Source organism: Equus przewalskii, chromosome 27 (assembly GCF_037783145.1).
Source record: "Equus przewalskii isolate Varuska chromosome 27, EquPr2, whole genome shotgun sequence".
Lineage (NCBI taxonomy): Eukaryota > Metazoa > Chordata > Mammalia > Perissodactyla > Equidae > Equus > Equus przewalskii.
Window position 1 is genome coordinate 3741106 of NC_091857.1, and position 72089 is coordinate 3813194.

At 37.7% G+C, this 72089-nt stretch overlaps 1 long non-coding RNA gene across 1 annotated transcript; it reads right to left on the reverse strand.

Annotated features, from left to right (window-relative positions):
• Positions 1 to 43342: 43342 nt before the first annotated feature.
• On the reverse strand, positions 43343 to 47026 carry LOC139079955 (uncharacterized). The gene is made up of 3 exons (XR_011534010.1): positions 46892 to 47026; positions 45670 to 45791; positions 43343 to 43466 (listed from the first exon to the last, which is right to left on the reverse strand). It is a non-coding gene; the product is annotated as an uncharacterized lncRNA (long non-coding RNA).
• Between the last annotated feature and the right edge of the window lie 25063 nt (positions 47027 to 72089).

Below are 72089 nucleotides of genomic sequence, written 5' to 3' on the forward strand. Positions count from 1 at the left end.
ATTGTTTTGCAGTAGTCATAGAAGCTTTACGTATTTCCTGATGGCAACTTCACCTGAGAGATCAAAGATGCGAGCGTGTCCTTTTGTTTCTGGGAGCACTTGAGCACACTCAGAGAATCTGCATCACACACCTTGTAGTCATCAGTCCTTCCGTAATTGAAAAGTGCAGCAGCTATTCAGTCTGCGAAGGCACTTGCTTCACTAGGCATTTCAAGAGAAGGTACATGATAGCTGTTTTAACCGTGATGATAATGTATTTCAGAGATTACTAGTATTCTGTTTCCCATGGCCAAAAAACCATGTCACTACGTTAAAAACCAGTAACATTGCCAATGTAACTCCCAAATGATATCTGATGGTTTCTTTGCTATAACAATTTTTTTCTCAGACAGTGGTTCAATCAGGAGACAAAAACCACAATGTTTATTTGAATAGAGAGAACTTAATATAAGGAATATTTAAGTAGGTATAAAATTTTTAATTAGTTAACTAAAAAGGCAGAAAGAACACTATGTTTTCACAGAGGTTATAATTATAGGAAGCAAATACTACCGCTCAGACTGCAAGAACAAAAGGAAGAGGTGGTAATTATTAAATTTAGAAGCTTGGAAGAGAAGCCTCATGGATCTGGGACCCATAGGTCTGAGGAGGTAATGCCAGTTCATTGGGTGGTATTGTCTTTGATGGGGGAGCAATTAAACTGATTATGCAAGTGTAGAAAAATCTGCACACTGGACTCAGTTGCTGCTAAACGAAAGAACTGTAGGCCTGGTGACACAGAATGGGTAAGATGGCACTCACAGGAATAGGAAGCAGACAAGAAGCCAACAGGAAACAAAAGGAAGGAGCAAGTCTATTCTTCCTCATTCAGCTTTGCTGTCTCTTTCTAACGTCTTTCACTGACAGAACCTCTTAGGAACTAACAGGCAAAGAATAAACGTGATTTACAGAGTTTAAGCCTGAGTGTCACAAAATAGAGAGAGAAATGGGCATTTGGAGTTGAGAGACAAGAAATTGAAAAGTGGAACAGTAGCTGAAGAGAAAGAATCCACTGGGAGAACAGTCAATTTAATGGTAGAGCATTACAGGGAAGATGTTGGACTTTCTCTAGAATTGATCGTTTTCCTGCATCAATGGTACATATTTTGCTAATTTCATAGGTGTGTGCACCTTATAATAATCCATATTCCCATACTTAATGACATTTGCGTGAGTTCATTCCTTCTAACCAAATAAAATATACTTAAACAATCCTTCAGTTTGTAAATGACAAGGCAAGAAAGACTAAGTGAATTGCTCACAGCTAACTTGGCGAATTAACAGTTTAATCCAGGTCTAGCTATGTAATTCTAGAAATTGGACATCCACTTATTATTGTTGTTTTTAAGGTTTTGTCAACTACTACAAATAGATTTTCTTTGATAGTCCTGGAAGTTCACATGCAAGGAATTCAACTGTGGTTACATTCTATTTTCTGATTAAATTATTTATCCCCATATTAATTTCAATACTATTTTTCAATTTTATTTCCAATAAAATAAAAATCTCAAAATGGAGATTTTGAGACCAAGGCCTTCTGACTAATCTGAGATAATTGTGCTAGGTTATCTCTTTTGGGAATTTCAGCGCCCCATCCACTTAGAATCCCCTTTCACTTGAGGCAGCTGTAGCCCTCTCTAGAAGTTAATTGACTTTACCTACAAAACTTCTTGTGAATTTGTTTTCTGGAAGTGTGTCAGCCAAGGACTGATCATCTGAGGGTGTGTTGGAAACTCAGCTTCCTGAACCTCAGGGTGAGGACCCAAATCCTTGAGGAAGAAGTGATCAACCTGAGGCAGAAGGTTATTCTGAACAGCCCATAGCCTTTCCTGAGAAGCAACTAGAATTTCATTGTATTTGCAACAAAGTATTAATGTGGTAATCAGGCAGAGTTTTAGATGTTTTAGTTTTAATGTTTATATTTTGTGTTTACTGCAGTGAAATTATTATATAGACTCTACGTACACCACGATGCATTTAAATTTCTAAAAGCCGGAATGCATTTAATGGTACATTGGCATTGCATAATATGTTTAATGTTAATATGGCTAAATAATGTTTCTAAAGAAAATTATAAAATAATTGTATAGTTTCTCTAGTCAGTGTCTATTTACTCCAGGCTACTCTGTCATTCTGTTTTATCCCCAAATGCACTCTCCCGGCCTCAAGTTGTGGTGAACAGCATATCTAAGCAGTTCATTTGCCTCACTCACCTGTCACACATTCTTGCTTTATCATTTAGGTAAATGTTTCTATAAGCTAATGCAGCATTAACTCTATTACTACCTAGAGGGGTCAAACTTTCTTTAAAGTTATGTAACTATTATAATATAGTTATTCCTCCACAATTCTTTAATTTTTAAACTGACCTACTTAAAAGTAGCATTCTACGTGACTGTGAATATTTTATATATGTATACATATGAAGTTACAAGCAATATGTTTGTAGTAAAGTGCTAAAAATTATAAAATATTAGTTATTGATGTCAAACTGTATACAGAATTTAGTAAAAAAGTAAGTAGTACATAGGACTACTTGTAATGTAGATCTAAGGTCACTCTGTTTTACACAGATAGAGCTAGTTTTAGCTGCTATTGGTTTACTAATACCACTAACTACTTAGATCTTTGCATTGAAATAAAATACTACAGTCTGAAGTTTGTCACTCTAATTCATACACATTTATAGTGATAATCCTATATCTGAGTATTCCATACGTGGAATAATTCCATCCTTCTAGGAGGTTATTCCTTACTTTACTATTTGGTGAAAATCACTCTAATGTTCCTCTAAGAGTGGCAAGCTAAACCATGGAACAGCTAGAATTTTAACAGAGACAACCAGGGAAAGAGAAGCTAAGAGCCCTCCTGGGGTTGGAGCAAGTCTTAATGTCTGGCCTCAGAGATTACTTAATTGGGGTAGGACTTAATTGGCTCCAACTGTGGAACAATTGATGCCACAGAGCATTATGGAAAATAATAGATAAATTAGCTGGAAATTAGTAAAGGCTAGGAGCTGGGGGTGATGCAAATGGAAGCAGGAAATTCAAGAAAGAGCAGGGAAGAGACAGTGAAAGAAAGCCCTGCTGAAACCACTGTCATCCCAGGATGATTGTGAGCATGGCCACGGCTGTGCCTTACGAGTAGCGACATCAGAGGCTGCACACCACGGGGAGAGCAAAGTTTACTGAGATAATCCAGCCAATTCACTAAACAAAGAGACAAGAAAACTAACAACAACAAACCCCAGAGGGGGGACTGGATCGGTAATCAGAATTACCACAATATTGTATCAAAGTGCCAAGCTTTCAAAAACAATAACAAAAAAACATGAGACATGCAAAGAAATAGAGAAGTGTGACCCACAGCCTGGGCAGTGAAAATGCTCTGAGAGGGCCTGAATGTCAGGCATAGCTGACGAAGACTTCAAAGCAACTATTGTAAATATGTTCAGAAAACTAAAGTCAACCTTACTTAAAGAAATAGAGGTAGATGACAAGGTCTCATCAAATAGAGAATATCAATGAAGAGATAGAAGATATTAAAATAGAAAGTGTGGAGGTGAAAAATACAATAACCTGAGTGAAAAATTTACCACTGGATCTCAATAGAATATTTTAGCTGGGAGAAGAAAAAATAAGCTAACTTGAAGATAGATTGATATATATTACGCACTATGAAGAACAGAGAGAAAAAAGTATGAAGAAAAAATAGTCTCAGAGATCTGCGGGATACTATCAAGAGTAGCAACATATACATCATGAGGGTATGAGAAGAAGAGAAATGAGAGAAAGAACAGAAAAAGAAATTTAAGAAATAATGGCTGAAAAAGAATAGTCTTATCGTCACATGGTGCTGGGACAACTAGATATTCACATGCAAAAGAATCAAATTGGACCCCTTTTAACAACATACAAAAAAATTAACTCCAGGTAGATCATAGATCTAAATATAAGATCTAAAACTATAAAGATTTTAGAAGAAAACATAACAATAAATCTTTGTGACTGAGTTAGGAAAAGCATCTTAGATACAGCACCAAAAGCACAAGTGACAAAAGACAAAATAAATTGTACTTTATCAAAATTAAAAATTTATATGCTTCAGGGGCTGGCCCCGTGGCCGAGTGCTTAGGTTCGCGCGCTCTGCTGCAGGCGGCCCAGTGTTTCGTTGGTTCGAATCCTGGGCGCGGACATGACACTGCTCATCGGACCACGCTGGGGTGGCGTCCCGCATGCCACAACTAGAAGGACCTACGGCAGAGAATATACAGCTATGTACCGCGGGGCTTTGGGGAGAAAAAGGGAAAGAATAAAATCTTAAAAAAAAAAAAAATTATGTGCTTCAAAGGATATCATCAAGAAAGAAAAACAACTGACAGAATTGGAAAAAATATTTGCAGAGAGAAAATCCAGAATATTTAAAGAATGCTCAACCACTCAATCATAAAAAGACAAGTAATGCAATTAACAAGTGGGCAAAAGATACGAATAAAAATTTCCCCAAAGATACACAAATAACCCATAAGCACATGAAAAGGTGCTACACATCATTAGTTGTTAGACAAATATAATCAGGGGCCGGCCCCGGGGCCAAGTGGTTAAGTCCGCGCGTTCTGCTTCGGCGGCCCAGGGTTCGGATCCTGGGCGCGGACATGGCACCGCTCATTAGGCCACGTTGAGGCAGCTTCCCACATGCCACAACTAGAAGGACCCACAACTAAAATATATACAACAATGTACTGGGGAATTGGGGGAGAAAAAAAGCAGGAAGAAAAAAAAGAAGATTGGCAACAGTTGTTAGCTTAGGTGCCAATCTTTAAAAAAAAAAAAAAAGAAAAATATAATCAATACCACAATAAGATACCACTTCACACTGATGAGCGTGCCTGTAATCAAAAAGACAGATAATGCCAAATGATGACGAGGAAAAGGAGAAGCTGGAATCCTTACACATTGCTGGGTGGAATGAAGAATGCTGCAACTACTTTGGAAAAATTTTGGCAGTTCTTCAAAATATGAAACACACACATTGCCATATGACCCAGTAATTCCACTCCTAAGTATACACCCAAAAGAAAAGAAAACATGCATCCACCCAAAAATGTGTACACAATGATAGCAGTATAATTAATAATAGCCAAAGAATGAACACAATCCAAATGTCCCTCAACTGATGAATGGATAAACAAAATGTGATTTATCATACAATATTATTTGGCACCAAAAAGTAATGAAATAAAGGTACATTCTACAACATGAATGAATCTTGAAATTATACTAAGTAAAAGAAGCCAGACATAAAAGGTCACACATTGTATGATTTCATGTATATGAAATTTTCAGAATAGACAAATACATAAAGACTGAAGGTAGATTAGTGGTTGCCTAGAGCTGGAGAAATTGGAGAAAATGGAGAAAGACTGCTAACGTGTTCTTTTCTTGGTGATGGTTGCCCAAGTCTGCGCATTTTCAAAAAACCATTAAATTGTACATATTAAATAGGCGTAATGTATGGTATATGAATTATATCATAATCAAGCTGCTAAGAAAGTACATCTGAGGGGTCAGCCCAGTAGCATAGTGGTTAAGTTCACATGCTCTGTTTCGGAGGCCTGGGGTTTATGGGTTCAAATCCTGGGCACAAACGTACACACTCATCGGGCCGTGCTGTGCTGGTGTACATGCAAAAGAGAGGGAGATTGGCATGGATGCTAGCTCAGGGTGAACCTTCCTCAAGCAAAAAGAGGAAGGCTGGCAACAGATATTAGCTCAGGGCCAACCTTCCTTACCAAAAAAAGAAGAAACAAAGAAAGTACATCTGAAATCCTGCTATTTGCAACAACATGGATGGACCTTGAGGGAATTATGCTAAGTGAAATAAGTCAGATAGAGAAAGACAAATACCATATGATCTCACATCTGTGGAATCTATAAACAAACAAAAAAACAAAATTCATAGATAAAAGGATCAGATTTGTAGTTACCAGAGGTGGGGGAAGGGTGAGGAGAGCAGAAACAGGAGAATGGTGGTCAAAAGTTACAAACTTCCAGTTACAAGATAAATGAGTACTAGGGATGTAATGTACAGCATGGCGACCACAGTTCACACCGTTGTATGACGTATATGAAAACTGTTAAGACAGTAAATCCTAAGAGTAAATCTCCTCACAAGGAAAAAATTGTTTCCTTTTCTCTTTTTGCTTTCTCTAAATGTATATGAGAAGATGGACGTTAACGAAACTTGTTGCAGTAATCGTTTCTCAATATACATCAATCAAACCATTATCCCGTATACCTTAAACTTATACAGTGATATATGTCAATTATATCTCAATAAAACTAGGAGAAAAAAACTACATCTACCCTAATTATAAAATGGTAAAAATATCACTTCAGTTCTCTGAAGAACACAAATGTACAAATTTTTTAGACTACAAGATTAATAAACAAAGAATAATTGATATCATATGTACTTGGTTTTAGGTACTATGTTTTTAGGAAAGCTGAACTACTTTTCAGCCTAAAACCAGAAAAAGAGATTCTCTCATGATCCCTTCTAGTCATTAGATTAATTTGCTCTGCTCTTACATTTATATCTTATATAAATATGTCTTGTATTTCTATGATATTAAGAAACTATTGATACTTTGGTTTAATAACCTTGAATCTCCAATATTGGAGAGTATTAGAATTAAAGCTTAAATTTTTACAGTTTCAAAACTTAAATTGCCATTATATCTGAATATTAAAAATAATAATATTAGAAACAGATGATTATTAGTGCTTGAAATCTGTAAAAATTAAAACTATGTTTGACTCACATTGAATCTATTTCAGAAGTTATAGTTATATATTAGGACATGTAATATTGCATAATTTTATTTTGCTTTGAGAGGCATACTTGCAATCTTAAATGCCTTTTAATAGTAATATTCATATTTTAAACTTTTTGAAACTCCTGGAAGGCAAAATAGATGATAATTATTGCTTAAAGTTTTGGAAACTATTAAATTAAGGAAATTTATTTTGGCACAAAAAGAAAAGAGTGCTTATGACTCTTCATTAAGCTTGAAAGCATCATATTCAGATCTTTTACAAACAGCTGAAATTGGTACACATGGGAAATGCCAGATGATAACATGACAATTCTGAATTATTAGACTTTGTTTCTTATTAAAAAGAAAAATACATAATGAACTGGTTTACAGGTGATTATAAGGGTCAATAAGGACAATTATCTTCTTCCTTTGAGTACTAAATTTAAAATTAAAGTTCATTTTAAATTCAGTCATTACAGGAGAAGCAGAATAAAACTAATTTTATTCTGCAAAAAAAGCAATATTCAGAAAAGGAACCCCATAAATCAATTGCCCAACCACAATTAACTCTTTTGAATTGTTTCAATTATCCTAAAGAGGATTAGAATAGGATTTAAATAAAACCAATACATTATATTTTCTACACCCACCAAAATAATTACCCAGTGACAGTGACAGTTTTTAGGATTCAATGTAAATTGACATTAAATTTTAAAAAGAGGGGGTCTTTCAAATCTATTTAATTAATCAAACTTTAGTGAATCATTAGTACATTGTTAAAAGTAGTGTATCCTGAAAATTTTAAGAAAGATGTAGTGTATGAAATTTAAACGAATTATACAAACAGAAAACTACCTTTAAAATGTCGTACTAAAGTCAAAACTGTCCAAGGTCTAAATCTGTGACTAACTAGAAAACAATATCCATCACTGAATAATTAACAGAAACGATAAATTAAATATATATATATATACACAAAATATGATATTTATGTATACTTGAAATGTAAAATGTTTATGCTGAAATGAATTAAAATAACATTTGACAAGATTGTTTAAAAAATGAAAATAGAGATGAGCTTTGACTTTCAAATGTTGTACATTAGAATAACATATGTTTTATATTTTATACCTTCATAGTCTAAACAACCTTTCTAAAATTAAATGTATATTTCTTCACTGCAAAAATAAGTTAAACTTTGTCATATTAGTACTGTATATCAATAACGGTTTCAGATACTGTCATCTTTTTCTACTCTGCAGTATTTATGTGTTTCTTCTTAGATGCCGAATGACCTGGAATCCAGGACTATGATCCTTGAGGGAAGGGTGACACACGGAGTGAGTTTCAAGGTCACCCTGGTTTCCTTCCTGAAGTCATTTATTTTTAATTAGTAAAATAACTTTTATTTTTCACTGAAGATTATTTCATAACATCTAAACATCTTTGATAATATTAAACAGATGGTTTTACCATTTTATTTTTCCAATTTTTTCCAACTTCATTGATGAATAATTGAAAAATATAATTGTATTTAAAGTATACAATGTGATGATTTGTTATACATATACAGTGTAAAATGACTACCAAGATCAAGATAATTAACACCAAGATCAAGATATTTAACACACCCATTTCCTCACATAGTTATCTCTTTTTTGTGCGTGGTGTGGTAAGAGACCACGAAACAAAAAGAAATACTATAAAATATTAGAGATAATTTACCTAAAAACAAAATAAAATTACTTGTACTTAAGATGTACTCTTAGCAAATTTCAAGTATACATTTCAGTATTATTAACTATAGTCACCATGCTGTACATTAGATTCTCAGAACTTAGTCATCTTATAACTGAAAGTTTGCACACTTTGATCTACATTTCCCCACGCCCCGCCTCAGCCCTGGCAGCCACCATTCTATTTTGCTTCTATGAAATCAATTTTTTTTTTTAGATTCCGCATATAAGTGATACCATACAGTATTTGTCTTTTTCTGTCTGGCTTATTCCACTGAGCATAATGTCCTCCGGCTGCATCCATGTCGTAGCAGATGGACTGCAGAACAAGGTGGCAGAGCCCAAGGAGATGGTGATTGTTTCGCTGAGCACACAGGTAGTGATTAGAGGTGGCAGAAAAAGCCAGGAGCTGTTCAGAGAAGAAACTCCAAATGCTGTCTTTGCCAATTACTAAACTGCCCGTGGAAAGGGAGAGAATCTGAAGTGCATGGAGAAGAACAGTGATAGGAGGGCTCTGAGCTGAACCACAGTTCCAGATGTCATGCATCACTGGGTGATGTAGGAGTTCCAAACAGCAGAGTGGAGAGATTGCTCTGTGCACTCTAGGAATCCAATTAAGACAGGAGAAAGAAGAAGTCCTAGGAGCAGCACCCTGAAGCCAGGGCTACCATAGACCTACTCTGAAAAAACATTGAAAAAATAAGAAAAAAACAAAGCCACAGATGGATGGAGATGATCCGCCTGCTAGCTAGAACAAAAGTCGCTGTATAAAGGAAGACATCAATACAGATACTCTCAGCAATATGACACCCACAGCAGCCACCACACAGTTTCTAGACATGTGAAGAAGCAAGAGAACGTGACCTGGAGAAAAAAACGCAGTCAGTAACAGTTGTAGAGATGACAGATATTGAACTGACAAAAAAAGAAGTTTAGGTATTTTGGGGCAGAAAAATAACTGTGGTTGATATTGTTTCAAAATAAAAATCTACCCCACAGTTCCAAGAAACTCAAAAAACCTAGAGCAAGGGGCCCGCCCCATGGCCGAGTGGTTAAGTTCGCGCGCTCTGCTTTGGCAGCCCAGGGTGTTGCCAGTTCGAATTCTGGGCGCAGACATGGCGCCACTCATCAAGTCATGATGAGGCGGCATCCCACATGCTACAACTAGAAGGACCCACAACTAAAAATACACAACTATGTACTGGGGGGCTTTGGGAGAAAAAGGAAAAATAAAATCTTTAAAAAACAAACAAACGTAAAACAAGATAAACACAAGGAATCTACACATAAGAACATCACAGTTAAATTCTCTTAAAAGATAAAGTGTGGGAGGGGAGAGAGAGAGAGTGAGAGGGAGAAAAGAGGGAGAGGGGTAACATCCTTATAGGGTCCATAGAAAAAAGAAATATATTACATAAAGAGAAATAAACACGACCCACTTCTGATCAGAAAACATGCAATTGGATAGCTAATTGAACAACATTTTTTAAAATGCTGTAAGAAGAAATCTGTCAAACTAGAATTCTACGTCCAGCAAAACTATCCTGAGAAATTAAGGCAAAATAAAAATTGTTCATATAAGCAAAATCTAAGAAAATCTGCCACTAGCAGATGTGCACTGAGAAATTTTAGTGGAAGTTCTTTGGGCTGAAGGAACGTGAATCCAGATAAAACTTGCGATGGTTAATTTTGTCAACTTGACTAGGCTATGATGCCCGGTTGGCCGGGTCACATACTAGTGTGGATGCTGTTGTGAGGTACTTTGTAGATGTTATTAACACTTACAGTCAGTCGAAGTTTCCCTTAAAGCAGACTGGAACTCCCTCATGTTACAACTATAACTTTAAGCAAAATAAAAAAAAATAGTACCTGTAGCCTTCAGAAAATAAACAAAAGCAGACAGACTATAGACAGAAGATAAAGTCTGGAAGTAGGAGTAGCATATGGTGAGTTCCTCGTTTTTACCACTTTTAGCCCAAAGGTCAAAACTGATTTTAAAAATCTGCAATGTTTGAGGTCTGAAGAACTGGAGGTCAGAGTTCTGGGCAAATACAGGAAATACAGAATGTGGAATGATCATGCTGAGATATCATCTCACCCAATATTAGGATGGCTATTATCAAAAAGACAAGCATGGGCGAGGATGTAGAGAAAGAGAACACTTGTACATTGTTGGTGGTAATGTAAATTGGTACAGCTTTTACGGAAAACAATATGGAGATTTCTCAAATAATTAAAAAACTACCATAGGACCCAGAAATCCCACTTCTGGGTATTTGTCCAAAAGAAACGAGATCTGGACCCTCAAGAGATACATGTACTCCCATGTCCATTGCAGCATTATTCACAGTAGCCAAGCTTTGCAAACAACCTAAGTATCCGTCATCTGATGAGTGGATAAAGAAGATGCGATATATGTTATACAATAACATTATTATTTAGGCCTGAGAAAGAAGGAAATCCTGCCATTTGTGACAACATGGATGAATCTAGAGGACATTATACTAAATGTACAATACGCTTATGTAAAATAAGCCAGACACAAAAAGACAAATACTGTATGATCGTACTTATGTGTGGAATCTAAAAAAGTCAGACTCATAAAACCAGAGAGTAGAATGATGGTTACCAAAGGCTGGGAGGTCAAAAAATGGGGAGATATTATTCAGAGGGTACAAACTTTTAGTTATAAGATGAATAATTTCCGGGGATCTAATGTACAAAATGATGAATATAGTTAATAATACTGTATTGTATACCTGACTTTAGCTAAGAGAGTAAATTTTGTGTTCTCAACAGCAACAAAAACTGTGATAACTATGTGAAGTGATGGATATGTTAATTAATTTCATTGTGGTGATCATTTCATAATGTATATGTATATTGAATCATCACATCATACACTTAAAATTTTTTTTTTCAGGAAGATTAGCCCTGAGCTAACACTTGCCAATCCTCTCCCTTTTTTCTGAGCAAGGCTGGCCCTGAGTTAGCATCTGTGCCCATCTTCCTCTATTTTATATGCGGGATGCCTACCACAGCATGACGTGCCAACCGTGGTTATATCTGCACCCGGGATCCGAACCAGTGAACCTCCGGCAGTGGAGAATTGGAATGTGTGAACTTAACCGCTGTGCCACCAGCCTGGCCCCACATCATACACTTTAAATATAAAATTTTTATTTGTCAATACTACCTCAATAAATCTGGGGGGGGGGGGTGTGGATTTGGAGTGATCCTGCTAAGGAGAGTGCCAAAGAAGGGGACATACAAATTTCTGTATAAATTCTGTAATTCCCCGGCCAATTCTAAGCTGTGATGCTTTGAGGCTGAGTGAAAGCAAGCTGAAGGGGGAAACTGAACTGAGATGTGACCTCCAAGAGACAGAGAGTGCAGTTGGAGTCTGACAAAGTTAACCACTGGCTGAAACAAAAATATTGGCCCTGTTCAGAGAGAATAGCAGAACAGGTAATGTAGCATCTGTAATGTTTAGGATACGATACAAAATTATTCAATATAGAAATAATTAAGAAATTGTGATTCATTCTCAAGGGGAAAAAAAAAAACTACAGATGTCAATTCTGAGATGGCCTGAATTCTGAGGTGTCATTACAACAGTTATTTAACTCTGCTCAGAGAAGTAAAGAAACACCTTCACACTGAGTGAAAAGATAGAATAGCCCAGCAGAGAAATAGAAACAATAAAAAGAACCAAGGAAATTCTAGAACTTGAGAAATATAATACCTGATATTAAACACATTATAGAATTCTTAGCCAAATGGAGGTAGCAGAGGAGAGTCAGCAACTTTCAAGATGGATCAAAGAAATTATCCAGGAGAGAAAAAAAAATAGATAAAACACTAGAATGAAAATAAACAGAACTTCATGGACTTACATGGCAATATCAAAAGGAAAAAAGAGACTGGGGCCAGGAAAAAGAAAAGAAAACAAAACTTAAACCAGAAGATACCTCAATTTTGGTAAAAACAAATTTACAAATTCAAATCTTAGGCATTTATGCAAAAGAAATGGGCATCTATACTCTCAAAAAGATATAAATGTTCACAGAAGCTTCATTTATAAGAGCCCCTCACGGGAAAGACAAATATATATTAACAGGAAAATGGATCAACAAAAATGTGACATGCCCATGCTGTGGGACATACTCAGCAGTAAAAAGCAGCAAACTATGTACTTAGAAATACAACGTAGCCGAATCTCAAAGACGTGATAAACAAAAAAGGCAGGTACAAATAATGTATTCTGCATGTTTTCACTTAAATGAAGTTCTCGACAGGCACTAACACTCTAGGATAACAGAAACTGGAAGTGTTTGCTGCTGGGGAGGGGTGGGCATGAAGATGTTCTTTATCCTGGTATGAGTGTCAACTACATGGGTGTGTGCACTTGTCAAAAGTCATTAAAGTATAACAATTATGATCTGTGAATTTCTTTGGAGAAAAATAATAGAGAAAAGATAAAAGGAAAAAAGCAAAAGCAAAATAATTAAAAGAAAAATTTTAAAAAGCGAAAGAAAACATCTGATAAAACAGTCCTATTTGATTCTTGATGGACCTTAACAATTGAAGAAGAAATGTCATATTAATAATGTTAATTACCTTGTAATCCATTGGTAATATTGTTTTAAAACGATACAAATAGATCATGTTGTGGGTCCTAAAATGACTCTGTTGAAAGTGGAGGAATTTCTTTGATAATTAGGTGTGGCACTGATGATGTAATTTGTTGCTTGGAGGTGGTTGTAGAATCGTGTGCAAATTGTCTATGATATATAAACAGTCACCAAACACTTCATTAACTCAATAAACAGTTATGTATTAAGTAGTCATTAACTGAGTGACAAAATCTAGATCAGAATACAAAGATTCACGAAGCACTAGCCCTCTAAGAATCTCCATCGATGATAAATGAAATAGAGCATGCAAACACTCCTTATCATCGCACTGAACACCCTATCTGGACCTAATAAATGTTAATTGCATGTAAAACAGAGGATTTTTACTTTTTTTTGATCACTTTGAGAATTTGAGGAAAACTATACGTATACTCAGGAAAAAAAAATACATCAGCATACAATATGTTCCTTCTAAGGAATTTTCCTTTAGGGAATTCATACTCTCCCAAAATTGCCCTATGAAGTCCAAGACCAGGGCTGAGAAATTCTTCTTATATGGAAGATAATTGCTACATGTGAACAGGTAATTTACGGTTCTAAGCAAAACGATGTGTTGAGCCCTTTTAAGGAAGCAGTTGATTAAGAGAAATATCTCCCAAAAGAGAAAGTTCAGATTGGAGGGTCAAAATCAGCTTCCACTTGCTTATTGCCAAATCTGGATTGATTGGTATGGAAAATATTTTGTGTGACTTATAATATGTGAGTTTTCTTTGTGTTAACTTAAAAGTTGCAGTCTGAGTAGTAGCATAACATATCAGATTCTAGAATCAGACTTCTTTGGTTTTAAATGCTGGTTTTTAGTAATTACTAGTTCTAAGCCCACAGGTTTTTTCTCTGTAAAATGAGGCTAATCATAACACCTACCTCATCGTGATTTTTAAGGTATAAATTAGTCGATATTTGTAAAGAATCAAGATGACATGGAAGTACTAAAGGGTATATAAATTAATGTTAAATAGCATCTCACTGACTTTGTAACTATGTCAGGAAAGCCTGAGATGTAAAGATTTTATTTGAGAGAGAGTCAAAGGAGTTGGGGAAAATTATTCAGAAAGCAAGAGAGCACATGACAAATTTATTTCCAGGTACCATTTTTACAGCCACAAAAATTGTTTTAACGAGCCACTGAAAGTAAAAGGAGGATTTTAGAAAATCTCTTTGTATTTAAATCCTTACACTTTTACTTCCACAACTAAGATCTGAACTACTAAAACACATATTTTTAGACCAGCTTGCTAGGTGCCTTTTGGAATATCTAAATCATGAAAGGTACATGGGGTGGGGAGAATTTATATGCGTCCATTGCTGGGTTATGGCAAGGCTATAAAGAGGCAATAAAATGGAGGTTGAAAAAAAGAAAAAGAAAAGAAAAATAAACAAACAAAGAAAAAATGAGAAACAGAAGGAAAAGAGCCTATGGAGGCTGTCCGCTGCTCATACACAGCTAAAGGAAGGGAGGAGCAGGCCTGGGGTGGGCCAATGAGAGTGAGAAAGATTTGCTACTCACAAGGAGTTGAATTTCTCAACTATTCCCCCTGTGATGCAGTGTCTCTGCGTGGAGTCGTTGTCTACATGCTAGTGATTTTCCTTTACCTCTTTTTTTTTTTTTTCAGCAACTGTTTATTGAGAGCTTACGACCTACGAGGTGCTGTAGAAGAAATAAGTATATAAAGATACCTGGCCCTCTGGGCTGACCTTGGGTTGCCTATAGGGCTAAAGGCAGGAAGGCTGATAGAAAGATGTAAGTACTACAGCAAAAGACGTGCACAAAGTGTCAAGGAGGCAGAGAAGAAAAAACAAGTAAGTGATAATCAAAAGAGGAATCGGAAAGAAGCGGCTGCCATTTACCACTCTTTGTTGCATTTTTTCTAGCCAGGGAGAGTCTACAATTTTCTTTTTTTTCCTCAATTTTTTCCCCTTTTAAAGGAATATTTCTTGTATTTTTAAAATCATATTTGGGATCTTATTCCAGAAACTATTTTTATTATACTTTCTTTAGAATTACTTATTTGCTAAATTTTCCTTTCCTTTTTAAGTTATAACATGAATATTAATAGCTCAGGATTTTTCCTGATTTCTGTATGAAATTATTCTCAGCTTTGGAAAAGAATTGATTTAAATGACATAAAAGAAGCCACTGATCTACCTCCAATTAAAACATTGAGTAGGAATATTACAAATCTTAAAGTCAACTGAAGTAAAACATAATTATGGAAGATGGGTCTCTAAATAGCCCAGGTGTCTCAAATGGGCTTGTTAGGTTAACACACTGGATGCTTCCCTCTGTGCCTGACAAAAATGACAGCCTCAATCTTCACTATTGAAACAGCATTGGATCCAAGAAAAGGTAAATTCAGGTACTTACTAGTCCATAACAAAAGAGAAGATGATAATCTTTTTATGTCTGAATTCTCCTAAGCTATAAATTATTCTGTGCACACATGAACAAACAGATGAAAAAATCAAAAATCTAAATAAAATACAGCACAATCAACTTGTCTCTGCTCAGGTATGTTTTCTATGCGAAGTCATTCTTTTGATAGAAAAGACTGCTTTTCTACAACGTGGACCGTTTGTCTGTGTTAGCTGTTTCTTACTTTGCACATTTCAAAGTATGGATAAAAATTCTTAACTGCTTCACATATATCATAAGGATTAATGATTCTAAGAAATTTTCAAGATGGAAGTTCTTTCAACTATAAAGCATCATTAATAATAAAGAAAAAGGAAATTAAACCTTAGCATAAATATCCTTGCACATGATGACAAATTGATGTTCTGATGAACATAATTGACATTTCATATTCCTGGCTGTAAGGCAGATTTTGCAGTGCACCATCATAAGTCTACTCGGATCCACATCCCACACCTAAACATGTGTGCATAGAACACATACACACATCAAATCTCACATGTTCTCCACAAGTTTACTAAAGAGATGATAATTTAATTTCATAAGTTGATTACAGTTTATTAAATACGCTTCTAGATTTTCAAAATCCAAAAGCAAGTTAAGTTGACCACAAATAATATACATTTTTTTTGCTATATGTTATAGTTAATGTCTCTCAGAGATCATTGAGAGTTAACCTGTAATAAATAGCTATTCTATAAAACCATGAAATGTCATATTCTGATTTTATGGGATGTTAATGAAAACATGAATTAAAAATCAATATCCTCAAAAAATATGCAATAATAGTTTTGCTGATAAGAGAAATAGCTGTAGTTTTCAAGCCAGGCCCTATTCCATGATCAGTTAAGTTGACAGCTCTTGGCAGCATATAAGAGGCAATCTAATATGCAAAGAAACACACACATTTGTATGAGAAGCACAATTAATTTTGATATGTTTAAATAAGATGGTACTTCAATCAAAATGTATATTCCAAAACAATTCTCTGTGATGCTTTTGATTCAGAAGTTTAGAGATGATAACACTGATGAGAATGCGGATAGTAAAATATCAAAACTGGCAGCACACAACTCCAATTTAGAAAAGAAATTAGATTTCCCAAAATAGATTAAGAGAGGAAGTGGAGACAGTGAGGTAGTACACAAAAACACACAAGCAACGCTTTCACAACTGGCGAGGAGCTGCCTTTCTGCTTAATGAAATGGAAGATTTAGAGGCCAACTCCCGGAGTTTTCAATGGGGGGTAAGGGTGTAAAACAGTAACTGGGCAGCCAGCTTTGAGATTGCAAGGATTCACGCTCAGCATCACACACTAGTCTTGCATTCCTGCGGTTCTACAGCTCTGAAATACTCACTGGCCCTAAAAATGGAGGATGTTATAATTTAAAAATGTTTAAAGACACTTAGTTAAAAGTTAACTATTCCAGTGTTAAAAATAAAAACAACGTAACATTGGTAACTTAAATTGACGAGGGGAGGCAAAGCTTAAGTCATCCTCATGTTTGTAACCATCTGAAATATTCACTGACTTGACTATTACTTGCCAAGCCTCTTTCTAAGCTCTGGGGACACCCTCACAAGTGTGGCATTGTAGTGGAAGGAGACAGACAACAGAGAAAAAGGAAACAGCAAGAATGTCACATGGAATATTAAAGGCTGCTGAGTATTACAGAGAGAATAAACAAAAGATGGCTAGAAAGTGGCCAGGATGGGAGTGAGAGTTGAAATACAAAGAGGTGGTCAGGGAAGCACTGACTGAGAAAACGGCATGACTGAGGGAGCCTTGAAGCAGACAAGGGAGCGAGCCTCAGGAGTATCTGGGGAAATCCTTTCCGGCTGGAGCTTCCTAATGTCCAGAGACCAGAATGTCTCAACCTGTCTAGCAGTGACCAAGGGTGGTCGGAGGGCAGTGAGTGAGAGAGAACAGTAGGAGATGAAGACAGAAAGGAAGAGAAGTAGGTGGGGTAGAGCCTCCAGGGCCACCGGAAACCTTTGTTTTGATTCTTAGTGGAAGGAACGGGGGCCACTGGATGCTTCAGGCAGAAGGTGACATGGTTGGACGGGAGAGGATCACGTATATGTATTATATCATCTATAGAGATACCTAGCATGTAGATAATGACTAACATGTTGCTTATTTCCCTGCTAATTTTAAAAGGGTGCAATCACTTTCCTTAATCTTTATTTGAAAGGGTCATATTATATATAATAGGTATCTTATCTTCTTATTTTGATCTTTTGTTTAAAACGATTCCTGTAGAACACCCCATATCACTGTGGAATTAAGTACAGGACTACGGCAGAAACTACTCGTTCTCTCTCTAAATTCATTTTGCCTTTCCCCACAGTGGTAAAATGGTTGGCTGGGTAGGTGGCCATCCAGAATAGGATTATATAACACAGCCTTCCTTGCAGATGGGTGCGACCGTGTGAGTAACTTCTGGCCAACGATATGTAAGCGGTAGTGTCCTGTAGCAGTTTCGGAGATCCATCCTAAAGGAAGAGCTGGCACTCACACTGCATCCCTTGTTCTTCTCCTGACCCCCCCCCCCCAAAGTGACAGTGACATTTCACATTACTGTGTTGCTCGCCAAGCTTATTTGTGCACTTTAACGTTGTCTTTCTGGACACTTAAAAGTGTGATGATAACATTGTGGTTCAGAGTGTGGGCTCCAATGCAAGAATGCTCTGGTTCAAATCCCATTTTGCCATCAGCTTGGCTGTGTGAGCTTCAGCAAGCTGTTTAACTTCTCTGTGCTTAAGTTTTATCATCTGTAAAACGGGATTGTTATGAGAAGTAAATGATTTAATTCTTACAAAATGTATAAGAGTGTAGAACAATGATATACCTTAAGTGCCATTTTGCCTACTTTTATCATCTGTTTTAGTAGCAAATAAACACTTTCATCCCAATATTATAAATTAGGCCCAAAATATAAACACTTCGAAAGTCACCATCAGCATATTTCACAGTTTTCTTTCCTAGGAGGTGAAGAGGAGATTTACCTAAAATAGCCTGTTTTCAAATCCAGTATACTCAGACAGAACTCTTTTTCTATCAGATTTAACCCACTCTTTATGTTACATCCAAGTTCCCAAACAGCTGTGGTTTGCCCTTGTTGCCCAGCGCCACGACAGTGCCCAGCTCAGAATAGACGCTCAGTATGTTCACCGAGTAAATACATGAAATTGTAGAGAAGTCAGAGTGCTCAAGATCTCAAGGACTCAAAGTCTTCGACTCCAGTGTCTGTTTCCAGACCAGTGAGGAAAGCCCCTCCAGTCACGAGTGAGATCCCCAGGCAGCTTCTTGGGGAGGGGCTAGCAGAGGGAGCCTTTTCCTGAAGCAAACCCAGTGAATGAAGAAACAAACACTGGAAAAAAACGAATGTTGTTGTGTCTTTATCCAGGGCTTCCTTCTAGTGTCCCATGCTAAGGCTACTATCCAAATACAGACAAAGACTTGGAAAAAGTAAATAAAAACTCTTCTTCAATGCTGCTAGAATCTAAGTTTCAATCAACGCACCAAGGCAGCATTACTGCCAGGACACTGCCAACCTGGAGCACAGAACCCAGAGGACTCTATTCGAATGTGGGCTTTCCTTTGAGCAAAGTTAGAGGAAGAATGTTTTGGTGCCTAGGGGACTATGGTGTCTGTTTACAAACTGTCCTTTTAGACAAAGTCTGCATTGTTTGGAGGGGAAATTAAAGGAAACCTTTTTACAAAATAATGGAGAAACACAATATTCAAGTGATGTTACACCTTGGTGTAAAGCTGTTATACAATCCTTTTAATTTGTTGGCCTATCTGTACGGTGGAATTATTGGCAACGTTTTCTCTTTTTTTGAACTTCTCTGTACCCTCCAAGTTTTCTATAAGGAGCAAATTTTTTTTAATGAAACAAACATCAAATGGGAAAGCAAGTCAGTAGAAACCTAAAACCTTCAACTAGATAGGTAGTATTATCTGAAATTGACATGACTAAGACGATAACTTTTTAAATATTTTAAGACTTAGTAATGACTCACTGAAGAAAGAAATGGATTGAGTGAGTTAGTGAAAATTGTGCAGGTATTGTAGCTATTACAGGAGGAGTAAAGATTTAGGAAACGCATGGGACAGAGCCACAAATGAACAATGTAGGCATGTCTTCATGGCAAAAACGTCAAGAAGAAACACTTGGGCCTGTGAAATGTAGTATGGAGTATAAATTATGGAATTTCAGATTGCAGATTAAAGGGAAACTGAAGTAACAAGGTCTGAACAAGCAGTCTGGCTTTGGGACCCCTGATATGAGTCATCTTGTCTTTAAAGGACGATTCTGTCCACCTCTAGGGGGTTTCTGATGATTTAATCAGGTAATATGCGGCAAAAAATGCCTGAATCTGGTGGTGCAGAAAAGGAAGAGGGAAAACCCAAACAAGTTTTCACCTCTCTTAAAGAAAGGAATTCCAGAATTATTTGGTTAACACTAGAAATTAATAGACGAAATAAGAAAGTTAGATTTTAAAAGCTGCTTGATGCTTTTTCAAAAATAGATACATTACATTTATCTTCTAACTCTAATAACTAACTTTTAATAAACTACATGAGTATATGAATATAAAGAAAGTAAAGAATAGCAATAAAGATAAACCTACAGTGATGTACAACATGTTACAAAGGTAGCTATTACAACACTAAATATAAACCTGCTAATCTCCCTTAGCATAGCTGACAGAATAAAACTGAAGATTATGGGCTGGCCCAGTGACACAGTGGTTAAGTTCATGTGCTCTGCTTTAGTGGCCCAGGGTTCACTGGTTCAGATCCTGGGCATAGACCTATGCACTGCTCATAGAGTCATGCTGTGGCGGTATCCCACATAGAAGAACTAGAACCATTTACAACTGGAAAATACTGGAGTTTTGGGGAGAAAAATAAAGGAGGAAGATTGGCAATAGATGTTAGTCAGGGCCAGTCTTCCTCAGCAAAAAAAAAAAGAAGAAGAAAAAGAAGAATGGAAAGCAAATTCACACACTAAAATACAAAATAAAACCACCCAAAAAACTGAAGAGTATGTAAAATGGCATTTGAGAGTTAAATTCTAAAATCAACACATTGTGGATCCTAACTGAGGTAGGCAACATCACCTTAAAGAGAGAGGCTGAAAATGAGCAGGAAGAAATGCCAATCCCCAGGAGCCAACACTGAGCAGGCCTCTCACAGTGCCACCTGGGAAGATGGTGCTCTGTGAGAGAGATCAAGTTTCCAGTTTCATGGCAATCTGTCTGTCAACACGTATATGGACATCGGACTCTGGAACCAGGAAATATTTGAATTATTAGGATGGGAAGTCTTGATCTAATTTCAGGGTCAGGCAGCAATCTTCTGTCAATTTGTTTCCCATGAAGGTTGCCTACAGGAATAGAATGTGCTGGTATGCAAGCTGCAACTATTTCTTTCACTTGGCACTTATATTTATCATTTAAATTAATAAATTAGCATTCTGCTTTTTATGATCAGTCTCCTGTCGTCTTTGCTATGTTGGCATCTGTCATTCTAATAAACTGTGTGGTAAAAACAAGGTCAGGTTTAATACCTAGTACACCGAAGGCTGAGCCCTTCATCATGCCAGCCTCCCTTCCCCACGATTCTCCCTCAACCACCAGCTTTTGTTTCAAAGACAAATCCAATATATAAAAAATAAGTCTTGATGGTTGCATTTTTCAACGTTAATTGTCTATTGCCAATATCCCTTTACAACCAAAAAACAACCACTTGGTTCAAGTCGACTTTGACAGCAAATACAAAAAATAAAAAAGATTATTGTTTTGGTGAAGTGATTAAAATAGGTAAACCATGTCACACTATAACAGTAAGAGATACATTAAATCAAAAAACACACACAAGATGAGGCTCATATTTAGAAAGTTAGCTGATGTGCTACCCGGAGAAGAGGAAGACCATTGCAAGGAGACGAATCAGAATATGATCACGAGTAACAAGGACCTGAGCGTCAGCAGGGATGGAGACGATTATATGGAGGAAATCTTAGCCTGTGTTTTAGATTGCAAGTACAAAAGCTGACTGGCAGATTAAGGAGAAGGAGTTTATTAAAAGAATATTGGGTCAGTCAAAGAACTGAGAAAGCCAAATAACTGTTAACAGGTTCCCAGCTGAGCTTTCAGTACCGATGCTACAAATCTGGCTACCAAATTGACCCAAGGAGAAAACATTCCTCTTCCACTGAAGCCACTGGTGATGAGGTTAAGCAGCAAGGATTACTGCTACCAACCAGAGTTCAATGCCCCTACCACTTCTTTTCTGGGATCTTGACCTCATGATCACTGCTAGGCACCTCTGGCATCCCCCCTCACCAACACAGTGGATTCGAACCTCCTTTCCCAGTTTGCTTATTTTTGAATCAGACCCTCACAAGTGTATTTAATTGTTATGGACCAGGTTCTAGACATAAAGATGGGGAAGCTGGTTTCTTCTGCTTTGACCCAGTGGAGGCAGTATTCAGAAGAAAGAAATTTCCCGAGACGTAGTAAATGTGTTTAAAAATGTTGAGTGTTCCAGAAAACAATGATAAATTGTATTACGAGGAGACACGTTAAAATTCAATTTTTTTTTTTAAGATTTTTTTTTAACTTTTTTCCTCAAAGCCCCCCAGTACATAGTTGTATATTCTTTGTTGTGGGTCCTTCTAGTTGTGGCATGTGGGACACTGCCTCAGCGTGGTTTGATGAGCAGTAGCCATGTCCGCGCCCAGGATCCGAACCAACGAAACACTGGGCCGCCTGCAGCGGAGCGCGCGAACTTAACCACTCGGCCATGGGGCCAGCCCCTAAAATTCGAATTTTTATATTGATTGAAAGTGGTTGGGAAGATGCAGCAAAGGAGAAGAATGAGGGAGAAGGAAATGGAGAATCAGGTATCAAAGATGACTTCAAGGCTTTACACTTTCTTGTGCTCGTTAAAATTTAAGCTGTGTTTTACACTAATTTAAGCTGGTTTTTTACAGTGTGAACTATTTAGCAAAACAAAATATTATTTAAGTAGAACACTATCATATAAGAAACTTGAATTAAAGGACTTTAAAATCAATTAATGAACCCAGAAGTATTTACTGGGCATATAAAGACCCTGAAGCTGAAACTAGATGAATAAGTTTTTGACCTCAGGAGGTCAACATAGGCATTTGAGAAATTTCAGCTCTGACCATTAGACCAGCGGTCATGAAACATGCTGTTGACTGAAGTTGGGAAGCTAGCGGTAGCCCGAGTTGGGTGAAGACTGCTTCGGGATCTTCCCTGGCCTGGGATGAGAAAGCACACATGGGGTAAGTTTAGCTGCAAGTGTGCATATGCTTTCATTTCCTGTGTATTGAGGAGGGAGCCAATTAATTCTTCCTTAAACACATATTTCTGGAGGATTTACTATATTGCAGGACTTGTGAAAGGCACAAAGGATACACGGAAAAATAAAACAAGACCTCTGTTCTAGAGGAGCTTGTAATGTGATAAATGTTATGAGAAAATTAAACTTTGGTAGTATGAAAGCAAATAAAAAGGTATCTAATATAAAACAGATGGTGAAAAAGAGATCTCTGGAAAAAGTTATACTTGAAGGACATTTTCAGAGAAGGCTATCGCTGAATGACGAATTTGGGGGAGAGGTCGCCATTGGGTCAAGACTTGTAGGTACTGATGAATTTTTTTTTTTAATTAACATCACCATTTTAAACACTGGATTTTCTTCAAAAAATAGAGAAAATGGTAATAGTTTCACTAACATTATACTTTTTTCAAGGTGACCGGAAACATAGTTTTCTTCCCCTAAACTTGTAAGGAAAACATAAAAAATAAAGATTACAAACCAATAAACATAAATTCTTACAAAAGAACTAAGTATAGTGTATAAAAACAATGTAAGTACTAGCTTATGATTGAATAATGTTTATCACACCCAGAAATGTCTAATCTTGAACAAAACAAGGAAAGCACTAATAAAATATCATTCAACGTACAGTTATCAAAGTGATATACTCCATAATGTATTACTTCACAAAACTTGTTTTTTATTACTAGTCTCTATTAGTTGCAAAACAAAATAGGTTGAAAAAACAAGAAAAGCACCTACTTGACTTTATGAATTTATTAAGACTGTCTTTTTCAATCTCAGAGTTTATACTTTCTGAAAACCAATTGTTGCTTTTGAGGGGAACTCGGTTCGAATGCTCGGAAGCTGCACTGGGGTTTCTTCAGTCTTGCCGCTGCGTCATTCACTGCAGTGTTTTCAGGACGTGCTAAGGTCACATCACAATCTTTCTCCTTCACAGGCCCAGCTTTCTCCTGTATGGCTGGACCCTTAATCATGGTGACAATGTGCCAGTCTTCCCAGACACCTACTTGTCCTCATAGCATGTCAAATTCTTCACAAAGCAAGGTCCCTGCCAGAATGTCCCCATGCTCCTCAGAAACACTTGTGTAAATCAATCCAAATCTGGACTTAAGATTACAAGTGAATAAATTTTAAAAAGTACCACTCTATCAAGTGAATCATTTAAAACAGATCCCTGAAAAACTTGAAATTTCAATGCTCGAAAATCATTTCTCTCAGTTTTTCAAGTTAAAAGTGGGCCACTAATACTTCTGTGCTGGGACAATGACGGCCTAAGAGGATGGTGCCAGTGACTGTCTGGGACGTGGGGACTGAGAGGGGAGGTGTGCGGCACAGGATGGTGACAGGAGGCAGCACATGACTGATAGCTGACACTTCAAAAGATATCTTGAAAAATTCCTGCATCTTAAAATTAAATGATGAATTTCTCATGATATTAATGGAAAAAAGAAGTATATCAACTATGCTAAATTTAACTTCAAATGATTAAATAATCAAGTGCTATTCAAGCATTTTGTAACCTGGGATGTTTGCAGCAGTGACTGGAAAACAACGAGTCATTTTTTAAAACTCAGTTTAAAAGAAACAAACAGGAAAAAAATTAGAAAAACATGGATGTAAACCTATTGTAATGCACCAGGCTAGACATAAACAGAAGTAGGATGCTCAAAAAGCCAAATGCTAGCCTTACCATTAGAAGCGAAATGCAGTTTCTCATTTTTTTTTAGTGTTTCTTATTTAACATTCAGAATTTCATACACTTAGCGTTTAAAGATCAGTCAGCACTGTAAGGATAACCCGGGTGTTATCTTTGGGCAGCAGGGTGAGTCTAACTGGCGAGTTGCCTACACTGTTCTCAAAATGGGGTGCTTTCCCCTCCCTGGACATGGCTCACCCAGGTTCCTCATTCACCTCAGAACAGTTGGCTTCCAAAGAATGGCCTTGAGTGACCTGCAAGTGTGAGCAACAGTTTCAAGGTGCAACTCAAGGATTAATGCAATTAATTAATCATTGAAATAATGGAGGTGGCCCACCAGACCGGCCCCTCAACATACAATTTAAAGTGATCATTAGCTCAAAGAATAGTGCATATGAGTTCTCTCACAGAGTGAGAGGAAACTAAGTTGATTTATCAACTAAAGAGCTACAATTTCTGCCTGAGTTTTGCTCCAGGAAGCAAACTAATTCTCCCAATTAAGCTGTTGTTGTGGAGGTGTTAGGAGGGTGGCAATCAGAGAGACTCACTCCAGGCAGTGAACAGGAGACATCTCCACCCACGGCCCCGGGGGGCTTTTGCATGTTCAATGGAAAAAATTTTGAATTATGACTCTTCAGGGAATATGACATAGCAAAAATGGAAAAATACAAAAGGTGAAATCATAACAATGAGACATTTCTGAGCTAGGTTACATTTTTTAGACTTAAATCTTACTTAACCATCTCAAACTCTATCTTAAACCCTTCGGCCTGCTATAACAGAACGCTATAGACTAGGTGGTTTATTAAAACGGAAATCTATTTCTCACAGTTCTGGAAGCAGATTCCACATCTGGTGAGAGCCCGCTTCCTGGCTCCTCGAAGGTAATCTTCTTGCTAGAACCTCACATGGTGGAAGGAGTAAGGGAGCTTCTTGCCGTCTCTTTTGCAAGGGTGCTAATCTTATTCATGAGGACAAACCTTGTAGAGGAGGAAAAATAATTTTCCTTTTACTCTTCTTGGTTCTTGGCTGAGACCCCCCTATAATAAAAGAACAGATTAACATGAGAAAAACAAAATTAATTATGCACATAAGTACAGGAACACTACAACAATATGAGACTCAAAAAAGTGACCAGAGCAGAAAGCTTTTATGCCGTTTAACAAAGAAACAATAAATTTGTGAAGAATTGTCAAGACAAAGGGGTTTGAGCTAGGGGTAGTAAAATGGTGAAGAAGTAAGAAGGTTTGTTTACACTGCCTGCTCAGCCCTACATCCCCTGCCTGGTGCTAAGGAGGCTCCCTTCCTCCTGATGGGGATTTCTCTGGTGCTTGCAGAGAAGAAGGGCAAGGGGTCCCATGAGGGCGAGGAGTGACCTGCCTGCTTCTGCTCTTTTCTCACACTCCTTGAGCCCAAGATATTTAATATACCCAGGTACCTTATTTTGGGGTAGCATGTCCTGGACCTCATCAGCCTCATGGCCTAATCACCTCTCAAAGGCCGTACCTCCTAATGTCACCAACTAACTGCCCCAAGGAACGCAAGGAAGGTTTGGGGAGAATTTAACTGTTTCTTTAATTTTTTTTTTTTTATATCAAGAGACGCAATCACCAACCACCCTGAAGCAGGCCAAGCCCCATCCCAAGAGCAGCACCCACGCAGGTGAGCCACTCAGCCCGTGCAAGCAAACACCCTCCTCTCTTTCAAATATTCAGTCCCCATCTGAAATGGAAGGCACTGCTGGCCACAGCTCAGAGTCAGCCACGGCTTTGTAAATTCCATGTGGCCTCCTGTTTGCTGCAAATAAACTCTCTGCGTGACAACTGCTTCTGGTGGAGAGTCTGAATTTACCTCACCAGGAAGCAAACCCACTTTGGTTTCATAACACTGATACCATCACATTGGAGAGTTGGCTCCAACATCTGAATTTTGGGGCACACAAATATTCAATCTATGGTGAACTCTATTTTGCAGATTACTCCAGCCCTCATAGGACTTCCTTATTCACGTGTTCTTTATACGCGTGAGTTACTCACGGGAAAACTTAGTTTTAGGAAAATTTTATGAAGTCACAGATAATTTGGGAGAATGAGGAATGTCCTTCCAGCATAAACAAGTCATCGACTATTATTTGAGTTAATTCCTGCTTTTTAAATAAAAAATGTAGGAAAAAAATAATTTTATTAAAGGGTTGCATTTTAGACTGTTCATTTGAAAATAAAGAGTTCGTATCTTATCTAACTTGCCACTACCTCTGATGTCTAGGTAAATGGAAATATTTCTTTTCTTTGTCCCAAACTCTTTCGCTTCATTAAGTGATACTGATGACAAGCCTTCACCCAGACTGCAGCTAGCAGGCTTGAGCATCACCTGCCAGAAGTGATTAATACCAATCAAACAGAGTTTGTTCAGTTGGAAAGACTGGCAGAAAACATTTATCATCTTCTCAAGGAATTAGAGCTCCAGATTGGCTCTGTGCTTGAGATAAACAGGATATAAATGCATTTGCTCCGGTGTTCACCTTGTTATCACATTTATTGAGTCCATTTTCCCAAGCAGTGAAAGTACCCGTGCCCACACTTTCCAATGGCCTTCATGCTTAAATTGTGGACATTTAAAATCTTTCAGAAATAGTTGAAGTTCTAAAGCCAAAGCTTAAAATCAGGGAGAAACCAAGTAGCATACAATAGGACAAAACATCTCCCACAATATCATCTCCCTCCTTAGATAATGAAATAGTAAAGGCTTGCAATCAGATGTCAGAATGTTGAGACATTCCTTTGTGGTCCCTAATGTTGCGTTTTAGTGTAAAGTAAGGGCACTTTGATATTTTTTCCCTCTCCCAGGGGAAGATGCTCGGCTAGTTCCAGTCAATACTATCACTGTGCTCCATTTCAAGGGGGTGAAACTGGGTAGCTGAGATAGACCCAGAGTGGACACAAAGAGGGCAATAAGAGAAATCGTAGCATTTGCTAATCTTGTAAGGCTGCCTCCTACCTCCCCAACGTCCCCTGTTGATCTGTTCCGAGCCAGGCACTCAGTCTGAGCCCCAAATTTCTCAAAGCTAATGCCCCATCTTCCCTTCTGTGCACCTTCCAATCCCAGCCCTGGGTTCTTGTCATCCCAGGGCCTGATGATAATGCAATTTATCTCCTCCTCTACTCTCTTTCCAGTCTATTGTTTTGGTCTAAACTCTGTCAGGCTTTCCTCAAAACATTTCTCTTTTATTTGTCTGTGTTTCAGTTAAAAATAAACATTAAAATAAGTGTTTCTAGTGTAATCATTTTAAACCTCCTCGAGGCAATGTGTTGCTTCTCATGAGCTAGGGAAAGACCATAGACAAGAAAAGAAAAGCACATGTGGAGAGCACCCCACTGTCTCATGGTCTGTCCTTTCCCTCACTTAGCAAACATTTATTCAGCATTGCCCAAGCATGGCCAGGCCCTCAAGGGGCTCACTGACTAATAGGCTGGACAGAACGAAAAATCAATCCTTGCTATTCCTTACATCAAAGTAAGTGTGTGTATACAGTGTATATCTAAGAGGCACACAGAGGGTATTCGGAAGGACACTTGATCTGACTTAGAGAAGAATAAGAATTAAGAGAGTCCATCTAGATCACTGGAAAGATGGGAACAAAGACAGAGGCACGAACGAGCAGGGTAAAGTGGGAGAACGAAAAGAGGTGCGGTTGGCCCACTGATGACATATGGTGAGGGGGAAGAGGGAGCTCATTAAGATTCAGATCAGGAGGGGTCTTATCTGTCATGATAAGCACCTTGAACATGAACTAAAGCCAGTAAAGCCATTAGGAAATCTCAGAAAGATTTTACACAGGGAGTAATGCACTTAGATTTACAAATCACCAGGTTAATCTTCAGAAGTTTAAAGGATGGTTTGGAGGGAGAAGAAACAGAAGTCAGGTTACTGTAATGATCTGTGAGAGAAATTATGAAGGCCTTAAGGCATTGGAGGCTGACATTTTCAATACAGAAACCCAATCAACAAATATTTATACATAACACTGCTTCTTCTCTAATTAGCCACTGCCCAGATTTATGCAGTGTAATCACCATCAAGTGATGGTACTCTCTTGAAATTCCTAGTCTGAAACACATGGTGGTTGCAATTTTGGGGAAATATCCTCTTTCCCATGACAAATGGGGGTGGTCATGTACTGACATGTACCTGGGAGCAAAGCTGGCAATTAGTTAATAAGTTCAAACCAAATCTTGTTTTATCCTTTGATGACATTAAAATGTGAAAATGCCCCAAAATTAGTTTTACCTAAAAATTCTGCTTTTAACTTGATAAATATGACTTTTAAAAAATCAGACTAAAAAGTAGCTAGAAAGTGCTATGTAACAAAATTCTTCAACCTAGACACATCAAATAAATCTTAAAATCCAGTTTATGCCCTTCCAGTGAGCTTGGGATTCCTGCTTGTGACAGAAGCCATAAGCAGTTTCTTACTAACAAGATTTTAGAAAAAGTCCCAAGTAGGAAACTGTGAAGGTGGAAGGTCAGAGTCAGTACTTCAAGTACTTAACTGAAGTGCATATGTCGCCTGAAACTGTTTACTCAAGTCAGAACCTTTATTAACTGCATTCTTTTTTTTTCTGGAAGATAGGATTCAACTATAAATTACTTGGATAGCCTACAATCTCCACATTAATTTACCAAGGCTTTCATCCTCCTACACTGAAGTGTATTTCTTAATACAGCTCAAAAGACATCAAGAACTCCATCCGCCCTGTTCACCAGCTCTAAACGGGATTTGACATTACGAGGTCAGCGTTGTTTTTCCTCACAGACGACTAACAAATTTACGGAGACATCAGTTCACTGTTCTCGCACGGATCACTGCGCAACAGACCAGGGGTTTTTGATCGTACCATTTAGGTTTCAGTTATTAAATGAAAGCAGAAACTCAGACTCTGACAAATTGCTTGGCACCTAAATTATCATCCAGAACGATACCCGGAAGGAAAGCCAACGCATTGTCAGGTTTCAAGAGGGAAACTTGGCCAATAATAATGAAATCACATCACTTTGTGAAGTTTCATAAAATTCAAAAATTAGAATCAATTAACACATGACTTACAGTCTTATTCCATTGGTTTACATGAAATTCTTGTTTGACAAAGTGTATTTCAATTTTTCTCAAAATTTCCACAAATCTAATATTTATAGCGTAAAAGTGATTATTTATAAAATTATCATCTATTTCATCATGTACTAACCTTTTAATTAAATTCAACAACTTGAGAGCTTGGGAAGTTCCTCGCCTTATTAGTAGAGAAACCAAGCAAGTGAAGAGAAAAATCCATGTGATTCTCCAGTGAAAAGTTTATTCGTAGTTTAATGGCAATGTCTACATTGTTACACATTCAAATGAAGAAACTACTCGTGTATTTCAATGTGTCCAAATGCAGGAAAGCTTTGACCTAGGACAAGTGATTTAGGAATGGCTTGCTTGTAGGAAAAATCAATAGTGGCATACTGTGTCACAAACCACAATTTCAACTCTTGCTTCCTCGTTCAGAGCAACTAGCAAGTGAGTGGCCTGGACAGGTGCCTCCCCTTATTTATGCATCCATCTTGGTAATTGCCCTCCCTTTCTTCACATACACAAGTTTTCCACGGCTAAAAATAGTAACCTCACCTCTCCTTCACCCCTCACTTCCACTTCATTGCTCTGCCTTCATCTCTACAGTTGGAAAATGTGTTTTCGATATCTTTGGACGTAAACCTGAAAGCATTTTTGCCATTAAAAGCATAGAAACTCATAGAATCAATGTTATAATGCTTGTTAAGTAGAGGTGAAAGGCACCAAAGAAATCCCTTCCTCAATGCATAATTCATATGTCAATTTAATAAAAATGTATCAAGAACACAGTGCCAGGTACTAGGGATAAGATAAGAAAGAAACAGAGCAAAACTTCCAGAAATGTCTTTTCTAGTAGGGGACACAGACAACTAAAATAATTACGATACAGCTGGTGGCTACTGTATATTACTCACCAAAAATCCATTCTTCTTTCCCCTTCTAAATAGCACTGTAATTTTCTTCAGTTATCCATAAACCATCCATGAGGCCAGGGATCCAGAAGTACGCCTTCACTGGTCTAAGCCACTGGTCCTCATTTGGGAGTGGTTTTGCCCTCCAGGAGACATTTGGCAACGTCCTGAAACATTGTTCATTATGAGAAATTGCAGGATGGCACCTCGTGGGTAGATTCCAAGGACGTCACTAATAGCCTACAATGCACAGAGCAAAGAACTATCTGGTCCAAAATGTCAATACCGTCACCATTGAGAAAATCTGGTGCAAACCAAATTTAGTAACTCTATCGCTTCCTGACTGAGGAATCCAAGCCTGAGATTATAGCTTTCTTCTAGCAACCACTGTTGGTTCAGTTGATCTAATCAGGATAATTGGGGAAAGTACCTTTAGACTTGAATGAGGAGACATTTTGCTCTGATTATTTCTTGCAGTTATGTTGGCTTCTCTGGACAGTCAAACAGAGAAGAAGCCAACACAAGGAAGCTCGCAAAAACCCATTCTTCTGCGGAGAGAGCCAGAACAGCGATAACAGCGTGCTCTGTGTGGGCTTTAACGTGAAGCAATCCGTTGCTTCATTATTTGAGTCAGTTTGTGTCAGGTTTCTTGTTACCTAAGTGAAAAGTCTCCCAAGCAAACACAATATTAAGATATACTTATGTGTTGGGCGCTAGAGGAGCACGAAGGAGAGGCAGTTATTAAAGCCCAGAGAAGCGTGTAAGGGTTTCTCCAAGGAGGGGCTGTCTGAGTTGAGCCCCAGTCAGCCAGGTCAGATGTGGTAAGGGATGGCTATTCCAGAAGCAGTGAGCAGCATGCACAAAACCCTGGAAATAAGAGAGAACATGACACACTGAAAGAACTATAAGCATTTCAGCGTGGATGGAACGGAGAATGCAAGGGTTATGGGTGAGAGAGACAAGAGAAGGAAGCTCAAGAGCCAGTCACAGTATATACAAATATCAAATCATTACGTTGTACACTTGAAAGAAATATAATGTTATATGTCAGTTATATCTATGAAAGAGTTGACAGAGGACTGATTCTGAAGAACTCTGTATGACAAGCCAAAGGGCTCAAACATTTTATGGAGGTAAGCATTAGAGTGATAGGATCATATTTGTGTTGTTGAAAGATCACTATAACGATGCTGTGAAGAGTAGAATGAAGAGAGAAAAATAATGAAAGGAATCAACCCTATTAGGGTCTGTTACAGTAACCTGATAACGGGTGTTGGAAGCTGGACCTAAGGTGATGGCTGGAGCAGACAGAAGGGGATAGATAACATTAAGCAACATAGAAGAGGTTGGTTTGACAGATTCGCTGTTTCGCTGGAGTTAGGGATGAGGAAAAGGAAAAATAAAGAATGATAATGATCCAATAATCATGATCCAAGAAATTCAGTAGAGGTGGCATATTCACCCACTGTAGAGTGCAGGAGAGCCAAGATGTGAGGGAAAGTGATGAGCCAAGCTGTTGACCCACTGAAATTGAGGCAGAGGGAAACAGCTGTCTGTGGCAGAACCCTAGAGATTGGTAGTGAAAGGCGGGAGGCAGGAACTAGGGGCTGAAAAATAACCACTGTCATGTCTTAAGATTAGAAAAGTGTTGTGATAGAAAGAAAAATGGTACCCCAAAGATGTCCATGTCCTCATCCCTGGGATCTGTGAATATTACTGTCTTAGTCAGAGTTTTCCAGAGAAACAGAGTCAATAGGATGTATTCATATCTGTATCTATATGTATATGTATATGTATATCTATATCTATATATTCTGTTTCTATAGCGAGAGAGACAGAGACAGAGACAGGCACACAGAAAGGAGAGATAGAGACAGAGACAGAGAGACACAGACAGATTTTAAGGAATAGGCTCATGCAATTATGGATGTTTCTGAGTCCCAAGATCTGCAAGATGAGTTGGCAAGCTGAAAACCTGGGACAGCCTATGGTTTTGCTCCAATCTGAGCTGAATGCCTGAGAACCAGATGAACTGACGGTAAAGGTCCAGTCTGAAAACTGGCAGACTTGGGACCCAGAAAAAACTGATGTTTCAGTTTAAATCCAAAGGCAGGAAAAAAATCTGATGTTCCAGTTTGAAAGAAGTTAGGCAGGAAGAATTCTCTCTTACTCAGGGGATGGTCAGCCCTTTTTCTATTCAGGCCTTCAACTGATTAGATGAGGCCCACCCACAATTGGGAGATCAATTGCTTTACTCAGTTTACCAATAATCTTATCCAAAAACACTCCCACAGAAATATCCAGAATAATGTTTGACCAATTATTTGGCCACCCAGTGCTCCAGTCAAATAGACACAAAGTTAACCATCTTACAAGGGAAAAACGGCTTTTCAGATGTAATTGTTAGGCTCTTGAGACAACGAGATTATCCTGGATTATATAGGTGAACCCAGTATGATCACAAGGGTTCCTGTAAGAGGGAAGCAAAAGGGTCAGAGTCAGAGAGGAAATGTGACAACAGAAGCAGAGTTAGGAGTGATGCGCTTGACAGCATAGGAAGGGGCTGTGAGCCGAGCAAAGCAGAGAGGCTATAGAAGCTGGGAAAGGCAAGGAAACAGAATTTCCCCTGAAACTTTCAGAAGGAAATGGAAGAAAAATCCTACTGACACCTCACGTTTAGGACTTGTGAACTTCAAAAGTGTAAGAAAAAAATTAGTGTTGTTTTAATCCACTAACTTTGTTGTAATGTATTACTCCAGTAGTAACAAACTAATATAAATACTAAACGTTTGGATGGAACAGTCAGCTGGAAAAATATGCACCATAATCTTCATATTTCTATAACTGCAACTAACTTAATCACACTTGCAAGTACCTTTGTTGAACTTGAGGGAAATAGAGTTTATGAACACCGTGCTTGCATTCTCTCACTTAATACTACAATCTCTAAATTCAAAGACGGAGGTCAAGGAGTTGACACAATGTCACATGGTTGGCAGAAATGGAATCTTCGAGAAGAGAATGGAAAACTATTTGTCGCATGGTGATTAGAGACTTGAGGTAAGGATAGTTTATATATTTCTTTTCATGTATGAGCTTGGCCTTCTGCTAGAATGCTATATTACAACTGTGTGACAAAGGAGAAGCTAGTACGCTGGGGTTTCTCTCACACAGCCTAGGCTTGGAAAGGCTTAAGGCAAGTCACATAATATTAGGCAAGCAGCATGCTTCCAAAGTTGCCTGCTTTTTGCTGTTGTAAGATTTGATTCAAATGTTCTGTGTTTTAAAAAATTTCTTCCCACTCATACATGTTTTACCAAGAGTATACTGCTAACATGTGACTTTAATTTAAAAATTATACATAGTTAAATTTTAATAATTTTACTTTGCTTGATTTTTAAGTGAAATATCAATTACTCTTGCATTTCTTTACTGTGGTTAGTTACTGAGTTCTAAAATAAACAACTTTGTGTGAGATCCTAGTGTAGTCAGGTTACTGCTATATTCGGATCACTTATATCCATAGTGTAGTCAGGTTACTGTTATATTCGGATCACTTATATCCATTTGTGTTATAATACACCCAGCCGTCAGTCATTGACACATATCCATAAGATTTCTAGTTATGGAAGAGCTCCAACCACAAGATAACACATGGGTTTCCTGTTTCATGTACTCTACAGAATGCTCACATTTTTCTGTCCTGTTCAATTAATTCTACAGATGAAATGCCTCCCCACCCCAGGACCTCTGACTCTAAAATGCAAAGAATTTTCATACTTTATGCTGGGTATGTTTTGAAACAAAATTTGTTTAAATAATGTAATTTGTGTAAATTATGCTCAAATGTGATAATCAATGATCTGACAGGGCCTGGAAAATTTGTCCTGTAAAAGGATAAATAGTAACTAGTTTTTGGCTTGCAGGTTTTATAGCCTTTGTCACAAACACTCAACTCTAGAGTTGGAGCATGACAGCAACCACTGACAGACCATACATACACCAGTGGGCATGGTTGTGTTCCAATACAATATTCTTTACAAAAATGGGCCGCAGGACACATTTGTTCTGATGGCCATAGTCAGCCTGCCTCTGTGTCTCAGAACTCCTCACAAAGTTGAGAGGGCAAATATTGGGGTGGGGGGACACAGGTATGGTAGAGCAGTGGGAAATTTTTGCATTGATAGTTGCCTAGTTGTCTCCTTAAAGCCATTTTTGTTTCTGAGTGTTCCATGTTGTTTTTCTCCTTAATCCAGTAAGTGCAGTGAAAATGAGTCAAGGATTAGATTGATAGAAATCATAAAAAAAATGAATATATTTATGAACCCTCAATAATCAGTAGACTACTAAGAGTTTAGAAACTCCAAATTTGGAATAAAGAGACATCTGTTTCCCCCCCATTTTCAGGCAGTCTTGTCTGAGTGGTTCTGTTTTAGATTCCAAGTTGCAGATTAGAATTTTTATTGCAATAACTAAGACTTCAGAGTGAATTTATGTTTACCTGTCCTCTTAGGGAAAATGACTGACTACTACTCTGTGGACATTGTACATCAACTTTTAAGGGAGAAAAACTGAGAGAGCCACATTCCATTTCATTCATTAGGACTCAAGCTCTAACTGTCCTGTTACATAGCCACTCTACAATTGAGTTCTCAGCTGAACAGAATTGAGAAAATGCTGTTGGGCTCTCTAGTCAACAATGAAAGAAAGAGCAGAAAGTAAAGTAGCAACAAGACCATTGCTGTGGTATGTGATTCCTCTGGTCCTCGCAGGCTATCATCTTAAATATGAAACACGCCATGAAAACAACCACTAGAAGAAAATGCAAAAATATTCCATCTTAGCACCATCATTTGCAAATGATTTCAGAAAACAATTTTGTTCTCCATTTGTAGTTTTCTTTGACTAGAAAGTTGCTGCATTAGCAGTGTTTTAACTCTGATAGAGAGATATATCAAGTATAATTGTAAATATAATTGAGGCTTATATAATTACAAAATAAAACTGTAAAGATTCTAAAGGAAAATCCAATGTAGAATGGACCTACAAAAAAAGAAGGAAAAAAAGGGAAAGATTAATAGATATGTGCTCCCAGGGAATGAGGGCTCTCGTGCATTTAGCGTGAAATTGGTATTCTGCCATTAAAAAAGGGAGACATTTTAGAGACCTTTTCAGTTATAAGAGGAGCTACTGAAAAAATTTTTTTGAGGGGAGTGAAGGAGAGGATAACTATAACAAAGAGTTATTGGATATCTTGTTATTCCCACCTGATTTAAAAAACACATTAATATCTGTCAATGTGTGCATTCTAGAAATTTTAATAGAGGCATCTCTCACGTGCTTACTATTAATACCTCAGAGGACCATCTCCTTTCTGTTAACACAGACTTGTTATCAACTTTCCATTAAATAAAAATTTGAGGAGGACATTTTTCATTAAATAATAGTTTTATGGAGCTAAAATAAAAGGCTGCAAAGATATATGCCTTTATCTGGTAGAAAATGTTTAATGTGGTACCTGGTACATGGCACATACTCTCAAAACCTGAGCTTCCGGTAGACAGTCCGTTTATGTGACCATTTGTTTAGGTTGGGAGTCAGGCCACATTCCACATTCTCTCTCTGCCATGGTGGGAACTTATTAAAATCTCTATATTTAAGATTTTCATTTTCTCTTCAAAAAATACAGTTTTAATTACACAATCTTGTTACTAGATATTGTTGCATTCCTTTCTATTTCTCCTGTCATCCTGGAACTTCTCTACACTTTGAGGATGCTATGGACTGAATTATGTCCCCCTAAAATGCATATTTTGAAGTCTGAACTTAATGTGTCCATCTTTGAAGTTGGGCCCTTTGGGAGGTAATTACATGATTAATTAATACATGAGGTCATGAGACTGGGGTTCTTGTGATGGAGTTAGTGACCTTGTAAGAAGACACCAGAGAGCTTCCTTTCTCTCTTTCCTTGCCATATGAAGACACAGTAAAAAGATGGCCATGTGCAGGCCCGGAAGAGGATCTTTACCATGGATTGACTCAGCTGGCATCTTGGTCTTGGATTTTCCAGCCTCCAGAAGTGGAAGAAACAAACGTTTGTTGTTTAAGCCACCCATGTTGTGACATTTTCTCATAGCAGCCTGAGGTGATTAAGGCAGATGGGCTGGGATCCTGAGGATGAGGTGTGAGCGTGGGTTTCATTTCCAGCCCTTGGCTGGACACAAGACTCTTGGTCCAAAGTCGGTCCAGTCAATAGATAGTTTCAATATAATCAGAGGACTGCTCAGGAATTCTTGTGGGAATTTAATGACATTTCTCATGCATTTGAACCAGGAAAAATGTAGTGTTAAGAGCTGAGAAAGCCATCCACAAACCATGATGGGAAAGCTTGTTTAAAAATGGAATCAACATTGCAGAAGAATGTCAGCAGGGACAGGGAGAGAGAGAGAGATCTTCCTGATCATACCATTTGAGCTCATGTCTTAAGCTGAAGTCAGAAATATCCCTGTATTTTTGTTTGTTTATTTTCTTCAGTTTTTAGCCAGTCAGTTCAAAATGTAGTATGTTATCTATGCCTAAAGGACACTTGAAGTTTCAATGTCTAAAGACTGAATTTTGAAAATCTACATTAGTTTAACCCGTGATAATATTTTACTCTACAATAAAATTATGTGTAAAACTTCATATTCTAAGTGCTGTTTTGTTACCACTGGTTAGCTGGGTAACACGACAAATCTCTCCCATGATGTAAGCCTTAGTTTCCTCACATGTGAAATGACATACTCATCTCTGTCTTTAATGCAGACACACCGAGCAGTGTGACGCAGTCAGCCTGTCAAATTGAACCTCTTGAGAACTCATTCTCTGAACCCTATCTATTCTCCCCTAACATGTTACCTGCATTCGCCCCTCATTTCTTTGAACATGATTTTTTCCATTGTCCAGTATCACCTGCTCACTTTTCTGTATCCTACAAAGAACATTTGATTCTCCTGGACTTTGCGCAGTTGTCAATTGTCTGTGAAACTTGTCTGGCCCTCCTGGAAATGAATTACATTGCCCCCATGCTAACCTGTGCAGGCCTCTAGTATGCCTGTCGCTATTTTGAATTGTAGTAATTTAGTGGTTTTCTTTTCATGAATGTAAATGTTAGAAGTGGCAGGAGAGTATACTATTTTTTTGGTATCCTTGGCATGCACAAGCACATGCATGCACACACACACATGCACACACAAATACTGTTTAAAGATAGACTTTAGGGTAATTTAGCCATTATAAAAGTATTAATAGAAAGTATATGAAATAGAAGAAAATCAAGACAAGTTAGAAAATTACTCGGAACCTGCTGATTACAATTTTAATATTGTAGCCTTGGCTTTGTAACTTCAGCATCTGGCATATAGTTAGTAGTCAATAAATGGTGGTGGTTTACTAAAAATTAATTATTGAATGGGAGGTTCAGCTCAGGGAAACCAAGAATGATGCTGAATATGCTTAACCAAATGTCTCATTTATCAATTATTGCCTAATCAACCACTCCAAGATTTAAAACAAACCCCCTTTTCTTGTCTTCTTATTCTGTCGGAGCCATTTGTACTGTCGTCAGATGAACGGCTTTCTGCAACCATCTGGAGTTGGATGCGCAGGCTAGTTGGTCTAAGGGGCTCCTGCTGGGACGGTTCATGTGCTCCTGGTGGCCTTATCTTCCAGCAGCCTGGCTGTGTCAGTCTGCAGCGCTGCCATAACAGAGTGCCACAGACTGGGCAGCTTAAACGACACAAATTTATTGTCTCACAGTTCTGGAGGCTGGAAGTCCAAGATCAAGATGCTGGCAAGTCTGGTTTCTTCTGAGGCCTCTCGCCTTGGCTTATAGATGGCCACCTTCTTGCTGTGTCCTCATATTTCTTTCCTCTGTGCATGTGTACCCCTAGTGTCTATTTTTATGTCTCCAGATCTCCTCTTCTTATAAGGACACCAGTCAGACTGCACAAGGGCCCACCTAGAAACCTACTACCTTTTAAAAGCCCACCTCCAAATACAATCACACTCTGCGGGACTGGAGTCAGGACTCCAACATACGAACCGAGGCGGTGGGGGCCACTGTTGAGCGCATAACACTAGCCAAAGCTTCCTCAGTGATGATACTGCTTTCCCAGAGAACAAGCTGCCCCATCCTCTAGGGCTGGGCTTAGACTCCACACACTTCTGCCACATTCTACTATTCAAAGCAAAACGCAAGACAAGCCTAGATGCAAGGATGGGGGAAATATAAGTGATGGCATAAAGGCTGCGCATTGGGAAAACTCACTCCAGCCATCTTTGCAAATGATTGCTAATGGAAATACTAATGAAAATACTTATTTCAAGAGAAACTTGGAGGACCTTCTGTATAACATAGTCATGAAGAAAAATAAATTTCTTTAGAGGTGATAGTTAAACTGAGTAATAGCAAGGAAATATGTTCTCAGGACGTCCTCACTTCTTACTCGACCTTAGGAACTGTGCTGAGTTCTTAACTTGCACCACTAAACATAATCTTCACAACGATGCTTGGAGATAAGTGCTATTATTAACTCTACCTTATAAATAGAGAAAGTAAGCTTTGTTGTGATTAAGCAACTTACTATTCATATTCTTAGGATTGTTAATTTATAAACTGAACTATTAGATAATTGATCAAGATCACTATATCTGGGAGCTATATAGCATCAATTTCAAGGGTTCCAATAATAGAGGACATTATTTTTGATATCTGCAAAGTTCACATAAAACAGTCAATACAGATTACACCATGATTAATAACACTTTACTTATTCTACCTTGCATTTATCATCTCTTATTTTAAGGAGAGAATTTATCTTCATGTTTCTAGGGTCTTTTTTTAAAGAGACAGTCAGTTTTTAGGTTCAATCTCCATAGAATTTGCAATATTATATATTGTAGTTATTTCTTTTAACACAAAAGTGAATTTGAAATGTAACTTATTCTGAGTCAAGCAGTGATTCTGTGTGCAAAAATACACCTTTTTTTTTTTCCTGAAGAAGATTCGCCCTGAGCTAACATCTGCGCCAATCTTCCTCTATTTTCTCTGTGGATCATGGCCACAGCATGGTCGCTGATGAATGGTGTAGAGTCTGTGCCTGCCTGGCAACCAAACCTGGGCTGCCAAAGTGGAGTCCACCGAACTTAACCTTTAGTCCATGGGGCTGGCCCCAAATGCATACCTTTTCTTAAGGATACTTTATATTTTGAACATAAAACTCTTGCTAAAGGAATGGTATTGAAGAAACAGTATTGTCAAAAATTTTATTACATAGTAACATCAATTCAAAGTTGAAAATTAACTTATTTAAGGAAATGTGCATAAAGGCTTTAAAATCATAGGATGATACAGAGTAGAACAATCTTAAAATAAAATCTCAATTAATTTAAACAATAAGATAGCATTTTTTATGTATCAAACCAGCAAAATATTTGAGAAGGATCTCACTAAATGCTGACGAGTGTGATACGATACTACAAATGTAAATGGATAAGCTGCTTTAGAGAGCGTTTGCCAGCGCCTAGCAGAAAGTGTGTGACACTGCAGTGACACAACTGGAACATGTTCCTAAGGAGATAAAATAAAGCAAACAACAAACACTGAAGCTCAAAGACGCACACACACTCCTTTTTCACAGGATGGCTATCCATTTATGATTCTTATTAGTAAAAAAAAGTCTTCAGCTTTCAATAATAAGATATTGTTTAAGTGAGTTATGTTAGAGCAATTATTTTTTTAATGAAGAGTTTAAATAACAGGACAATTACCTTGGTCCTGAAATTGAAAGAAAAACAGTATGATATTGTATATGTCAATTAGAACAGGCTCTGCTGCGGTCTCATAACCAACTGTCTCCAGACCTGGTGTTCTCAGCGCAACAAATAGTGCATTTTTACTTATGCTACAGGTAGAACTGCAGGACAGCACGGGGACTTTGATATTTCCACCCGAGGCTCAGTTAACAGGCTTCATTCAACTGCATCCTCCCACCAGGTCTGCACCCCCGGGAGGGAAGCATGAGGATTGAGCAATAGCTTTGTAAATTTGCACCAGAAAGTGGCACACATCATTTCCCCTCTCACGCCATTGGCCAAGGGCCACGGCCACACCTCTTCAAAGCAGGTACTGCAGATGAGCAGTGTGCCCAGAGCGCGGCAGACGGAGAGAAACTGGATGCTGTGTGCACAACTTCACTAACCACCACACACACACACATACACACACACAGCGATCACAGCTAAGGAAAGAAAAAGAAAATAACATCCTCAGAAAACAAAGGGAGAGAAAATCTTGAAAAGTGAAGCTAGTGAATGGACTTCAGCTAATGTATTTATTGCCTATCTACTTTTTCATACTTTCTATAATCAAATATATTTTCTTCATAATGAATTCAAAAAATGAACACTTCACCTCCATTTTTTGTTAATACTTCTTCAATAAGTGAGTTATCAATTCTCTATTAAACGTAGTATGTTTATTAAGAAAAAAATTATGTATTTTTCCAAAGCAAGGATGTCTAGAAAAATATCAGCGATTATAAACGTTTTTATTATTATGAACACATTAAAAGCTGGAAAGTCTTATCAATTTTTCTCCAGCTGTATTTGTCCAGGACAAACGTCAGCTTGATTAATGTACTGAACATCTATTGTAATTTATTGCACAGCTCTGAAGACTAGAGCTGAGTAAGCTGACAAATTAGGAATAAAGTTTCACGAGAAGACTATTAGTACAAATTATACTGGTACCAGTCACTGCACATCAATGTTTTAAGAAAGAAAATAGTTAAACTTTTTTTGGATAAAGTCTGAAAAACTGTTTTATATCGTGATGGGCTGAAGACTATTCCTGCTTTGAAACAGAAATAACAATGACAGCTCACTAGTGTTATTAGCCAAAGAACCTACTCCTGGAATCCAACCTAAGTTGCATATTTTACTCATGTATACACAGCTAAGGTTTGCAACTGATTTCTAACTCATTATCCTGGAACCTGCATGTACTCACACAGTTCTTCAGAATCGTGCTCCCTTTCTGAATTTGCCTAAAGTATAAAATCTTATATATGAATACAAAAATAAGAAAATCGCAAACTTTATCCTGAGAAACAATTCAGATTATTTCAGTGATTTACAGAACTATAGAAGATTCATTTTGGAAGAAAGCTTAGAAGTATTGCATTTCAGTGGATTATACATTTTTTCCCTGCAATTTCTTGCTTCAAAGGAAACTGTGACAGGAAGCCGAAACTTTAAGACACTAAATGAAATTATTACGGTAGAAGTAGAGTGAGAAAGTTTGTCCTCCTTCCTCCTTCCTTGTCTCGTTCTCTCTCTCAGTACGGTTTTTTATTATTTATTTATTTTTTAAAATTTTTTTTGGTGAGGAAGATTGGCCTGAGCTAACATCTGTTGCCAATCTTCCTCTTTTTTTTTCCCTCAAAGTCCCAGTACTGGGACTATACCACACCATATATAGATACTGGGACTATAGGATACTGTATATATAGTTGTATATCCTAGTTGTAAGTGGTTCTAGCTCTTCTGCGTGTGACACTGCTACAGCATGGCCTGATGAGCTGTGTGTACGTGCGTGCCCAGGATCCAAACTGATGAACTCCAGGCCACCGAAGTGGATCACGTGAACTTCACTGCTCAGCCATGGGCCCAACCCTGGTTTTCAATTTTTTAAGTTTTTATTATTTGCTTATTTTACTTTTGTCTTTTTAAATTCTGTTTTTAGAAGGGGAAAGAATTTTTTTCATTTTCTTAATAGAGGTAACATTGTTTTGTAACATTCTATAAATTTCAGGTGTACATCATATCTTGATTCCTGTGTAGATTACATCATGTTCACCACCCAAAGACTCATTACCATCCATCACCACACACATGTGCCCCGTCAGCATGGTTTTTAAAATACAGAATTCTAGTTCAACAGAAGAGATACTTGACAATGGGAAACCAACTCTTTGTGCTTGCTCAATAACAACATTTTTAAATAATTTTGTCATGTTCAAAACAACTCAGAGTTCCTCTCTCCTTTTCTTTCTTTTCCTTTTTTTTTTTTTTTAACACTATATGCCCATCTTTGAAGAATGAGAACATTGGATTCCAAATAGGGTGTCCTCATTAGGTTAAGTTAAGTCTGGCCTTTGCACTGTGCTAGAACTCATAGGAATTTTATGACCTATTGTTAGAGATTCTATATCTCAAGGCAGTGTGGCAAATACTGCCTTTGTCTGTCCGTATATATTCTCTCTTCTTTCCTGCTCACAGAAGCCCATTACTACTATTGTGTCCATCCTCTGCAAGGCCATGAGCTCAAGAATGGTGATCCTATTTCCAGCGCCAGGGATGAATCATGATTGGTTCAGTCCAATTATCTTGGTCTTGTTCCTTTCAGCAGTGGATATTTTATATATTGTCATGTGACCAAGTCCTGGTCAACGCAACCTGAGAAAAACTCCACTGATAAACTTTTATGGGAAATTTTTTTTATTATAAGAGACATGTACAGGAGCATAGTCTGTCTTCTTTTCTGAATAATGTTATGTCCACATGTGATTCTGGAGCTGCTGCAGCCATTTTGTCACCATGAAGAGAGACATACTGTAAAAGAGAGAAATGTTGTGTTTATTTCATGTCCTTGTAAGTAACAGAAATAGAGGCTTAAACAAATTTAAAGTTTTACTTTTCTCAGTCAACAAAAAGTCTGAAAGTTGGTGTTTGCTGGCTTTGGGGTAGCAGCTACAAAGATATTAAGAAAAAGATTTCTTGAATTACCCTGGCCTTTCCCTATAAGTACAGGATGGCTGTACAGTCCCAGCCAACATGTCTATGCCACAACAGTCAAAAGAGGAAAGAGGATGAAGAGGAGGCACGGTGACTGCATGAGAAGACAGAGCATTTTTCCACAGGAGCACTGTTCCTGGGAACAGGGTCTGGGGAAGGGAATTTTGTCTTTCCAGCATCTATAATGGAAGAAAGCAAGGAATGGTGCTTGAGATGGATGCTGAGTGAGCTCTCTGCTCCATCTGCCATACTCACCTATGGAAGACACCGGGAAAGACAGAAAAACCTGGACTCTTGATTATGTTATTGGTCCACTGAACAAACCAACACAGGACAGTAGTTTCCAGGCTTCGTATTATATGAGAAAATGAAGGTCTTTACTATTTAAAATATTTGTACTTTGGAATTGTTTTGTTTTCACTTGAAAATATCTTAATTAACAGTCACATAAACATCATCCGAAATGAATCCTAAAGTCATATGTCAATAAAGGTCAAAATGATGAAATTTTTTTTAACTCAGAAGGAATAAACTAAATAGACCTAAAAGTTTTGTGTCGTAATTTTCAACACTTTGTCTTGTTCTTAACTTTTAGGGAAACTGATTAGTCATTGGTGCACAGCCAGCCCTCGCAGACTTTATTTAACGCCTGTCTTCTACCATTCGAACATAGTCCTCCTGAGAGCATTTACCTTTTCTGCTTTGTTCTTTGCTGTGCAGACAATGTCTTTCATACGGTACCTACTAAATCAATGTCTCTTGAAAAAAATAAGTACTTTTTTCCACTTAGTTGGATTTTTGGCAAATGTGCTTAAAAAACAATTCAAGACTTTCTCAATTAAGACAGCCTTTACTATCATGATTTCTACTACTTCGGAGGTCAGTGGTGTGGAAAAAAAGAAAAAAACTTGTTTGCAGATGTTGAGTAGTTGAGGTGTTTCATGAAATTAATTTTGTTTAAATAAATATGCTCTGAATAATTTAATCTTTACATGAAGGAAAAGGAGTCATCCTCTTTCTTTTATATTTGTCATTGATCTAGGAGTTAATGAGATCTTCAGATCAATGTTCTCTGCATTTATAAACGGAGGTCACAGAATCTCAGGTAGGTCATTTAATCCAATCTCTTTCTCTTAATCAACTTCTTATTAATTCAGAGAGACTGCATATACAAACAGACAATGGTCAGATCACATAAAAATATAACTCTGACGCACAGGCTGCAGCAGCCTGCCCAGGTAATGACCTCCTTATCTGCAGTAAACAACTGGAAGCCGGCCTGCTCAGAGCTGTCTATAGTGACACTGCAGGAAGCTAAACAAGCACTTCTGGAACAACTGGCCCAGAGTAGGCAGGACTTGATTAATAACTGACAGCTTCCCCAACTTTTGTCCCTGCTTCCAATTTAGGACCAACCCGAGAAAGCCAAATATGCAGCTCAAACCAATCACATAGGATGCCCGCTTCCAGTTAGTCCACCTACAGCTTCACCAGGAAGACAGCCTCCAATCAGGGCTCACCCAGAGCCTCCCTTCTCACTATAAAGCTTTCCCACTCTGACTGCTCTTGAGTCTCTGCCAAATGCACATAATCCTGGCTGACTGCTTTGCTACGGCAAGCTCAGAATGAATAGCCTTTGCATTTCTCATTTGATTTTTTTTGTTTATTTCTACAACATACATTGTCAAATATACTTCAGCAAACCAAATTTCCATGAAAATACATAGAGTCTGTGTTGGATTTCCTTAAAAAAAATTCATAACATGATTCAATAAAGATGATCATTAGAAAGTGATGCATAGACCAGATTGGCGAAAGGAGCGTTAGTTTAATTAAAAAATAAAAGTCATCTTTATAGGATCTCCTGATCTATTTTAAATATATTTATGTATTAGAAAATAGATCACTTTAATATCTTCCTGAAGTAATGTTTTAAATATATATATAACCAAATAGATTTAGGGTCAATACCAATTAATCAATCTGAAGCATTCTGAATCACCTTTCAAAAACTACTTACCTCAAATTTCAATGTATGAAGGAACTTATGAAACATTTTTTGATGGCTTGGTCTCCGAACACAATAGAAGAAATATAGCTGTCATTCTAGATTGTTTCACTGGCTTATAGGAATTAACGTTTCTTAAAAAGAAAATATGGACACCCTTGTGTCAAATTTGAAAAGTCTCAGATATAATCTCCCTCTCATTGTTCTTCACGTTTAAATATAAATACACAGAACATGACAAAATTAAAGTATCATGAATGATTAAACCTATTTTTCCAGGAGAATATTCCTAGATAAACTACAATTGCTCATTCTTGCTAATCTTTCAGTTGATGTTTTCTTTTAACATGTAAATTCCACGTAAAGATGTGACATTTAGTAAGGAAACAGTGATTTCATTTTTAATCATAATAGGAGCCATAATCATAAAATGATAGTAATAATATATCATCTTGATAATTTTTGAAGAAAAAATATAATTTTCAAAATCTGAATACAATTATGGGGACTTTGCTTCTCCGAAGATATTGTGATTGATTTTCCCTTCTCCTCAGGGTTTGTCTTAGATCACAGACGTTTCTTATTGCTGCCGGAAAAGCTTGGAAACAAAGATGTCACAATCTTTGATCCATGAAATAAGAATACAAGACATAAAAATCAGAAGAGGGCGTTTTAAGGGAGGATAATAAATCCAGTAAACCCCCAGGGGAGAACGCACAGACAGACACCTCTCCCTAAGTGGGACTGCAGAAGATTCCACTATTAGAGACACTTTCTTTGGACCATGAGGACATTTGGGTCAGATTGCTGAACAGCCCTAAGAGGGTCAAACTCTCCCACATTAAAACGATAGTATTTTAACAGCTTTAAAATAATTTGAGGAGTTGTTCAACGTGTATAAAGTTTCAGTTATGCAAGGTAAGTTCTAGAAATCTGCTGTACAACATTATGCTTCTAGTTAACAATACGGCACTGTACAGGTAAAACATTGTGAAGAAAGCAGATATGGTATCTGTTCCTATCACAATAAAAACAACTGGGACGTTAAGAAGCAGCTGCAGGCCAGAGCAGTCTTCCCGAATCCGCCTTTCACCGCCCCAGCTCACGTCCCGGGGAAGGCCACACGGCACGCAGCAGCACAACGGCCCAGGAAAGTGGAAGGCACCGATTTTCAAGCAGGAATTTTGCTCCCCCTCTATTTTCCCACGTGCTTCTTAAAGTATAATCCCAACACCTTTGAGAATAACTGGAACGAAACATTTCGCTCAGAGCAGAGGGAGGGCGGGCAAGCAGAAAGGAAGGACACCAGGCGACCCCGCACCGCGGCCAGAGAGAGCTTTCTCCGCGCCTGCGCGCCGGTCACTCGTAACACGCGGCCAGGGCTGCGCGCGGCCCGGCTCTGCGCGCCCCGGGAGGGCAGCAGCGTCCTCTGGGAAAGGTCAGCCTGCGGTGAATAATGAATACCCAGTTTCTCCTTAAAAAGTACACAACGTTTCAGTCGCAAAGTTCAGATCATGAAATAAACATACACTTAAATAATACAACAGACAGGGGTTAGAATAGCATTTTTTACCCCGATTTTAGATATTCTAGTACAGTGATACCTCCAAACACAGGAAATTCAAATAAGAAATAGGAAATATATTGCTGCTATTTTGAAAATGTAAATTTATGGCACTGATTTTAGACGAAATTTAGATTAGAAATATATATTGGAAGTTCTAAAAATAAGACTACACTAAATATATTGTCAGACGCTGGCATTTTATCATAAAAGTACACTTATACTATTTGTCCTTTTGAAAAATGCCCATATTCAAAGCTTCTTACTTAAATGCCTAGTTCATTCCTCTCTTGCAGCTCAGAGGCTTATTACTTACATAAATTTTTTTAAAAATAAAAATAGTAACAATGCTATATACAGGATTATAATCCTTCCATTTTATTTCAATAAATAAATTTAATCAATTGATTCCCTTGCAAAAGTAAACTAAATATATATATATTTGCAATTTATCTTGTTCCTTTACCACCTAAATTATTAACAAGGTATTATCATACAAGGTATAAAAATAGGCATGTAGGAGGAAAATCTCCAAAGAACTAATGCTTTTATACACTGATCTAGTATAGGTTAGTAAAATTAAAAGAGAGAAAAAGAGAGCAAGAAAGAGAGAAAAAAAGAAAGAAAAAAAAAACAAAAACAGCTGAAGTGTTTCTCCAGAGGTGCTGGAGGAGATGCCTAAGGAACTGGAAATGATGTTGGTAATGTAATGGTCTGTGTAACCTCATGAGCTGTCAAATCCTAGACTGCACAAGACTAATAGCTCTTTTATAAAGAGTTTCTTTTAGCGCTGCTCCCCAAACTCAAAGGCGCAGAACACTAGCTATTTAAGGGCAAAGTGATAAAGACTCACTTACTTAGGTTGATAAGCTTCCTCAGGAGTAGCATTTTGATTCTGAAACAAGTCACAGAACTCATTAGCAGAACCAATGGCAAAGATAATAGACTATGACTATCTTTAATTGTCCTTCTGTTGTGTTATGCATTTAAAGGCCACATTTGAAATGAAAGCTTTGTCGCTGATTTACTGGCAGGATTTGGGTTTTAAAGTAAGATAATCTCACACCTATAACAAGATCAGTTCTACATGAGACAGGAGCCCTGGATCACCTTCAGAAATCTTTGTTGACTGCATAAAATGCAAATGTTTTCAACTACCCATTTTGCAAAATAATAGTTAAAGTCTACCTATCATTTAATATTCAAAGATATTAAATTTATGTTTCATGAAATGTGAAATAAAATACTAGCTACAAACCTGGCACATACTTCAAATGGCATTCTAGAGTTTAAAGCATCAAAAGATTTTAAATAGACAGTACCATTGTATATTGCAGAGATGTTTAAGGCTGTCAGCATGATGCAGAGACGTATTTCAGCATCCTTGGAAGGGTGTATAAAGTTTAAATAGGTATATTCAATATGACAATATAATTTTATATTTAGAAATGTAAAATAAGGTACCATTATTTTTTAAAATACAAATTCTAGAAAGCAAGCTGATAAAGCTCTGCTACTTTGTACATTATTGATTCTCAAGGCAGGAGGGGTAATCTTGAATGTGGAATGTGTTTATGAGATGTTTGTTTTTAATGGAGTAGAGTTTAGATTTAAAAAGTTTGAGAACTCCCAGAAGAATGAAAACATGTAATAGAGACTGGCCTGGGGCCCAGGGACCTGGGTTGCTAGCCATGGTCCTGGATACCGCCCCAGGTGCTCCGGACGGTCCAACTGGAACTCGCATAGCTTGGAAGCCCTGTGGGGCTATCCCTTGCTTGCAGAATACTATAATTCATATGATAGATCCCATTTTGGTTTTAGTGGCCTCTGTTGTCAAATAAAGGGTTTGGGTTAATTATCCAATTATTTCAGATATGCTCTTAATTTAAAATAGTGTTTTGAGAATGTGGTAACTGAAATAATCCTAAATTTTGTCCATGTGGTTATTCTTAACACTATAAATTATGGTAGTTTCCCTCCCTCACTTATTCATGGTTTTGCTTTCTGTGGTTTCAGTTACCTGCGATCAACAATGATCTGAAATTATTAAATGGAAAATCCCAGAAATACATAATTTGTAAGTTTTAAATTGCAAGCCATTCTGAGAAGCATGATGAAATCTTACTCTATGCCACTCTATCTCGCCTGGGATGTGACGTCACAATGCCTATGTCATGCATGTCATATGTGATGAGATGAAGTATGCATTGCATCATCTTACGTCATTACAGGAAGAAGAAAGGTGAGTACATCACAGTAAGATATTTTAAGAAAGAGAGAGACCACATTCACATAAGTTTATTGCAGTATATTTTTATAATTGTTCTCTTTTATTGTTAGTTCTTGTTGTTAATCTGTTACTGTGCCTAATTTATAAATTAAACTTTATCATAGATATGTATGTATAGGAAAAAACATAGTATATATGGAGTTTGGTGCTATTTGCAGTATCAGGTACAACAGGGAGTCTTAGAACATAACCCTGGCAGATAAGAGGGGAACTACTATATGTATAATAGAACACTAAAATATCTGGAAAAATCAATGAGAAAGTGTTTACAGGGCCCAGCCCCCTGGCATAGTGGTTAAGTTCATGGGCTGTGGTTTGGTGGCCCAGGGTTCACAGGTTCAGATCTGGGGCGTGGACCTAGCACATCTCATGAAGCCATGCTGTGGCAGAGTCCAACATAAAATAGAGGAAGATGGGCACAGATGTTAGCTCAGGGCCAATCTTCCTCACACACAAAATTTTTTTAAAAAGGTGTTTAGAGTTCATCCTGTCTGTATAGAGAAATGTAATTAGAAGTGGGAGGGTTACAAAGATTCAGAAACCTTGACAAACCATATTTCTGTTATTCTTTTCCCTTTGTTCTCATACATTGAAAGGAGAAATCAAATAAACTAAAATAAAACTTGGTTATAGTAAATTGGTTAAAGGGTCAGGCCATTAAGATATTTGCTGCTTTCATTTTCTATCATTCCTTTTCTCCTTTTTTTCTTTTTTTTTCCAAACCACTTCATTGAGGTATGACAGACATACAAAAGGCTGCGTATATTTAATGTATATAACTTGATGAGTGGAGATAAGTACACATTTGTGAAACCAGCACCATAATCTATGTCATACACATATCCTTCATCTCCAAATACAACATGACTGGATTTATATGAGAAATCTAAAGTGTTCATTTTTCTTTTTAACATCACTTCCATTCTTCTTCTTCGTGGAATACTTTTGGGAGTGGATAAGAACCACTTCTACTGAAAGTGGTAACAAAACCACTCAACCACTTCTACCATCCACACTGTAGGTTACAAAATATTGGGAGAAGGTTAAGCTGGATATAGGAAGCTATGTGATCAGGATGCTTGAGTATATCATAATGAAGTTTGGGGAGATAAAGGGGCCACAGGCTCCAAAAAAAAATATTACTCAACAAACATTTACGGAGGCCCTACTATGTACTAAGCATATTAGGACTGCAAAGATGAAAAACACATGATCCTGAGTATAAAATATTTACTCTCCGCTTGTAAGGAGGTTGATAGGAAAGAAATACTTAAAATGAAGTGTAATGAATGCTGAGAAAAGTAGATATGGGAAACTACACAGTTTTGTGGGAACAAATAAAATGGGGGATCAAATGCTGCACCCAGATTAAGAAGGACGCTGGAAGAAGTCATGCTGATGCCTAAAGCATCAGTAGGTGTTAAAGGGTCATCAAACAGTAATCCATGCAAAAGAGCAAGCACATGCAAAAGTATAGGAGACAGCCTTATTTTTCTGCAGAATCCAAATCTATAATGAGGATGAGGGAAAGAGTTAGGATTTAAACAGAGTTCATCTCAGGAAGGGCCCATTATAGCATGCTAAGAAGTTTGCATAGTAGTTGAAAAATATTGGAAACCATAGAGGAATTTTAATGAAGGAGTGGTTTTTCAATCACATTTTTAATTTGGAAAGATCTCTCTGGTATCAGAGAGGAGGCTAACTTGGGCTGTCTCAGTAAGCTTGGAGGGGAATGATGAAGGATTGGACCAAGGTGAAGACAGTGACCAGTGATGGCAAAAATGTTTGATTAGATTCAAGAGATACTAATCAGTTAATTAAGGAGGACTAAGTGATTTGATTAGAGGTAGAGTGCAAGGAAGAAGGAAAAGTTACTAACTCCCAGATTTCTTGTTTGGACAGCTGGACAAATAATAGATTTCTGAAGACAATACTTTGTGTTCAGCTCACCATGTTCTTTTTTGGGCTCCTAAATACATTTGTCAGCCTCCCTTGCAATTAGAGAGGTTACCATGTGACTGACTTCTAGCCAAGCGTACGGTTGGTAGTAATAAAAGCCAGTTCCAGGCCTGACCCTTAGAAGTTTTCCACAGAATCCACAGGCCGTTCTCTCTCTCCTCTGGCAATGTTGGAATCCATCCACTCTAAATGGTCCAACTGCAAGATTGGTCACAGTTTGGTTCCCTGGATTCCTCTGAGGGAACTTCTGAGGAGACACCCCAGATCTTCATTATGTGGTGAGAGGAGGGGAAAATAAAACTTATTATATTAATTCACTGGAATATCAACGATTATTTCTTAGAACAGCATATCTAATCCTATCCTGATTAAGAGAGAAATCATTTAATCAATAGAAACCTTCGGAAAAGAGCAGGTGAAGGAAAGAGGGAAAACACTGATGAGTTCAGTTTCAACATACTGCATTTGTGCTCCTGTGTAACATTCAAGTGTAGGTGACAGTAAGCCTCTGGATGTACAAATCTGGACCCAAGAAAGGAGAGCTGGGCTAGAGATGCAGATTTAGAAGGCTTTGAGTTAGAAACTGCAGTTAATGCCATGAAAATGGATCAAATGACTCCATTCCATCATCTCATCCTCTGCATACAACTTTCATATATGGAATAATTTTTTTTAATGTCCGTCTATCATCTCCAAATATTTAAAAGACCAGATCAGCTTAAACAAATTTAGTATAATTTTGCCATGTGTGTTATAACTTGACTCATTGGAATAAAACAACATAGTTAGCAATCTATATTTTAGTAAATTAGGAAAATATATTAAACTCAAAGATTTTCTCTAAAGTTAACTTCTGTTGTAGATACTGGTTTTTCTGGTCATCCAGGATTAATTTATCCAACTTCTAGCACCAATTCCTGTCTTATTTTCCTTTGGGTCAAATATTCTCTGAAGATAGTAAATGAATGTTTCCTGCTCTGCTTTAACCAGGAGGGGGCTCATGATCTAAGGTAAGCCAACCCCACTAAATTTTCTAGATCAAGACACAGGAGTGAATGATTCAAGGGTGGGAGAAGAATGTTTAGAGCGCATTCATTTTGATACTCTGATACAAAGCTCTGGTGGCTAATGACATCCAGACACCTGGAGATTCCTTAGTTTCTCTTTGTTTTTGTCACAGTTTTTTAGTCTTCTAGCTAATTCTCTGACTTAATCATTAGCATTTCAATAAACTCTCATTATGTACAAGAGAGCTGCCTTCAGCCACAGAACACTTAACTGCTGCATATGTCAATGCAAATAAAGAAATGGAGTTAAAAGTAAAAGAAATCCTCATAATTTGGTAGAGGGTCATCTATGAAAACAAAAATTCTAGTGTTAAAATGAAATATGAATATACTAGGCATTCGTTTAACTGTTTTATAATAAATGTAAATAATTGCTTCATCTTTTTCTAAGTTTAGAAATAATAGAAAAATTTTTTCTTTAATATTTATTTTAAAAATTTTAAAAGGAATGAACTCTTTTTAAAGAAAGTCATATAAGCAAGATTTCTAATACAGAGTTTACCTGAAAAAATCCTCTGGCATTTTGTTATCTAACTGTTTCAGACATTTACTACATCATTTAGATGTGAAATTATCTTTTAGATAATCATTAAATATGGAGAAACTAGCAAAAATGAGTGACTTAGAGCAGAACAGTGGTCTTTAAATGAAGTTTAAACCAAAAATAAAAATTAATGATTCCATATATTAAAACTGTCTTTGAATGGTTAAACAAGTAGAATTTGAACAAAGCAGCCATGTGAAATGGGGCATTTTACATGGAAGATATGGACACAAAACATCTCTGCAGGCACCACTACCACCAGAACATCAAAAGTCAGAGTTAGATGAATACTGTAATTAAAGTGTAAATAAGGTGTAAATAACGAAAAAGAAAAATGTTGAGATCTTATATAAAAAAAATTATCAATTTAGAAGAAATACACTATTCTATTAGATTTGAAGCTCCTTGAAAGCCAGGGCTATCCTGTCATCCAGCCAACTAACACACCATTAGCAGGTAGCACTGTGGTACACACTTTGATATTTTGAACAAGTCAGAGGAACAGGTGCAAAATAAATATGATATAGTCCCTATCCACAAAGAAGAATCAGTCATAGAACAACTCATTACAGTAAATGAGCAATGCCAGTACCGAGCTGGGACCACAGAAGAAATAGAACATCCTTTCCGCATGGAGAGTAAAGGAAGACTTTATGGAGTCGACACTTAAGGTGTGACAAGAATTGCATAGAATATGTGTGTTTTTGTGTGTGTTTTGTAGGATTTTAACAGATGAGTCTTTTATGTGGTTGAACTTGAGCATCAGGAAAAAGATACAAGTGGAGTAGATGGAGATAGCGGTGGAAAATCTTGGGGCCAGATTGTAAAAGATCTTTCATAATTTACTAAATGATCTTAATTATTATCGATAATAAGAAGTCACTGAAGTTCTTCCAGCAAGAAAGTGACATGATTGATAGTTTTTTAATGATAATCTTGCCTATAATGCAGAAGATGGTGGGATAGGAAGCCAAGGGCCTTACCAGGAGGCTGGTGTAACAGTCCTGAGGAGAAATAAGACATGAGAAATAAGGTGCTTATAGAGAGAAAGAGGTATACTTTTCAAAATGTAGTAATCAATTAAATTTGAAGATTAAGGAATTTGAAAATGACCCTAAGATTTCTAGCAATAGTGACTCTTTATATGGGTAAACTGAGGACTGAGAGAAAATAAAAACTCAAAGAAGAGACAAGGAGGTCCTGTTTGAGTATGTTGTCATGAGATCACATGTGGGATACTCTAGTGGAGCTATCTGGCCAGTAGACAAAATGTAAAAAGATAAATCCATAAATATTTGGTACTGTTTATATAGATCTTACAGTCACTAGTGAATAGGAGAACATTAAAATTATTGAAGTAGATTCGTGCTCCAGGAGATTGCATTTCTGCAATCTCATCTGTAAGATGAGAAACATACCAAGGACAGAAGACAAGATCTAAAGTTCAGGGAACAGCAGGGGACAGGGAAAGAACAAGCAGAAGAGTCAGATGAAAGACAAAAAAAGAGAGGATCCCAAAGGCTAAGGGAGGAGAAGGCACCGGCAGCAAGAGCATAGAGAATGCTGGCAGTAGACAAATACTATTGCTTTTATTTTCTCTTCTTATCCTATTCTGTACATTTAACTTATAACTAGTTGACTTATATTTCACCTTCCGAATGATTGTTGTTTTTTCTCTCTCTGAACATAGTTGCCTCGAATAGGAGTATAAAAATTATCTGCTTTGTACCACTGAAATACAAAATATTATAAGAGAATATTATGAAAAACTATATGCCAACAAACTGTACAATCTAGAAGAAATGGATAAATTCTTAGACTCTTACAACCTCCCAAGACTGAATCAAGAAGAAAGAGAGAATCTGAATAGACCAATCACAAGTAAAGAGATTGACACAGTAATCAAAAACCTCCCAAAAAACAAAAGTCCAGAACCAGATGACTTCTCAGGAGAATTCTACCAAACATTCAAAGAAGATTTAATACCTATTCTTCTCAAACTATTTCAAAAAATTGAGGAAGAAGGAAATATTCCTAATACCTTCTACAAGGCCAACATCATTGATACCAAAGCCAGATAAGGACAACAAAAAGAAGGCAAATTACAGGCCAATATCACTGATGAACATAGATGCAAAAATCCTGAACAAAATATTGGCAAACTGAATACAGCAATACTTTAAAAAGATCATACACCATGATCAAGTGGAATTCATATCAGGGACACAAGGATGTTTCAACATTCACAAATCAATCAACATGATACACCACATTAACGAAACGAAGAACAAAATCCACATGATAATCTCCATAGATGCAGAGAAAGCATTTGACAAGATCCAACATCCATTCATGATAAAAACTCTCAATAAAATGGGTATAGAAGGACAGTACCTCAACATGATAAAGGCCATATATGACAAACCACAGCCAACATCATACTCACTGGGCAAAAACTGAAAGCCATCCCTCTGAGAACAGGAACAAGACAAGGGTGCCCACTCTCACCACTCTTATTTAACATAGTACTAGAGTTTTGGCCAGAGAAATTAGGCAACAAAAAGAAATAAAAGGAATCCAAACAGACACTGAAGAAGTGAAACTCTCACTGTTTGCAGACGACAAGATTTTATATACAGAAAACCCTAAAGAATCCATCAGAAAACTAATGGAAATAATCAATAACTACAGCAAAGTTGCAGGGTACAAAGTCAACTTACAAAAATCAGTAGCATTTCTATACTCAAATAATGAACTAACAGAACAATAACTCAGGAATACAATTCCATTTATACTCACAACAAAAAGAATAAAATATCTAGGAATAAATTTAACCAAGGATGTGAAAAACCTATACAAAGAAAACTATAAGACATTACTGAAAGAAATTGATAATGACATAAAGAAATGGAAAGAGATTCCATGCACATGGATTGGAAGAATAAACATAGTTAAAATGGCCATACTACCCAAAGCAATCTACAGATTCAATGCAATCGCAATCAGAATCCCAATGACATTCTTCACAGAAATAGAACAGAGAATCTTAAAATTCATCTGGGGCAACAAAAGACCCAGAAAAACCAAAGCAATACTGAAAAATAAGAACAAAGCTGGTGGCATCACAATCCCTGACTGCAAAATATATTACAAAGCTCTAGCAATCAAAACAGCATGGTACTGATACAAGAACAGGCACACAGATCAGTAGAATGGAATTGAAAGCCCAAAAATAAAACCACATATCCATGGGCGGCTAATCTTTGACAAACGAGCCAAGAACATACAATGGAGAAAGGAAAGCCTCTTCCATAAATGGTGCTGTGAAAACTGGACAACCACATGCTAAAGAATGAGAGTAGACTATTGTCTTTCCCCAGGCACAAAGATAGACTCAAAATGGACCAAAGACTTGAAGGTATGACCTGAAACCATAAAACTTCTGGAGGAGAATATAGGCAGTAAATTCTTTGACATCAGACTTAAAAGAATATTTTCAAATACTATGTCTACTCAGACAAGGGAAACAAAAGAAAAAATAAACATGTAGGACTTCAACAGACTAAAGAGCTTCTGGAAGGCAAAGGAAACCAAGATCAAACTGAAAAAACAACCCAACAACTGGGAGAAAATGTTTGCAAATGATATATCCCATAAGGGGTTAATCTCCATAATATATAAAGAGCTCATACAAATGAACTACAAAGAAACAAACAACTCAGTCAAAAAGAGGGCAAAGATATGAGCAGACATTTTTCCAAAGAAGATATACAGGTGGCCAATAGGCACAGGAAAAGATGCTCAACATCACAACTCATCAGGGAAGTGCAAATCAAAACTACACTAAGATACCACCTTATGCCTGTTAGAATGGCTATAATTACCAAGACAAAAAATAACAAATGTTGGAGAAGTTGTGGAGAAAAGGGAACCCTCATACACTGCTGGAGGGAATGCAAACTGGTATAGTCACTGTGGAAAACAGAATTGAGATTTCTCAAAAAATTAAAAATAGAAATACCGTATGACCCAGCTATCTCACTACTGGGTATTTACCCAAAGAACTTGAAATCAACAGTTCAAAGAGACTTATGCACCCCTATCTTCATTGCAGCATTATTCACAATAGCCAAGACATGGAAACAACTCAAGTGCCCATTGATGGATGATTGGATAAAGAAGATGTGGTATATGTATATATGCGATGGAATACTACTCAGCCATAAAAAAGACAAAATTGTCCCATTCACAACCACAGGGATGAACCTTGAGGGCATCGTGTTAAGTGAAATAAGCCAGACAGAGAAAGAGAAACACCATATGATTTCACTCATATGTGGAATATATACAAACTTAAGACAAAGAGAATAAATTAGTGGTAACCCGGGGAAGGGGGAGGAGGGTGGGCACAGGGGTGAAGGGGCACATTTATATGGCATATGAGAAACAATAATGCACAACTGAAATCTCACTATGTTATAAGCTATTATGACCACAATAAAAAAAATTTATCTCCTTTGGTTTAACATTTTGAGAAGCAGAATCCTTTGATTTTACATGTTTAGCCTCTTGTTTTCTAATTCTGAGTGTCAGAAGTAAAGCAGGTATTACTTTAACTAATTTGGGAATGATCTAATCTGTTGAGAATGAAATTCCATTTCCTATACATTTTTTAAGTATACCGGATGAAACAATCTGATGAATGAATTCTCTACCTTCTCAGGTTTTATCAGATCATTACGGACTGACCAGGACGGTGCCAGCGTTTCTCTCGGCTTGACTAAACTTTGGACAGGCTTCTTGCTGCCTCTCAGTCCCCGATAGGTGTTCCTTTCCATAGATCTTCCGTTCCGTTTACTTTAGAAAATCGTAATTGTAAATTCTTTCTCTGGCCTTTGAAGAGGTAAATCTTTGTAAAAACCTCTTGCCAGTTTTACAACCCAGGAATGTCTTTCTCAAGGACCTGGAAGCCATGCCTTTAAAATGGAATCCTCTGGGAAGACAGCTCCCATCTCCCAGTCTCTGTGGGAGGGGAGCAGCCTGACTTTGGTGGCTGCTTTGCTCCAAGTTGTAAAACGACTTCCTGTGAAGAAGGTTGGAGAAAGTTTACTCTTTCTTTGGCTAAGGCCAATTAGCAAACACAGATGACCTGCAATCCCCGGACCTGCAATCCAGCTCTTCAAAGCTCCCCAGCCCTTTGTTTCAATGGAGTTGAGCACAGCCTGAGCCCTGAATACTCTCCCCTGCTGAAATAGACTTGAATAAGGTCTTTCTTGTCTGTTTACCTTTGGTGCAATTTTTCCTTTGACAATATTTAATATATGAAATCCACAACGAGTAGTCCAATACCTAGGATTACAGATTCAGTGGATTTATCTTTACATTTTTCCTTTCCTCAATGTGTTTCTCAGAGAACAAAAGTTAGGATTGTGTCCGGCGCATTTCCAGTATGTGAAAAAAATCAGGTTGTTATGTACAGCTACTCGTTCTTCAGCTCTTCTACAAAGATGTGTTATATGATAACCATCTGCTTGGTCTGCTCTTCCATTGGCAAAGGGAAAATTAAATGAAAATATCAGTATTTTTTTTCTATTATTCATTAAAAGCATTCATTGATTATCCCAGTGTACTGAAGCACAATGAAATGGACCCCCTGCAGGTTTAATGGCACACAATATAAATCAAACAAAATAACATTGCAGCTGAGGGAGATTTAAGTATGAACTCTACAAAATTATTATCTTTTCAGTGAGCTAGCTTCATTTAGAAAGCAAATTTAATACTTCACGTTAAAATCCATGAAGCTACAAATTTGCTTTCAAACAATTAAGAGACAAATTTTCTCCATCCAGGTGGATATGCTGATGATTAGATGTGGTCTAACGAGAGACTCTTTCCTAGGGTGGTGAGAACACTAATGCTGACCACTAGCAAGGGCCTATAAGTTTAGAGTTTGTTTGAGATGGTTACGAGTTTTCTCTGATGATCTATTACATTTAGCATCATTTGCAAAAATGCATTTGCTAAATTACAGCCACTACTCAGAGGAGAAATTTGGAGAGCCACACAATCACTGGGCTATAATCATTCTTGTTATGTTATTTAATAAAACACTTTATTTCTAGAAATGGCTGTTAGGGTTAAACCATCTCAGATAGATAAATGTTTATGGCATGACTGACTGTCTCCAAAATATGACACTAAATAAGCTGCATATTAAAATGGAGACAAAAGGGTTAATATCTTTCAAACAAAAACATCCTGAATACATGTAACTCAAGCATAGCAGGGGTCTTTCCACAGCCTCTTGTTTCACCCCATGTACACTTCGAAGCCAAGGTCAGAACCTTTAACCTTTCCCCAACAGATTGCACCCACACCTCACTGATAGCATTTTCAGAATATGGCTAGATTTATCAGCTTCCTATTCAGCATCAACCCCCAACTCCTTCTTTGTAAGCTTAAGAGAAATACAGTTTTGGCTGGAGGTACAATCCCATACCATCTTGGCAGTCAACACCACCTACACAGGCTGCCTGCCGTAAACGCCTCAGACTGTCCCTGTGGCTGGAAGCATGTCAGCCCCACAGTGCAGGGAAATGCTTCCCACAGGCAGCTCTCCGTCAGCGGTGAGTGTATGCCCAGTTTCCTTGTCATTGTTAGGATGACTTTGCTATGCGTTCCACACGGTCTCCCAGAGATCCTTAGTGGGATTAAGCTTTAGTTACTTACAGTGATAATTTGCTTGATAACTCCCCCTTATTGATTTCTTTCCTGTCCTTGTCAGACCTGCCTAGTTCCCTACCAGAGGTTCCAGGAGACGGCTCAGGAATATACTACTTACACTCAAATCCTTTTCTGAAGGTCTGTTGCCTGTTTGCCCAACCGCCTTTGTAGCTAGGAATGACCAGGAGATCCTAATTTTAGCCAAGGAGTACTGAGAAAAGTCTCATGGGTTAAAAAAGTGAGGAGGATAGTGGGAAAGGATCTGTTCTCCTAACAAGAGATGCGGGAGGCATCTCCACTTCATGTCCTCCCTTCTCTGTCTCCATCAAGCACTTCTGGCTTTAAATGTAGGTACGCTTAGAGCTTCAGCTCTCGTTTTGTAATCAAGTGTGAGGGTGACATAGAGCATGTCAGAATGGTGAAGGTGACAGAAGGAATAATCAGGGACATTGAGCAGCTGAATAAAGTCAGTAGAACTTTTTATTTTGTGAGAAAAGTAATACACTATACTTATTTAAGACCAAATATGTTGAATTTTTTTCTTGCTGCTGCACTCAGTACTAATTAATACATATATTTTACAGAAAATTTTGCACTAAAAAGGAGAAGGTTCACATTGTACAAGATGCAGAAAAATTTCATAGAAATCTTCATTGCATCATTTTTTAAAACTCTAGTATTATTCTCCTTAGTTCTTTCACAACCTTCTCTTTCTTCACATAATATTTAAAAATATTTTCTGTTTTGCTGAGGAATTCATTTTCTACACTCAGCTGGCATATTTGACACAAAACGAAACCCCGGTTGTTAGCCCCAATCAAATCTCCTATTTTTTAAAGTGTACCTGTAATGAGGCCTCTTGATTCATCTTTCGTGTAAGCACACAATCCTAGAAAAAGAAACTAAAAGCTTTCCTTAGCTTAATGGACAAATTCAAAACAAACTGGTGATAGGCAAATTGTTTTCCCAAGGTTAAAAATCAAAAGCTTCACTTTAACACATTTAGAAATATTCACATATATAAAGAAAGAATGTTGGGGGGCTGGCCCCGTGGCCGAGTGGTTGAGTTCGCGCGCTCCGCTGCAGGCGGCCCAGTGTTTCGTTGGTTCGAATCCTGGGCGCGGACATGGCACTGCTCATCAAACCACGCTGAGGCGGCGTCCCACATGCCACAACTAGAAGGACCCACAACGAAGAATATACAGCTATGTACTGGGGGGCTTTGGGGAGAAAAAGGAAAAAAATAAAATCTTTAAAAAAAAAAAAAAAAAAAGAATGTGGGGCCGGGCCAGTGGTGCAGCGGTTGTCTGCACACTCCACTTCCGTGGCCCAGGGTTCGCTGGTTTGGATCCCAGGTGTGGACCTATGCACCGCTTGTCAAAACATGCTGTGGCAGGCGTCCCACATATAACGTAGAGGAAGATGGGCACAGATGTTAGCTCAGGGCCAGTCTTCCTCAGCAAAAGAGGAAGACTGGTGACAGATGTTAGCTCAGGGCTAATCTTCCTCAAAAAAAAAAAGAAAGAAAGAAAGAATATGTGCCAACAAAGGAGGGATGCTAAGCCTGAAAGTATGGGGAAAAATGAGATAAAAAAACGCTAGTCAGAGAATATCTAGCAGACAGAGAAGCTTTCTGGATGTGAGAAGCAGAAAGCCAGTCCAAATAATCAGATGTGTAAATGTGTCATGTGCAATATTTACTTTGATCTGCATTGTGATACTCTGTACAAGGTACTAATATATCTATTTTATAGACAAAGCAAAGACAAAGAAGTGTTGAAGAAAAAGCTCTCCAGGTTCTTACAAGGAGATGATTTCAGATCTGAACCAGTGTTGTCTGGTTCCAGAGCTAATGTTCTTGACCCACGTGGTTCTACCTCTCGTCTACCTGATACTCCCTTTCACTAAGAAATGACATCTCTATTGACAGAGGGAAATAGTTCATGGCCTTCCCTAGGACCTTGGTAAGTATCATCTCAAAATCATCCTATTAGCTTTGTTATTAATCAAAACTCAAGTAATTGCATTCTAAACATTTAATTTAATTTCCCAGGTATTTTGTCACAGGAAAGAGGATTTGCCATAAAAAGCAAAATCTTACATGCTCCATAATAAAATAGGTAAACATGTGGCTTCTAACATTCATCTATGCATTCACTCCATGTATTGATGTCCAATAGAATAATCAACTTCAGGATACCAGAAAAATGATTTCTGAATATGTACATCTGAAGATTGGAAACATTGGAAAACAGTAACCCTAAAGGTCATACCTCAATAACCGGCTGACGTGCTCAGACCCGTCTTGGACTCTGAACAGTGCCTTGTGGAAAGAATATTTTGTTTTCAGTGGCACTACTGAAAAACCACCCATGTTTGAGTGAGATGACCATGCACTTTGTAATCTACAGAATCCAGCTCTATCACCTGCTACTCACCTGGACAACAAATTAACTAATTTGAGATTAAACTCTACATTTTTAAGAAAAATATGATAGTATTTAAGTAGTAGTGTTGTTTGGAGAATTCACGGCAATGCATAGTGTCTATTTTAGAAATATGTGATGCTGAATCCAAGAGTGTATTCTAAATGTTCGATTTACCAGCATTCACAGCTAATCACTCCACTTTGGATTCACTTTTTTATTTGGCTGATAGGACACTACATTTTTGTTTTTGTTTTTGTTTTTAACCTAACCAGTGGCTCCTCGTTTTCCTTTCGTGGCTCCTCATTTCTGGCCCATTTCTCAGCACTGGTGTTTCCCAGGTTTAAGTTCCTGGTCCTCTTCTAAATTTGCAATCACTCACTTGGCGATCTTGTTCAGTCTCTAGGCGTTAAATACTATTTATATATTGATGACTCTTATATGTATATCTTATATAAATACTATTTATTTATATATACATATATATATATATATATATATAGATGACTCTCATATTTATATCTACAGCCTGGACCACATTCACAAGCTACAGATGTATACCTAGCCACCTACTCTCAACTTGGATGTTTACTAGAAATCTCAAAACTGATATATTCAGTATGTTTTATGTGACCTTCCCTCCAAATCTGGCTCAATCTGCATGTAGCCTTTTCCATCTCAGTTAATGGAAACTTCATCCTTCCAGTCTCTCAGGTCTCGATTCCTCTAATTTTCTCACACCACATAGCCAACCTTTCAGGACATTCTGTGGCACCAGAATCTGACCACATCTGCTATCAGTCCGGTCCTACTAAACATGAACTTGAATAACTGTCTACTTAGTCTCTTAATAGGCCTCATTGTTTTCACTATTGGCCTCCCTGCAGAGTGTTCTCTATAAGGATGGTTTTTATCATTTTAGCAATCTGATGGGTAGTATGATCTGCCTAAAAACCTGTAATAGCACCAAAAAAGTCAAAGACATGACCTCACAATGATATGCTCCCCATTATTTTTTTATTTCATCTTCTTATACTCTCCCCATTTTTCATTCCATTTCAGCCATACTGGCCTTCTTGCTCTTTCTTTAACCTAACAGACATACTCCTGCCACAGAGCCTTTGCATAAGCCATTTTTTCTACTTGAGGTTCTTTTCCCCAAGATAAGGAAGCTCATGACTAATTCTGACATCTTCTTTGATTTTTCTTAAATGTTATCTTTTCCTTGTTTCCTACCATTGCTGCCTATTTAAAATTACAATCTGCCTTATCCATCTCCACTCACTTTTATCTTATTTTTTCCATTACATTTATCACCTTCTAATGGATTATATAATTTCCTTGTTTTGTATTATAGCAAATGTTTATTAGCTGTTGGTTCCATGCTAACATGAACCCCAGACAGGCAAGGATCTGTATCTGTTGGGCTCATTGACGCAATCCAAATGCCTAGAATGGTGCTTGACATATACTAGACATTCCATAGATTACTGTGCCTGGCAAAGAATAGTAGCTATTATTATTGTCTATCCAATCCACAGTATATCATCAATTACTGGATATTGCCCAGAGGTCAGCATATTCCTATTCATCATATTTAATTTAGTAGGTTATGAAATTGCACACAGACAATCCTTGAATAAAATGTAGCATAAAATTTTAATGCTATACCAAATAGAAACTCATAATTATTGGAAGAGGAATCTTAGGACTGGGTATCAGTGAATAATGAAGCTAAAGACATCTGTGATAGGGAGAGAAAAAATAGTGGTAGTGGAGGCTGTGGTGAGCCAACCAGATGCTCTCTTCAGGATCTGGGCATTCATCCCCAGCTGCAAGGAATGTTGGCTGCTGACTGGTCACAGCTGAGTTCTCCAGGCATTGCCTTCAGCTGGAGGGCAATTATTTGCCCAAGGATGTCCCTCCTTCATAAGGGCAGCTGATATACATTGACTGGTCAATGCAGGTCATAAAGACCCAGCCACCTTGCTTGTTTTGGAACCGTTCTTAAAGGACATCCTAACTTCAGAGCTGCCCGTGGAGTTGCCAGTGGCCTGTGTTGCAAAGATACTTTCCACTTCTCCCTCTGGAGAACCCTGTTTCCCTCACTCGCATTGTGTTTTTGCAAACAGGAACATTCCCCCAATAAATCCCCTGCATATAAATCAATATCTCAGAGGCTGCTTCACTGGGGAAACTTACCTAAGACAGTTTGTACCAGAAATGATTCTAGAAAGCGCATCCTAAAGTGGGGTTTTGATTCGCATTGCCTCCTGCATGGCTGACAGTGAGGACCACATCACTGGAGGTAAGAAGAGTACTAATTCTTCGCATGCTTCTCAGTGAAAGTTTAAAATTTTTGCTAGTGTTAAACTGGGATGGAACAATGGCAGAAAAGAATGCTCTGGCTGGTGCAATATCTCAGGCACCTCAGAGTTCAGAGCGAGTAGTATTACAAGGACTCTCGAGTTCATCAGATTTTGTTGGATACTACTGATGAACTGGGGAAAGAAAATACAGGCTGGGGATGATTAATTACCAGTTTAGGTGAAGTGTGAAAGCCAGACCACCTCCTAAGCAGCATAAAGTTATTTTCATTACTGGAGGGCAAAAACAGCTATGCGTGAGGCCCATAATTTAATTATAAGAATAGTGGAGCTTCAGAAAAGTTTAAATTCTCCACTCTGCAAGTGTGTTTACCCTAAGCTTCAGGCCCTGATAGAAAGGCATAGGACCCCGTCTTCGTAACAGCTGGATTGAGGCACTCAAAAATCTTGAATTTCCAGATCCCTTAAAAGCAGTGGGCCTTTGGAAGTGGCCCGCTGCTCTCTTAAAAGGCTTGAGTTCCATCCTTACATGAAGCTGATGCAGACACTCTCTGTGTCTCCCCGCTTGCACTCTGGTCACCATACAAATAACTCCAGTCAAGTCACACTATAACTCAACTGGGGCAGTGCTGGCCTACGAAGGGAAGAAAAGGAATACACACCAGAAAAGCTGTAGGAGGTAGCCAGAAGTTACTGGGAGTAACCAGGAGGATGTACATAGAGCCGGAGGGGGCTGGAACAAGAAGGCTCAAAGGGTTAGGTTTTGTTTGTTTGTTTTAACATAATGTTAGCAGTGTGGTAGGCAGAATAATGCTCCCACCCCACCTCCATAGACATCCACTTCCTAATCTCTGGAACCAGTGAATATTGGTGGGTTTTTTTTTTTGGCCTTACATGGCAAAGGAGAATTAAACTAGAAAGTAGAATTAAGGTCGCTAATAAGCTAACCTCAAAATAGGAAGGTTATTCCGGATTATCCAGGTTGTTCCAATATAATCATAGGGGTTAACATGAGAAGAGGGGAGTAGAAAATGCAAATCAGAAAAGGAGATGTGACTATGGAATCAGTGATGCCTTGTGAGCAGGACTTACCTGCCACTGCTCACTTTGAAGATGGGAGGAGGCCAGAAGCCAAGGAATTGGGGCAGCCTCTAAAAGCTGGAAAAGGCAAGCAAATGGGTTCTACTCTAGAGACTCCAGAAGTAACTCAGGTCTGGTGCCACTTTGATTTTAGCCCATTGAGACCCATTTCAGATTTCTGCCCTTCGTCACTGTAAGATAATAAATTTGTATTGTTTAAGTCACTTAGGATTTGGAGATCTGTTATTGCAGTAAGAGAAAACTAAAGCAGCATTCCTTCATGATGTAGGATTTAACACGTCAGCAAGGACCCCATGAGATGCTGCTAACATGATACTAGAAGCACAAATAAAACAATGACCGGCACTAAGTGAAATATTGATGCCTGAATTGCCACGGCTTACCACAGCTGGAAGGAGTGTCTCAGCCTTGAAGGAGGGAAGGGGGCAGCCACCCCAGCTTCTACTCCTGTCTGCCCACCCCTCTCAGAAAAACTGGCTTCATGTAGTATGTTTGCCCCATCGGGAAAAATGTCCAGTGTGATGTTTGAGAGTGTTAGCTGCTGATGGTGTTAATTTCTATTCCAGACTTGCCCCCAGAAGAGTGCTGCTTTCCCAAAGTTACCACCTTACTCAGGGGGAGTCCCAAAGCATGGCTGGTTGATGAGGGGGCAGAGACCTAGACGCTTTTCCTCTTCTTGAGACCATTAGGAAGGCTCATGCCAGCTCCAGAGCTCCCTATCGAGACCAGCTGAGACATCTGTTGAAATCACATTTCGACCTCTCCCTCTGCCAAGTACTGTTTTTCTTCCTCTCTTCCAGGCATTGTTTTCTAGGGCATACCCAATAAACTTCCTGCATGCAACTCTCCATCCCTGAGTTTGTTTCCAGAGAATTCATCTAAAACAATAACTTTCTAAGGAAAGAAAGTAACTTTTCTTCCCCTAGTAAAATAAGCAGTGACTTAGTAACTGATGGGCTAAGAGCAGATTATGTACTACAATATGCCCTCAGATTTCCAGAAGATCAAAAGTTGAGCTGATCTCAAGCTTAGCTTTCAAGGTATAGAGCTTATTATGGTGACATAAAGAAAGCTGCTTTGCTGTGATGAACTGGGGAAGAATTTGTGGTCCACCTCTACCATTTGATGTGATCCACGTGTGATGACTTATCCTAGGAATGAAATAATGGATCTGGTTTAAGATGAAGCCAACATGAGTTTGGGGATGAATACAAATATAATCAGTGGCATTCTGGGAAGCTGAGAGGGTCTGCGGCCATTACAAAGGAGGCAATCACTTCATTAATCTGTTCACCTGTTCATTTATTTATTCAACAAGTGTTCGTCAAGAACCTTCAGAATGTTTGGCACTGGGCTAGACATCGTGCTAGCACAACTGTGAAGAAAAGATGCTGTCCGTGTCTCCTCAGATAGAGTAAGACTTGTAATCAGGCATTTTTAATATTAGATGACGAGTGCTGTAATGTAGAAACAAGACAAACCTAGGCAAGGATGGAGGAGGAATGCTACAAGCAAAGCGAACACAAGGGCTCAAACTTCAGAGAGGATCACGGTATTGCTCAGTGACCTGGAAGTATTTAAGCACATCTGTAGGCTAGAAAGGAAGGAAGGAGGAATATGAGAGGAGGTGAGCAGGAGCCATATTAGGAAATGTCTTGTAGATAGGTCACGTTAAGAGATCAGACTTTATCCTGAAGGCTACAGGCAGAATTGGAAGATTTTTAAATAGGAAGTGATACGATCAGATTTGCCTTTCAGAAACATCAGTGTAAAACTCTTCCAGAACTTGGCTCAAAGGGCACAGTGAGTGGCAGCTATCGTTGCTGGCAAACTTGATAACATCAAGGCCCTGAAAACCTTGATCTCTCAGGTCCCTGTGAAGATTTAGTAGTATACAGTTCTGGCTGACACCTTTTATTTATAGGATGCAAATAGATAAAGAACATTGAGAAACTTAAACCAAGAAAATACATAGAACACCATGGAAATCATTGGGGCAGTCACCATAGTTTCTATAATATACTGATGATAAAATTTGTGGCATGATTAAATGTGACCTCTTAGATCACAGAACTTGTCTGCGACCAGATTTTCAAGAAGTAATTCTGCTCAGGGCATAGGCTATAAATTAGTGAGCAATGAATCTTATCCTCATTCCATCGATATTTTCACATAATTTCATTCAAAGACTCCAAAGATGAATAGCCATGGGTAATAACACAATATAGTAAAGGGTTTTTTTTTTTTTAATGTTCTAGAAAAGGCCATTTCCTTTAGACACCAAAGGGAAAAGCTATATATTTGTCTAGAGCTTCATTTCCATAAGCTTCAGTAAAAATCTTAGAATCTTACATGTTTGAAATAAAAGTATTATTAACCCTGAAGAAGCTTCATTTAACCTAGGCAGTAGGAAATCTTAAAACTTCTGGCAGCAGAAATCATCATAAATGTTGTCTTACCTACAGCTGAGTGTTACAGGACTCAATTCAGGCTTACCTTGTTAAGATCGACAGCAGTAGTCTTATCCCAAACATTTAGTTTTCAGATCTCTGATCTCCTTGAGTCTTATTCTTCTGATTGTCTTATTCCTCTAATTAGAAGCTTTTTCAGGCTCTACCTTCCCTGATAGTGCCGAGTGAGCTGGCGAAGGCTGGACAAGAAAAAGATACGAGGGAATGTTTGCTCTAGAAATCTAAAACATAAATGAAGTGATGTAGGCTCCCTGAGGAGCAGAATCCCACAAAACATCAGTTGACCAAAAAATTACGACTGAGCTAGAGAAATAAAACTCAGTGAAAACCCTAGAAAAATGAGTTTTCTTGGTGTAGGTCATACAATGCCTATGTATTATATTTTAATACATTTGATCATTTATATAATACAAATATTCATTATTAGGCACCCATGGAAGACAAAAAATGGGCTTAGAAAATCACTAATGAAAAATAATGTAGTAAAATAATCTGAACTGGGAAAATATAGATATTTTCTAGGTTGGTCAGATTTTGAGCCATTTAATTTAAATTAATGTTGAATGACTAAGTTTTGTTGCATATTGAATTTTTGAAACAAACTATTAATATGGTTATAGATCCCATTATGTCCCATGAGCTTATTATTCCTGATTAAATATTTACTAAATAATTGGCATTCATTAAAATTGGAATCCCTCTATAATACCACCCTGATTCAACCTCGGTTCTATGAAATTATTACTTCTGTGTTTGATTAGCAATGCATTTGGGGTTTATTATAGGGTTTCCTCTTTGTTAATTGTACATACGCCTCAGTTTGGGTTTCCCTTCTATTCTGTGTTCTCTCTGACATTTTTTCTATATGTCATGTATCCTGAATCTATACCTCTGACCTAAGTTATTATCCTGTGCTTTAGACTTGCTCATTCAACTGCTGCCCAGTTACTTGCATTCTAATATTGCCCAGGTATCCCCAAATAAATATTCAAAACTTAATTTTCCGTAAATCTGCATCTACTTCTATAAACTTCTTTGAGTCAGGGAAGCATATTCTCTGATATATCTGATAATAAAAGGAATATTTTGACAAAGAAATATCTATATTTTAATTACCAAGTAATGTGTATAACAAATATTATCTGTGCTTCATTCCATCCTTAAAACTATACCTGGATTTTTAGAGACTTATATTTTACTTTCTATGTTGTTTGAATTTTTACTAGAATATATTATTACATATATTATTAAAAGATAGTCTGTTAGAAAATTGACCATGTTGTATACCAGTAATGTCTGTATGCATAGCCCTGATATCACTAACATCACTCTTATTAATGTAATTGATTATTTCCTGTGCTGTGTGGGAGGAAGATGCCAGAATCACATGGTGGCTCAAATACTGTCTCCTTTCCCCCAAACTAATTCAAGACACAGGTGAAGTTTCAGAGAATGAGCAGGCACTTAGCAAGCTTATTGGCCCCTTCTCAAAGGAGGAAGACTGGCAACCAGAGCAAAGCTGAGAATAAGAGCAACTTCAGTGTGAATAAATCCCATTGGCTTCACGTGCACTCTGTGCCAAGCACTGATCTAGGCCCTTGTATATATTCAGCCTTCAAACAACTAAGGTGGTAGTTACACTGATTATCCTCATTTTATCACTGTGAAAATGGAAACATATGGGAGAGAGACACTTACTGAAGACAACAAATTGTGAAATAGCTGAAGGAACTATGCCTGGAGCCTTGTTAAGCCATAGGGCCAAGGCCCTCGAACGCTACACTACATTTCTCCCTAGCTGTAGCTTTTTTGGTGCACGTCGTATTCACTTTAATCTCTCTCATGACTCTGTTAATCACACCTCAGGTTTCTACCTTAGAAATGGGGCTTAGCTTTGACAAAGAGAGGGATATCTGAGACGGAATAAATAGGGGATGCATAATTTAGGTTACACAGCAATTTTTAAAGAGTTGCTCATTAAAGAATTATTTTCAGCTCACGTCAAAATGCTTAATGCTTCTGTAGCAATGTTGGGTGTAGTCACGGACTCCTTGCCTTTTCTTTCCTCTCAGTCACCAAATACTTTTTCTTGTTCCTCCAAAATTGTCCTAAAATCCATTCTTTTCTCTTCCTCCTGAAATATCACCACCTTTCTCTCGTGTGACCTTTCTTAATTGGTTCTTTATCATCATGTTTGACTTTTTCTAAATTTCAGCAAGTTTATACTTTCTAAAATTCAAATCCTATCATGTTAATTCCATACAAAAATCCCCTAAATATTAAATATCTCCTCATTTCTGAGTGTATAGTACATTTTTGTATACGCTGCTCTGCTTAGCTCTCCAGCTTTATCTCTTGCTGCTTTCCAGCTCACACATCATAATCCAATTGTGTCAAACTTCACAGGTGTTCAGTGCACCTCATGCTCTCTTGCATGGGTTTCGATTATTTATTTATGTTGAAATAATTTTAGACTTGCAGAATGCTTGCACAAATTGTACAGAGTCCCTGCATATTGTTCCCTCAGCTTCCCCTAGTGCTGAACAACTTGCATAACCCTTTCACAATCATCACAACTAGGAAATTAACATCGGCACAGTAAGGAAACCACATTCTTTATGCTGTTTTCACCAGTTTTTACACTAATGTTCTTTTTCTATTCCCAAACTGATCAGGTTCCCATACTACATTTAGTTGTCATGTTTCCTTAGACTGCTTCAATCTGTACCGGTTCCTCCGTCCTCTAACATCTTTCAACATATTAGTACTTTAAAGAGTACTGGTCAACTATTTTGTGAAATTCCCTTCAATTTGAATTTCTCTGGTGTTTCCTTTTGATAAGATTGAGGTTATATAACTTTTTGGTAAGAATACCACAGAAATGGTGTGTTCTTCTCAGTAAGTCACATGAGGGACTACATAACATTGATATGTCTTTTACTGATGTTATTAACCTTGACCACTTGGTTACAGACTTTTCCATGAGTTACTCTTTTCCATTTGTAATCGATAAGTGTCTGAGAGGGACATTTTGAGACTATGCAAATATACTGTTGCTTCTCAAACTTTTGCCTACTAATTTTAGCATCCATTCATGGAAGTTAGCTGAAAAAAAATATTGTTTTTCTCATGGTAATTTGCCATCTTTCTCAATCCTTTATTAATTTTTTTGTAAGAAGGGCCTGTCTCTTCCATCTATTGATTTGTTTTATTATTTATGTATATCACTATGAATTAATGGATGTTTATTTTATCCTAGGGATTATAATCAGTACTGAAGCTTCTTTATGTGTTACTCAAATTGTTGAACAACTGTTGAGCTTTAACCATTGGGAACTCCTACAGATTGGCTCCTCTGCCTTTTCCACATCCATATCTTTTTTTGAATGACTCCTTTCTTTTCTAACACCGATAAGATGCTATAGATTCATGTTGCATTTTCTCTGCCCTAGAATCAACCACTTCTCCAGGTTGGCCTTATTTACTTCATTGAGAATGGCACTTAGACACCAAGATCTGAATGCCAGGTGTGCTTGTTGTTACAATATCACTGCTTCCTGTTCCTCTCATTAGACAGATAGGAAATATATGCGTTGAAACCTACTCTACACATAGTTTCAGAACTGTTAACCCATACCCTGTGAGCAAAAAGTGACTAGAGTACAATGTTTATGTACAGTTCTTTTTGTCTTTAGTCTTACAGTATCAAGTCAAATGGCTGTTTTCCAAAGATAGTTAGGTTAGTTATTTTCTTCCCTATTTCCTTCATTGTTATTCAGGTAATACAGTTAGGTTTATCTGTTATAGTTTATATTTCACTTATATCTCCACATCTCGTTTTTGTTTTTATTTGCACACAGTGAAACACACTCTCTGTGGTATACAGTTCTATGGGTTTTAACAAATGCACAGACTTCTTTATCTACTTGTGAATTAAAACAGTTTCATTACTCCCAA